The sequence below is a fragment of the Nuphar pumila genome, chromosome 6 (genome assembly GCF_984573655.1).
Source record: "Nuphar pumila chromosome 6, dmNupPumi1.hap1.1, whole genome shotgun sequence".
NCBI lineage: Eukaryota > Viridiplantae > Streptophyta > Magnoliopsida > Nymphaeales > Nymphaeaceae > Nuphar > Nuphar pumila.
Window position 1 is genome coordinate 32,800,168 of NC_143254.1, and position 72,089 is coordinate 32,872,256.

At 39.5% G+C, this 72,089-nt stretch overlaps 2 protein-coding genes across 2 annotated transcripts; one reads left to right on the forward strand and one right to left on the reverse strand.

Moving 5' to 3' along the window:
• Nucleotides 1–35,857: 35,857 nt before the first annotated feature.
• Nucleotides 35,858–38,585, forward strand: LOC149834568 (squamosa promoter-binding protein 2-like). The gene is made up of 2 exons (XM_090010193.1): nucleotides 35,858–36,331; nucleotides 36,775–38,585. Exons 1-2 carry the CDS (start codon nucleotides 36,024–36,026, stop codon nucleotides 37,004–37,006), a joined length of 540 nt encoding a protein of 179 aa, XP_089866319.1. The 5' UTR covers nucleotides 35,858–36,023; the 3' UTR covers nucleotides 37,007–38,585.
• Nucleotides 38,586–45,893: 7,308 nt separating this feature from the next.
• Nucleotides 45,894–48,866, reverse strand: LOC149834569 (uncharacterized). The gene is made up of 5 exons (XM_090009394.1): nucleotides 48,433–48,866; nucleotides 47,973–48,339; nucleotides 47,636–47,816; nucleotides 46,714–46,927; nucleotides 45,894–46,620 (listed from the first exon to the last, which is right to left on the reverse strand). The coding sequence occupies exons 1-5, from the start codon at nucleotides 48,864–48,866 to the stop codon at nucleotides 45,894–45,896; spliced, it is 1,923 nt and encodes a 640-aa protein (XP_089865520.1).
• Between the last annotated feature and the right edge of the window lie 23,223 nt (nucleotides 48,867–72,089).

Here is a 72,089-nt window from a genome sequence, read left to right on the forward strand (position 1 = left end):
ACTCTGAGAAAGAGTCCTAATTCGATCAGAACTCTAAGAATTTTTTATTTTCTGATAAGTAAATGATGAAATTTAAACAAAGCTTTTGAAAACCAATGAAAATAAAGTGTGAAAACCAACTTTGGATAGAGTCCTAATTCGATCAAGACTCTGGGTAGAGTCTTGATTTGATCAGGACTGGTATAAAACCTCAGAATTTTGAAATTCTTTGATAAAAGTGTAACATTTTTGATAGATGGAAAGAATTTTGAAAGATTCTCTCAAAATTGAAATCAGGATCGGAGTCCTGATCCAACTAGGACTCTCTGAACAGAGTCCTATTTTGACTGAAACTCTGAGTTTTGACTCATTTTGAAAGATTTTGTTAAAAACATGTAAAAATAGTGACAAAAGACAGAGTCCTAGTCCGACTGAAACTCTGAAGAAGAGACCTAATCCGACTGAGATTCTTGAAGAAGAGTCCTAATCCCACTAGGACTCTGGGATTTTGGCCAAAACAGAAGATTTTAAAAGGTTTTTTCCAAAACAGGTAGAAACGGTAGTAAAAAGTAGAGTTCTGATCCAACTGGGACTCTAGAAAAGGAGTCCTGATCCAACTAGGACTCTAAGATTTCGGCCAAAATGGAGGAAATGGATAAGAGATATGATCCTAACCGGTTTAAAATCAAAATGGAGTTTTGAAAATGTTTTAAAAAGATAAAAAGATAAAAAGATAGAGTCTTGATCCAACTAGGACTTTAAAATTTTTGAGAAATTTGATAAATAAAGGCATTCAGAAGCGACACAACCTAAATGGGTCTCATCTGAGAATTGAAATCAGTTGAAAATTGAGTTTAAAACGAATCCAGATTGTTTTCTGAGAAAAACATTTCAAAATATAAGGTCCTGGGGGTTGGTAAATGACAGAATGTTGATTAAAACCCCAGGTTTTAAAATTGATTTTGAAAGAAAAGTTTTAAAACTCAAATCTGGATTAAATAGTTTAAAAACAGGAGTGCTGGATCTCGAAAATGAGATGTAATGACATGCAATGTTATGCAATGTAATGAAATGGTATGCCGAATGCATGCAATGACATATGAAATATATAAACACTGGATAAGAGTAAAAATTTGGGGTGTTTACAGATGCCCCTCTTTACTACTAAGCCGGTTGGAAGCCGAGCTTAGTGGCAAAGAAAAACACACCAAATTTGGCTAAAAAAATGCCCCAGTTAGGAGAATCTGACCGGGTATGAAAGAATTAGCTCTGATAGTGATTATGATAGGTATGGAATGGAGAATAAAGAAGAAATATTCATTCTGCAAGATTGAAGTTCAAGTTTTGCCTTTATCCTGGATGGGACGGAAATACCTCGTATGAAACAGAGCTTAGATTTTAACTCTTGACCTGATTGGGGAATGAAATACATCATCAAATGAGGCTCAGGTTTGTACCCTTAACCTGATTGGGCGGAAATGAAATACCTCATCAAATGAGGCTCAGGTTTGTACCCTTAACCTGATCGGGCATGAAAATGAACGGAATCCTCGAAAGAATAGACCGTGATGGAACCTTCGGATTTTGCACAATAAATCCGATAGAGGTTTTGCAAAAGGATGAAATTGGGGTCCCTAAAGCTTGAAAAGGGGTTTGATTTTGGGCGCCTCATTGCTGAGACTAAATAACTTTTGAAATTGATGACCTTTTGCGAGAAAATGATTTGTGACTTAACCTCAAGCCGAAATTGGACTGCCTATGGTGGGACAGTGGGGACACAGAAAAGTGTGTGAATCTGAGAGCCCAGGCGCTCACATTTATACCAAAGAAGGGAAGGAATCTTGAAAACTCTTGTTATCAAGTCCTAAAAGAGATAACAACTGATGTCAGGATGCGCCAAAGATGAACCTCAAGCTCTCGCTTCACACCAGGATAGCTAAAAAATATTATCAAAATGTTGAAAATTATTGTTGATTCAAAATAATTGAAAATGGTGCACATTGTTTTGAAAATATTCCCTCTTTTCTACCTAAAGTATTACCTCCGACCGGGCTTAACTCCGTAGAATCAAGATTCAAATTCAAATTGCTTGCGATTGGCTTCTTTTCAAGGAAGCTATCAATTTCCTTGATATGAGCAGAAAAGTGAGAATTTAATATTTATGAAAGCAATTGATGAAAGAATATTGATAATAGAATTTCACAAAATTAAAGAAGATTCTTGATAGATTTGGCAGTTTGATATCCTGGGAGCTTCTCTTATGATAATCTTTCTACACTCTTTTGGGCTCTCTTGGGCTTCAGGAGAGTTTATTACATCATCCTTCATTTTGGAGATGTCCTGACTTTTTCTCTCTTTCTCTTCTTTTGGAAGGGTACGTCACAAACTCCTTCAACTTGGAGATGTTTCGATCCTTCTCTGCTCTAGGGATTATATTGACGATATTAGCTCATTGGTTGATGGCTTCTTGATGATATCTGAAATTAAATACATTTTAGGGATTGTCGGGAGGTTCATCGCATCTGCCTTCATCTCGACAATGCTTTGGACTTTCCCTAGAAGGATCCGTCACAAACTCCGTCATCTTGGAGATGATCAAAATCTTCTTTGGCCCCGGGGGTCTAACTCGCATAATTCGTCTTCATCTTGACGACAATTGAGAGATCCATTTTGCAGATATTTAATTGCAGCTTAGGTGATTGAGGAGATATAGAAATTGAATGGATTTTTCTGTATCACCCAGGATATTTTGACTGCCTTATTTTTCAAGAATGATCTTTAAAAATGTGACATTGAGTGCGATCAATATCAATCACTTATGGCTTCGCAACAACATTGATTTTTTTTGCTGGCCATATCGAGGATTTATTCTGCATCCTTTTGGTTGACCAATTGAAAGATCTTGAATTTTGAATCCTTTTTCGTGAAAGCTTTGTCCTTTCGGAAGTAATACTGAAGGTATTCTGAGGTAATGTTTTTGTGTGATAAAAATTTTGAAGTCAACAAATATTTAATAACAAATTGACATAATTTTCTTAAAATCCTTTGTGAAAGTGAGCTTCTGAAGCACGACTCAACGCATCCATGACAGAAATTTTCTTTTCCTTTCCCCAAAGGAAAAGATTCAAAATTTGGAAATAGAAATTACTCCTCTCTTCCCTGAAGAGGAGGTGTTTGCAAAATGAACTTTCGAAGAGAAATTAAGCTTTCGTCAAAACTTCCTAACATTAGGCTTCTCTTATGGAAAGGGGGCCGGTAATGGTGAGGTCAATGAATTGGTCACGAAGGAACGAGTCCATCACACTCTCCCTGAAAAGAGGGTCCTTCATAATGAAATGGCCTAGTATGAAATTGTGGTCACAAGGAAAGCGAACTTCCGTCGAAGTTCTCCCTGAACTAAGGGTTCCTTGTATGAAATTGGAATTTTGTTTTGCAAACGGTTCACAAAGACACGAGTCCCTTCAAACTCTTCCTAAAAAGGGGCTAAGTGAACAAAGGATAGCATGCGAAAAGAACGAGCTCCCTCGAACTCTCCATGTGAAAAGGGTCTCTCGCAAGAGAAAATAATTGAAATTTGTATTGAGTGACCAAAAAGGGTCAAAATTGGAAATTGAAAATTTGAAATTTGAAATTGGAAATTTCAATTTAGAAATCGGAAATTGAAAATTGGAAATTGGAAATTGATTGACCTGAAGGTCAAAATTGGAAATTTGGAAATTGATTGACCCGAAGGTCGAAATTAGGAATTGAGTGACCCAAAGATCAAAATTGAAAATTGAGTGACCCGAAGGTCGAAATTGAAAATTTAAAAATTGGGTGGCCCGAGGGCCGAAGTGGTAATTGGATGGCCTGAGGGCCGACATTGGTGATTGGATGGCCCAAAGGCCGAAATTGGTTCAACTGAGAACATATCAGTTTGAGCACTGGGCTTTAAAAGACTACCAGTACGAGCACTGGTTTTTTGAAAGATTACCAATACGAGATTTGGTAAGGCAACCAAGAAGAGGTTGGATTTCATAAAAGGGACCAATTTGAAAATTGGATTTAACCAGATCGGTGTTAGATTGGGTTCGGTCTGAAGGTTCGAATCGGAATTCAAATCTTCAAGGAAAGACTAGATGAATTGGATTTTGAAAGAAAATTCGGGTCGGAACTCGAATTTTCTAGACCAATTTATAGGATATTTGAGTAGAAGTTCAAACCTTTAAAGGAAAGCCAAGCAAATTGGATTTGGAAGAAAATTCGAGTCAGAACTCTAATTTTCTAGACCAATTCTAGACATTTGAATTGGATTTGGAAGAAAATTTGAGTCGAAACTCTAATTTTCTAGACCAATTTAGAAGGAAAAGAAAACTCGGGTCAGAACTCGAATCTTTGAAGGAAAACTAGATCCATTGTGGAAGGAAAAAAAATTTGAGTCGGAACTCGAATCCTGAAGAAAAAGTAGATGAATTTGGAAGGAAAAGAAACTCGAGTCGAAACTCGAATCCTGAAGAAAAAAAATAGATCAGTTTGGAAGGAAAAGAAATTTGAGTCAAAACTCGAATCCTGAAGGAAAGGTAGATTAATTAGAAGGAAAGAAAATTTAAGTCGGAACTCGAATCCCGAAAAAGAACTAGATTAATTAGAAGAAAAGAAAATTCGAGTCGAAACTCAAATCCCGAAGAGAAACTAGACCGGTTAGAAGGAAAGGAAATTCGAGTCGGAACTCGAATCCCGAAGGAAAACTAAACTAATTAGAAAGAAAGAAAATTCAAGTCGGAACTCGAATCCCGAAGAAAAACTAGACTGGTTAGGAGGAAAGGAAATTCGAGTCGGAACCCGAATCCCGAAGGAAAACTAGACCGGTTAGGAGGAAAGAAAATTCGAGTCAGAACCCAAATCCCGAAGGAAAACTAGACCAGCATGGATTAGGTTTGAAAACATTAGCGAGTAAACCAGATTTAGAAAGTTTGACCAATAAAAATTGGATTTTGAAAGTCTGACCAATAACAATTGGATTTTCAAAGATATACCAGTGTGAATACTGGATTTTGGAAATGAACCAGTATAAGTACTGGATCAGTACGAATACTGTTTTTGGAAGAATTACCAGCACGAACACTGGATTTTAAAGATTTACCAGCACGAACACTGGATTTAGAAAATTTACTAGCACAAACACTGGATTTAGAAAATTTACCAGCACGAACACTATTTTTTTTTTTTTTTTGAAAATCTTACCAGCACGAACACTGGATTTTTGAAAATTTACCCAACTGATTTTGATGAGAGATTTTCAATCTTCATCCTCACGATGACTTAGACAACTGTCGGGGTCTTAGGATTTATCCTTTACCCTAAATGGGTAGTTCAGATTTATCTCTTAACCTGAAGGGGAAATGAATTTGATGCAAATGTATGCAAAATGAATACACATGCATGCAAAATAAGAGATTTGTTTGATCCTTCCTGCATACAGGATGTTTTGAAGACAATTTTCAAAATAATGCCCCAGTATAACTGGGGAGTGAGAAGTTGGATGAAAGGATAAGTAATTGATATTTGAAGAATGCTTTCTGACTTTGGATTGATTCTAAGACTCTGAAGAGGGTCATTCCTCATAAAAGAACATTTTGTAGAGGAGTATAAAAGGTGACATCAAGTTTATGAGGAAAATGGATAATTTATTCAATCATTGAAGAGAAATAACAAGTTGGTAAGAAAACTGGGACTATATTGTCCTTTTAAAATGACCAAAAGCAAAATGATTAAAGATGACATAGCCTTGACATTATCAGTTTCTTGGAAAACTTGATCAGGATGGTCAACCGGTATCTTCCTCATTTTCAACAAGGAGATTCTTGTCGATGCGATCTTGAATGATATTCTTCAGAACGAAACAATTCTCAGTGTCATGCCCTCCTGCCCGATGAAATTTACAGAATTTTTCTTTGAATCTGCCCATGACTGTTGCGGGATCAGCTACTTTAGGTAAACGGATCATATCTTTTGCGAGCATGTATTCCAGAACATTCTCCAGTGTCTGATCCAGAGGGGTGAATTTTCGATTCGTACTCCAATCCTTGTGCTTTGGCTTTTCTTGACCTTTTTCTTTATGCTGAGGACTAGATTGAAGAGGCTTATCATTGTTGAAGAACTTTCCTTTTTGGCCCTTAGATCCCTCTGAATAGTTATCATGATTGCACTCATCGGCAGAAAGAGTAAAGTGAGCCTCTGGAGATCTGACCATATCTTTTGTGAGCATGTATTCCAGGAAACTCTCGAGTATTTGATCCAATGGGGCCATCTTGCGGTCCTGGTTCTGACCGTCATGTTGTACTTTTTGCTGATTGCTTGACTTTTGTTGAGACTTGACCGAGATAGTCGACCAATATTCTTTTTCATTCTCAACAAAGAAATTCTTGTCAATATAATCTTGGACAATGTTCTTGAAGACGAAACAGTGTTCGGTATCATGCCCTACTACCCGATGGAATTTGCAGAACTGGTCCATAAATCTTCCCATGATTGTAGGAGGATTTGTGACTTTCGGGAGTTTTACCAATTCTTTGGCCAACGTATATTCAAGGATTTCATCGAGAGACTGCTCGAGAGGAGTAAACTGGCGATTGTAACCCCAGTCGTCCCGCTTTATCTTTTCTTTTTGTTGACTCAATTTTTTACTCTGCTTTGAAGATTTCTCTTTCTGACTTGTATGATTGCCTTTGCTATCTTTGCAATCATCGCGGTTGGCATTGACGAAGAAGGCGGAGTTCATCTTCTTTTTTGAATCTTGATTATTCCTGACGGGGGTGATGCTTTCGTAGAAGTCTTTGCTCCTAAAGACCTTCTTGCCCTTGTCACGGGCTTGCAAATATTTAATCATCTTGGCCATTTCCTTCAACTGTATTTGGATTGGATCATCCATTTTTTGATTTTTCAATTTATAGGTTGTCCCTTGTCTATGAGGGGATCTTTGAAATGCTTGCTGGACTTCATACTCTTCATCAGTGTCACCTACCGATTCTGATTCATCAGATGTATCCTCATGTTGGATATGTTTCTTGGATATCATCAGTTGCTTCTTCAGTGTTTGGCCCTTAGTCTTCTTCTTGCTAGATATCTTGCCAGAATTGGCCTCTGCTTGCTCTACCATCATCTTGCACATCATCTTTTGAAACATGACATGCATCTGGGGATCAACATCATCATTACCATGCTGATTTTTGTTTCTGATAGATCTTGAAGAGGTCATTTCCTGTTCTAAGGCTTGGCGAGTAACTGATACGCTGAACGGGTGTAATTTTTTTTGCCAGACCTTTTCTGAACCATATAAGGGTGCAAATACTCTCTGCAGGGCAAAACTGAGGATTAACTGCTGAAAATAGTTTTGAATAGGAAATATTTGCTAGATATTTTGATTGATAATTGGAAGGATATCTCATTACTAGGGACTGAGTCATCGCTGGAGTCATGACAATTGCGCTGCTATTCTTTGCAAAATAAACAACTGGAAATATGCCTTGTTACCTAGGCGAGGTCGTCAAACCAAAATGAAAATTAAAGGAATTGTATTGAAGGAAAAACATGATTTTATTAGTAATAAACTTGACAAATGGGAGGAGGACAGACAATATTCCACCACTTCTGATAATCAGAGGACACTCGAGGACCAGAAAAAATAGTGAGAGTAACAAAAGAATCTCAGCCATGTCTGACAGAATGGTATGCTCCGGACCAGTGATCTGATGTGAGATCGAACTCCGGCAAGATCCCTGATAGTAGACGAATTTCTATGCACTTCTGTCTCTGAGAGAACTATCTGACACAACGTTTGAGATGATAGTATGCGCAAAAAGAATGGGCCAAGTAGCCTGAATTGCTTGTCGTATGCGTAAGTATATCTGGGAGGTGATTCCTGACGATCAAAGTAGTCCCTCACGACTTCTTTCTCCTGAAGGTTATCGATCAAGAATCAGTATCGCGCAACTGGAAGAAGCTTTTCACCATTGTATCTGAATGAATTGGCTCGGGCTAGCACATGCCGAAGGAACCAAGATTGCAATGCATAGGTGCACCCTTCGACTAGAATTGATTCTTTGAGTGTGAAACGGGTCAACCCTCGGTACAGAAAATCGAGTGCGGCCATAGTTATAGAGAGGCGGTTGGTCTGTTGACTTCCCCACCTTCGCAGAAGTTGAACTATCCTGATATCCATGTAATTTCGTCCATCTGAAAAGAGAGCTAATCCCATAGTGCATAAGACCATCGCATGCTGGATTCTTTATCGAGTTGTTCGAGATAAGCAACTAACTTCCACAAATGCCCCATACTGTCTGTAGATTTCGAGCAGGTTCACATACTCATTTCCATTCTCCTCGATCAATGGTCAAGACTTGCATCCTGTCATGCAAGCTAAAGCGTCTCGGGGATCCAGACCCTTGACATTGATAAAAAATTGCTTCTCTAATGGATCTTCAGGTTGACCAGCTGACTCGGGTAATCCCATAATTTCTAAGAATTCGTCCATCAACAAAGTCATTTCCCCCCATGGGAACCAGAAGGTACTAGTGCTCGGATTCCACCGCTCTGCCAGTGCGTGGATCAAATTGTCGTTAATTGTCTGCTTTCCCACTGCGGATGCCTGTTCCAATTCACAATCGTCCAAATGGTCCGGAAACATACGAGAGAAGTTCTTGAGCCATGAATAATACCACTGGGGAAGGAAGGATCCGGTGTTGAGGACTCGATGTTCAGGAAGACCTTGTCGCACCTTGTAGAAGATGTGACCCTCAGGGAATATCGAATCAAGTTGACTGGATGCCATCAGATTGGAAAACATGGAAAATTTGGAATAAGACTTGAGAAGATTTTGAAAAAGATGCAGGAAGGATAAAAATGAAGCTGGAAATTCGAGATCCAAAAGAAAGAAAGGATGAAAAATCACCTGGAGTTTTGAAGAAAAAATAAAGGAGGATTTGAAAAATCGTCTAGGGTTTGAATAAAGTAGGAATTTTAGACAGTATATGGAAACAGATAAAAAAATTGGAGATTTTTGAAAATCGTCTAGTATTTTAGAAAACTTGTGGAAAGATGTAATAAACAAAACTAATATTCAATCACATCCCGTACAAACAAGTAGGCACATACAACATTCTCTAAAAGTTGACTCTAGATGCACAAGTTTTGAAATAGCTTTAGGACCTTAATCCTAACTCTAAGGTTTAGATCAACTGTGTCCAATCATGCTATGCCGATATACTTAGGTTGAGGCCCGATGTACGTGGCATAAAATCAATTTCTCTGGTTCTAAGTTCAAGTTTTCCAACATCCTTGAGCGCCTGCCGATATACGTTGGACTATGACCCTTGGTACGTGGCAGGGGGGTTTTCACCCAAATAGGTAGCCCAGTTGTGAGGCTTTGTCCCGAACTATAGTTTTGGAAGAAAGCCCAGCAACGTGAAGACCATGTAAAGATAGGTGGGGTAGTTTTTGAAAACATGAGCACATGCAAGAAAATCAGAAGGCTCTAAAACCTAAAGAGATAGAGATTTTAAAAATTTTGAAGAAACAAACATTGTTTTCATACAAATCCTAGATTGAGGAGTGTTGTATTTCAGACCTAGGTCTACGTGAGCATGAATAATTCTCCTCAATTAGTCCTACCAAACCATACCTAGTCTATATGCAATCCATGTTAGCTAGGTTCAAGTCTAGGCTTCTAGGTTCACATGATATCATGAAATAAAAGCTGACATTCCATGAAACACGATTTTGACAATTTGAACTAAGTTAAGCACACAATTAATCACGCAAAGACAAGTCTCATCTCGATTGTCAAACCTGTTATCATCGCAAAATTTTTACTTTTGCAAGTCAAACTGACCTTTGAAAAAGATTTTGAAAATAACCCGCCTTCGTTTTAAAATGCGGGATAATTCTGAAGAATGGGACTCGCCTGTCGGTACGAGGTTCAACCGTTCCTGGCACCTTTACCAGGGGTAATTGAACCAAGGATCAAAAGTGTGCTTAGCTTTGCTCAACTTGTCTAAATCGTGTTCTATTTCTTAAATGCTCAAAAAATCAGGCATGTGCTATGAATTTTCTAAAAATGCATATTTGAAAACATGATGTTTGCTTCTGAGATCTGAATATTTAAAATACTTGAAAATTCTTAGAAAAGATGTCACATGGAAAATCGTGAATCATGGTAAGAATTCAAGTGTTTTGTGCAGATGGATTTCTGAGGAATTTCAAGTAACTTTGGAAAACTTGATTTTTCTAAATTTAAACTTTGAAATTGAAGATATTATGACTTGCAAATCATGATTTGAACTTGATAAATACTTGAAATGTCATTTGAAAGCTCAGAATTTTGAGAAAATCGATTTTTGAATAAGACTTAGAAAATTTTGAGAAAATAAATTTCTCTGAATGGGAATTGGAATTAACAAATGAATAAAATGAATAAATATGAATTTGAAAGACTTGATTTTGAGAAATTGAGAAAATCCTTTTATATTTTTGAGAAATGCAGTGCATTTTGAAGTTAGCCTAAGAGTGTAGGTTGAATGTGGCTAATACGAAGATCACAAATCTGAGTCTCATTCGTATTCTAACTATGGCCATAAATACAAATTTCACCGAGTTTGTCAACTCCATAAGAGCTTGTACATATTCCATTTGTGTAGACCATGGTGAATTTGTAAAAATATGCATGAATGATGCATTCATCAGATATTAAAATTTGCAAAATTAAACTATATGCAATGCAAATCCTAATCTAAGCAGAAATTGAAATTCTTATTCTAAAGTTTACATTTAATTTACATCACTAATTGAATTTAAATATAGAAAAATAAAGTTTTCATTATCCCTGCAAAACTAAAAAACTTGTTAGTGAAGATATGTTGGCTTTTCTAGATTTATCCAATAATATCTGAAAATGATTGGATTTTGCTAGATATAAGCATTTTTCCATGATTCCCTGAGATAAACATAATGAAATAGGAAATAAAATAGAAAAAATAATAGAAATGGGTTTTGAAAATTCAAAATTGGGGTCAAAATGACCAAAATACCCCCGATAGCAAGACTATGGCCTTGAAATCAAGATTTTCAGAAAGATATTTTGTAAAATACAACTTTTGAAATTCAAATGAGGATAAATTGAACCAAAGATGATATGATATGATTAAAAATATGAAAATTAGGGTTTAGAATTTCGAAATTGATGTCAAATGACCAAATTGCCTCTGATAGCAAGACTATGGCCACCACAACAAAACAGTGGATTAGCGACGACCACATTCCGTCGCTAATCCGTCGCTAACAGGCTTAGCGATGGATTAGCGATGACGAGGCGACGATATACTTACGTCGCGATTTTTTCGACGCTAACTGGCGACATAATAAATTCGTCGCTAGGACCATCGCTAATTGCGACGGAATAACGAGCGATGTATTCTGTCGCCAATCCGCCGGTACTAAACGGCGACCTCGGCTTGGCGACGGATTTACGTTCGTCGCTAGATTTATTTGCATAGCGACAGATGTTTCCGTCGCTAATCCGTCGCAAACATGAAAAAAAATAAAAAAAAAATTATTTGAAAATTAAATACCGAGAACGGTACAATTTATATTTCATGTACAATTTATATTTCTTGTAAATAAAAAACAATCTACACAAAAAATTACATATAAAAGGAATCTACAACAATTAATCGTTCCACCTTAAAATTAACAAGTTTAATTATTTACAATTCGACAATTACAATTAGGAAACAACAAAAATAGAACTTCTTCAACACAGTTCTCTAATCATCGCCAAGATTTTGTGCATCTTCTTGTTCATTGCCTTTATTTGTCCCTTCAACTCCGCTACGCTGATTATCGCTAGCAGCCTACACAAGAAAAGAACAGTCAGTATTGATAAACAAAATATAATGAAATAAATTACACACTATATGTGATTCTATCATGTGCTCATATGTGTTCTAAGGCAATAAAAAAACTTTATATGTGATTCTATCATTCTCATATGTGCTCTAAGGCAGGCAAAAAACTCTATATGTGATTCTATCATGAATTATATGTGTTTTAAGGCATTAAATTTTTTTTATATGTGATTATATCATGCTCAGATGAGTTCTAAGGCAGCTAGAAAAACTCTATATGTGATTCTACCATGCTCATATGTGCTTTAAGGCAGGCAAAAAACTATATATGTGATTCGATCATGCTCGTATGTGTGCTAAGGCAGTCAAAAAACTAAATATGTGATTATAGCATGCTCATATGTGTTCTAAGGCAGACATAAAAACTCTATATGTGATTCTATCATGCTAATATATGCTCTAAGGCAGGCAAAGCAAAAAACTTTATATGTGATTCTATCATGCTCATATGTGCTCTAAGGCAGGCAAAAAACTCTGTATGTGATTCTATCATGAATGATATATGTTCTAAGGCAGTAAAAAAACTCTATATGTGATTTTGGCATGCTCATATGTGTTTTAAGGTAGTCAAAAAACTGAATATGTGATTATAACATGCTCATATGTGTTCTCAGGGAGTCAAAAAACTGAATATGTGATTATAGCATGCTCATATGTGTTCTAAGACAGTCAAAAAAACTTTATATGTGATTATATCATGCTCATATGTGCTCTAAGGCAGACAAAAAACTTTATATGTGATTATAGCATGCTCATATGTGCTCTAAGGCAGGCAAAAAACTCTATATGTGATTCTATTATGCTCATATGTGCTCTAAGGCAGGTAAAAAGTTATATATGTGATTCGATTATGCTCATATGTGTTCTAAGGCAGACAAAAAACTGAATATGTGAGTATACCTGAGAAGGACCTGCAATCGAAGATCCCCTGTTCAGCACAAGATTGTTGATCTCATCTCGGAGAAAGGTGGCGACGATGTCATGGAAGTAGTCATTCATTGTGTCCTTAATGATCTGACGTACATCATCACCGGAAAGAATAGACTGCTACTTGGAGCTTATGTCAGCGAAAGAAGTCTGTGAGTCGTAACTGAAAGAAGCAATAATTGGTGAAGTGTTCAGATTACTCCCAAACCCGAACACGCGACCTTTTTTGGGTTCATCTACTCCAGTCACCCATACTGCAGGATCAAATGATGGATGTTGAGTAGCGTCATCGCCATATCGCTCTACCATCTGTTGCTCATATGCCTCCTACAAAATAATGTTAAAAGTATGCATTAATAATTAATGATAACATTATGATAACTTGCATATTGTAATAATTATTAATAGAATAAATACATACCATTGTCGTTCTCGCCTTCTCTGATACGAAGACTATCGTGGTTTTCCGTTTATGTGTTTCAACAAACACATCTTTATATGGTACAATGCCTCCTTTTTCTGCTTCCTGCGAAGTTAAAGAACAAAAGATTTAGTTCACAAGTTTGCAACAATACTTATAAAATTAATATTATATATTGATGAGTTACCATTTTCTTCAGGTGGCTCCCAAATGTCTTAGATCCACCTGTGTAGATGGGCTTCGGGCATTTTCGCTCGATTTTGTGCAGCCTTCGCAAAACAATTTCGAAATGCATCTCCCGCCCACTTATCGCACATTTCATCTCAATAATCTCTCGTGATAGTAATAGGGCCATGGCCCTTCCACTGTAGTAGATCATCTATTACGCCAGATGTTTTTTTTGTTGCAGTCTTAATATTGTGCAGCATGTCTGCAAATCGATTGGCAGCCACCTTCTGCCACACCTTCCTTGCATCATTTTCTTCCACCGTAGTTGCGAAGCGATTCGAAGCCTACAAATATTTTCAGAAAGTTAGTAGACATTACTTAAAAAAATTAAATATGAAACACATTAACTATGAGGAACAACTGTATACCATGAATGAGGACCACAATCTGTCTAACACCTCCTTTGGGTACTCTTTTCATTGAGCAATCGGTCCTGGTAGATGTTGAAGAAGTGAATTCCTAATCTCCCATACTATTTCTTGTGGCTCAAACCTCGTGATGCATATGAATTGGTACACAATAAATATCAATATAAAATATTTATAAGATATGTAATAATTGAAAATGAAATACTTATGGTCGATTATCGATATACATTATTCGAATGAGTCTTCTTGTGCCAGACTGAGAAGACTCTGCTTCCTGTGTTGGCTCATGACTTGTGTGATCAACTGGTGTAGGTGGGTCGTGTACAGGCGAAACATCATCTGTAAAAAAATACGTTAGAAATTCTCAGAATGCGCATTTGAACTAATCAAGCATCTAATTAGTTATATGATATACCTATCACAGGAGCTCGTGAAGATGAAGGCTGGGCCTGACTACTACTGGATGAGCGACCACTGTAACCTCCATGAACCATATTCTAACAAATAACATATGTCATACAATACATTCAAATAATTCACATCAAGTATTACAATACATTCAAGTCATTCGCATCAAGTATTACAATAATTCAAATCATTCGCATCAAGTATTGCAATACATTCAAATGATTCGCAACAAGTATTACAATGCATTTAAATCATTCATATCAGGTATTGCAATGCATTCAAGTCATTCACATCAAGCATTGCAATGCATTCAAATCATTTGCATCAAGTATTACAATGCATTCAAATAATTCAAATCATTCACATCAAGTATTGCAATAATTCAAATCATTCATTGCATAAATTACAATACATTCAAATCATTCAAATCATTCACGTCAAGTATTGCAATGCATTCGAATCATTCGTATCAAGTATTACAATACATTTAAATAATTCAAATCATTCACATCAAGTATTACAATGCATTCAAATAATTCGTATCAAGTATTACAATACATTCAAATAAAATTTTTAATCATTCACATCAAGTATTGCAATACAACTCATTCATTCGCATCAAGTATTACAATACATTCAAATAATTCAAATCATTCACATCAAGTATTACAATGCATTTGAATCATTCGTATCAAGTATTACAATACATTCAAATAATTCAAATCATTTACATCAAGTATTGCAATACAACTCATTCATTCGCATCAAGTATTATAATACATTCAAATAATTTAAATCATTCACATCAAGTATTACAATGCATTCGAATAATTCGTATCAAGTATTACAATACATTTAAATAAAATTTTTAATCATTCACATCAAGTATTGCAATACAACTCATTCATTTGCATCAAGTATTACAATACATTCAAATAATTCAAATCATTCACATCAAGTATTCCAATGCATTTAAATAGAGGTTTGTATTACAAGATTTTGCTCACTAGCTTGAGAATTCTTCCTCGTCACTTGTTTGACTTTCTTCTTCTTCTTCTTCATTGTTTACCCATCCACTTGGTACATCATTTGGATCACATTCCTCTATGAATGTTTCATCGGCCAATAGAGATATGACATGCATATCATGCGCAACATCGTGACCATAAGCGAAGTCATAGACATCATCTGATTGATAGTAATCGCTGTCTTCAGCTAACTCATCTTCTTGTAACTGATCATACTCAGGGTATAGTTTGTACTTCACCTTGCAAACTGCCCACCATTCATTTTTATCTGACTTTTTTATACTCGGATATGAAGTATAATAAACTTGTTGAGCTTGTGAGGCTAATATGAATGGTTCATATGTTCCAAACCTGGATTTATGATTCACCTCCACAATGCCTGAAGCTTTGTCGAGTCTTGTTGTAGTTGGATCAAACCAATGACACTTGAATAAAGTTACCCTGTTATTTATGCCTCAGTAAGTCAACTCTATTATTTCCTCTATAACACCATAGTAATCATGTTCATTTTCACTGTAGCTGCTACCCTTGACACACACGCCACTATTCATCGTTGATTTGTTTATACCGTAATCTTTTGTATGGAATCGATAATCATTTACGATGTACCCGTTGTAGCATTACACAACTTTGGTCGGACCATTTTCTAAATCACATATTCCTTGATCTTTAACATCACCATGGCGGACCTACGCACAGATCACATAAACAATGATTGTGATCATGATCAATTAAGTAACTTAGTGTTGTTTATAAGTACAAAATTTATGTTAGCTTCTTTACCAACTGTTTCAACCACTCCACAAACTTAGTTTCACGTTCTTTTTGTACTTCTGCATCAGTGAGATGTAAAACTTTTCTTTGCAACTCCAGATCAAATCATCTGCAAACCACAAATACTTATATTACCGAGCCATGTATCCACATATAGAACATAAAAGGATTCATAATTGTGTTGCATCTATATATACTTACTCAATGTATGGGTCAATCGCTAAGCAATTAAAAAGAATATAGATGTGTGCTGCGTCTTGCTCTCGATCTGTCAAGACCCTTGATCAGCAACTACCAAATGCATGCCCAAGTGGTTGAAATATCGACAGCTTATCAGCTACAGTTACTTGTTCTCCATCATCGTTACGGGGCAGGCATGTGTAACGTGTTGGAATACGAGGTTCGAAGTACATAGATGAGAAATTTGAAATCTCTTCTAAAGTATACGCCTCACAAATAGAGCCTTTTACTCTTGCTTTATTACGAACCTTTTTTTTTAGGTCGAACATACATCTGGCAAAAATATACATTTCAAATTTTAAATATTTGTCATTAAAGAGATAAATATAAAAAAACATATATCTTTCAAATGGGTACATCCATCGATATTGCACAGGGCCACCAACCCTTAGTTCATATGGCAAATGCATGATCAAATATTCCATAACATCGAAAAATGCTGGCGGAAATATCTTTTCTAGCAAACAAACAGTGGTGATGACAGAGTCCTTGAAATCAGGGTTTTTTGAAATAAATTTTGGTAAAAACTTTGGATTTAGGATTGAAATAAATAAAAAATCAACCGTGAAGCATCATAATATGATTCTAAACATGAACAAACCCTAAAAACATGAACTTATACACGAAAATAAAAAAATATCATGAAAATCATTATTTTAGCAGTGTTTCGGGATCTTGCGGGCACCCTGTTTTGCAATTTGATAGATTCATGCATCAAATGGATTCCAAAATTGATAAAAATTGGCACCTGCACTTATTATCACCCTAAAATTAAATTGAAATCATAAAAATATATTTTTGACATTATTCCAATTCGAAAATTGCATTAAAACCCTAAAATATGCTATTTTTGTCCATGGTCACATATCAGTTTCAATGTCAGACCCGAATCAGAGGTCAATCTACCATAGAAATTTCTGAAATTTTACAGAGACAAACTAGACAAAAAAACAGAGAATTTCCTATTTACAGATTGGAAAAATCATCTTCGATGAGGGAGAAACCCTTCCGGCAATCTGGACTAAAATTTAATGAATATAAAATTGCTTAGAACAGGTACTTCCGATTATAAATATAGAAATAAATAGTAGCCTTCATCAAAAAAATTTTCAATTTCAGAAGTGAATATTAGACATAAAAATAATGGACTTTCTTTTTTACAGATTATGAATCGGATCTATGGTTTGAGATCTATGATCAATACAAGTCGGATTAGAGTTTTAATAAGTCATAATGATTTTTAAAAGATGAATCCGACTTTCTGACAAAGTAAAAATATCAAACAGAGACAAAAAATTATGAAAATTTCATAGTAAATAGTTCACATCAACATGAATCCACTGCACTTTACGGATCTTGAATCGGATATCGGATAAGAGAAATAACACATCTGCATGTTAGCCTTGAAATTAAACAATAATTTTAATCAACAGAAATCCCGATTTGACTTTGTATTTTATTAACAAGGTTTCCGAATCCTAAAACATCTGAATTTTTTACAATAGTAACTGACATATCCATGTATCCCATATAAAACCAATCAAAAATTTTAATGAATATTTCAATACGAACTAAAATGCTTTCTACTGATCTGAAATTAAAACATGCAGAAATCTAAGAAACACTAAAAAAAATATGATTTAAGCAAAAAAAAACATAAAAATTATCTAAACAGCGAAACAACATTGATTTTTATGATGAAATACATGTAATAAACATTAATATGCTAAAAAAATAAATAAAACATAGGGAATCCATGGTTGGAATTGCTTTTACCCTTGAAACCATGGATTTAATCCATTTAATCGGATGAATCTCATGTTTTCTTGGTTAAGAATATAAAAAATAATGCAATAAACAATTCTAATGGATTAGAATCATGGAAAACAGCATGGAATAGGGTTAGATCATCTTCTTGAATTGAACTTGAGGTTCTTGAGGTTGAATCCATGGTTAAATCCATGAAAGGGGAGTTTCCATGGTGAAATCTATTAAAAAATAATAAAAACATAATAAAATAATATTGAATAACTCACCTTGAAGATGCAGCTTCAATGGAGGAAGGTGGAGGTGATGGAGAGGAGAGAGAAGCTACGAAAATTTGAGAGAGAAAAGAGCTCCTTTTGCCCCTCTAAAGACCCCTTTTTATAGTTTTTCAAAACTCATGTAATTAGGACTAATTAATACCTAACTTTGACTTTTTCAAACTCTATCTAAAACCACCAAGGGAGGACAATTTTTTGTGGTTTCCTAACCCTAAATGAACTCTAACTAAACCCTAATTAACACCTAATTAAACCCTAAAAAGTTCAAATGTGATACCACCTAGTATGGACCCACATTTGGTTTTTAAAACCTGAATTTAAAACCTTTAAAAACCAATGGTTTAAAACTTAAATAAAATGGATTTTTAAAATTGATTTTGACTCCTCTAAACCCCTAACCTAACTAGGACAATGACTATCCCTAGTCTAACCTTGACTTCTTCAAATATGGCGCCACCCTGAGTGGGCCCCTCTTGAATTTTCAAAAACGATTTTAAAACTTGAAAATGAGAGGGTTTTCAAAAGAGATTTAAAAGTAGACTTTGAGATTGAAAGTTTTGAAATGGTACAGAGTCTTGCCTGAGTCAGAACTCCTCTGGATACGGTGCCAACGGGGTGGGCCCACATCAGGTTTTGAAAATTTGAAATAAATACTGAAAATGGCTTTGAAAAGGGGTTAAAATCAATAATTAAAATTCAGAATTTTTGACAATAGAGTCTCAAGCGAACTGGAACTCCAGATTAGAGTCCTAAAATTTTAGGACTCTGAGATTTTGGATTTTAAAAGCTAAATGAAAGAGTTTTTGAAAGATTTTATCAAAAAAATGGTGAAACAAGTCAGAAAATACAATCAGGGTTAGACTCATAACTCAATCAGAACTCTGAAATAGAGTCCTGAATTAACTGGACTCTACAAAATGACCTAATTGTTGAAAAACAAATGGAAATAAATGAAAATGGAAATAAAAACAGACTCCTGACTGAATTAGGACTCGGGGACAGAGTCCTGATCGGACTGAAACTCTAGATTTTTTTTTGTATTTTCTGAAAAACAGATGAAAGAACTTGTGAAAACAGTGAAAACAATAACAAATATTGAAATAAAACAGAGTTCTGATTCAACTGAGACTCTAGGGACAAAGTCCTAATTGAACTAGGACTCTCAGATTTTTGGATTTTCTGAGAAAACAAATGAGAGAATTTTGAAAAAACAGTGAAAACAAGGTAGAATTGAAGTTTGGTTCAGAGTCTTGATTTAATTAGGACTCTGAGAAAGAGTCCTAATTCGATCAGAACTCTAAGAATTTTTTATTTTCTGATAAGTAAATGATGAAATTTAAACAAAGCTTTTGAAAACCAATGAAAATAAAGTGTGAAAACCAACTTTGGATAGAGTCCTAATTCGATCAAGACTCTGGGTAGAGTCTTGATTTGATCAGGACTCTGGGATAAAACCTCAGAATTTTGAAATTCTTTGATAAAAGTGTAACATTTTTGATAGATGGAAAGAATTTTGAAAGATTCTCTCAAAATTGAAATCAGGATCGGAGTCCTGATCCAACTAGGACTCTCTGAACAGAGTCCTGTTTTGACTGAAACTCTGAGTTTTGACTCATTTTGAAAGATTTTGTTAAAAACATGTAAAAATAGTGACAAAAGACAGAGTCCTAGTCCGACTGAAACTCTGAAGAAAAGACCTAATCCGACTGGGATTCTTAAAGAAGAGTCCTAATCCCACTAGGACTCTGGGATTTTGGCCAAAACAGAAGATTTTAAAAGGTTTTTTCCAAAACAGGTAGAAACGGTAGTAAAAAGTAGAGTTCTGATCCGACTGGGACTCTAGAAAAGGAGTCCTGATCTAACTAGGACTCTAAGATTTCGGCCAAAATGGAGGAAATGGATAAGAGATATGATCCTAACCGGTTTAAAATCAAAATGGAGTTTTGAAAATGTTTTAAAAAGATAAAAAGATAGAGTTCTGATCCAACTAGGACTCTAAAATTTTTGAGAAATTTGATAAATGAAGGCATCCAGAAGCGACACCACCTAAATGGGTCTCATTTGAGAATTGAAATCAGTTGAAAATTGAGTTTAAAACGAATCCAGATGGTTTTCTGAGAAAAACATTTCAAAATATAAGGTCCTGACGGTTGGCAAATGACAAAATGTTGATTAAAACCCAGGTTTTAATATTAATTTTGAAAGAAAAGTTTTAAAACTCGAATCTGGATTAAATAGTTTAAAAACAGGAGTGTTGGATCTCGAAAATGATATGTAATGACATGCAATGCTATGCAATGTAATGAAATGGTATGTCGAATGCATACAATGATATGCAATGACACATGAAATATATAAACACTGGATAAGAGTGAAAATTTGGGGTGTTTACAGTTGTGTAACTTTTTGGGGGACAAGAAAACTTCATCTGCATTCAACATGAGCTCTAGTGCCTGTCAGGTATAAAGTTTCATATCATTTGTTTCATGTTGTTAGATTTCAAGCTAGTATATGCATGATTGAATACATATATGCATGATTGAATCACTATGAATTTTTATTGATAGCATTAGAACACATGTATGCATGATTGAATCACTCTAAAAATTTTTTGACAACCTTAGAACACATATAAGCATGATTTCATCACTATGAAAGTTTTTTTACTACCTTATAACACATATATGCATGATTGAATTACTATGAAAGTTTTTTGACAAACTTAGGACACATATAAGTATGATTTCATCACTATGAAAGTTTTTTGACTGCCTTATAACACATATATGCATGATTGAATTACTATGAAAGTTTTTTGACAACCTTAGAACACATATAAGTATGATTTCATCACTATGAAAGTTTTTTGACTGCCTTATAACACATATATGCATGATTGAATTACTATGAAAGTTTTTTGACAACCTTAGAACACATATAAGCATGATTTCATCACTATGAAAGTTTTTTGACTGCCTTATAACACATATATGCATGATTGAATTACTATGAAAGTTTTTTGACAACCTTAGAACATATATAAGCATGATTTCATCACTATGAAAATTTTTTGACTGCCTTATAACACATATATGCATGATTGAATCACTATAAAAGTTTTTTGACAACCTTAGAACACATATAAGCATGATTTCATCACTATGAAAGTTTTTTGACAACCTTAGAACACATATAAGCATGATTTCATCACTATGAAAGTTTTTTGACAACCTTAGAACACATATAAGCATGATTTCATCACTATGAAAGTTTTTTGACTGCCTTATAACACATATATGCATGATTGTGATACATAACACATTTATTTGATAGCCTTATAAACCATATATGCATGCTTGAATCACTATGACATTTTTTTGACAACCTTAGAACACATATCTGCATGATTGAATCACTATAAAAAAAATTTGTCAGCCTTAGAACGCATATCTGAATTCTGTTAATGTCCTTCACCTTATTGCTAGTCTATGTGTTATTCAGCCATGTTATTTTGATTGCCTTAGATTAGCTGCATCACATATAATTTATTTCATTATATTTTGTTTATCAATACCAACATTTCAGTTCTCTTGTAGGATGTTGAAGATGATCAGCGTAGAGGAGCTGATAGAGGCATGGATGAAGGGGAAGATCGAGACAATGAAGAGGATGATGATTCAAATCTTGGCGATGATTAGATTCATGTGTTGAATTTGTTTCATGTACTTGTTGTTTCAAATGAAACTCTTTGTATATGTTCACTTGTAACTAATTAGAATTTGGCGAGGATTAAAGTGGGTTGTTAAATTTATTTCACTTATAACTTGTGCTAAATTTGTTTCACCAGCTTTGTATATGTATTTTTCATGTGTACTTTATTTTTTATACACAGGTTATATAAATTGTATAACGAGAATTTTTTTCTCGATATTTATATTTCAAACAAATTTTTTTGTTTTTTTTTTTAAATTTATGATAGATTAGCGACGAATAATATCCGTTGCTAATATCCATCATGAATTTAGCGATGATAGGGACAAATATTTATCTGTCTCAAAAACTGAATCAGTCGATGTTTTGCGATGAAATATAATCCGTCGCGAATCCGTCGATAAATTGGCGACAAAATTTAGCGACAGATATGTATCCATCGTTAAATTTTAGCGACGGATTATCGACCAATATATATCTGTCGCAAAACCAAATCTATCATTATTTAGCGATGGATTAGCGACAGATTATGACATTCGCTAATCCATCACGAATTAGCGACATATCAGTTTTATCGCTAATTAACGACTAGAAAATTGCAACGGATGCTATCCATCATTAAGCCGTCGCCAATCCTTTGCTAAACGAATTTGCGACAGATTTGCAATGAATTATTGTCGGATAGCGTCCGTCGCTAATCTGCAGAAATCATGTAGTGTCAAAACACTTTACATTTTTCTAACTCGATTTTCTCATGTCACACAAGCAAGAGAAAATTTTCATAAAAAATAGTTCTTATATGAAACTTCTCATAGTCAAAATTTTCTTTTCCTATAACACTTTTTGGTGCTTCATGCTCTAAATATTTTTGTTAAAAGCAAGCGCTTTCTCTTTTTTTTTCTAATGTTTTAGAAATGAGTTTTTTTTAAAGTTTTACTAGAAAACTGTTTGTCCTTTCGGACGGGTTGGAAACAACAAATTAAATATGTAGCCTTTGTATGCACAAACTGTTTTAACTACAAATACGAAACATATTGGTAACTTGCAGTATAAATTTGCAATTTACAACATTAAAAAAAATAAAAGGCACGGAAAAACAATTGCACTGTTTTCTTTCCACTTGAACGACGAGAGAAGTAATAATATATATACTACACTACTTTCATAAAATCAAACATATTACACAGATTTAATTGAGCAATCTTTATAATAGCTATTATCTTCACGTATGCCATCATGCAATAATGAACGGATGAATGAACTGCTTAGTTTTTACAATATTGCATATGGTTTCTGCTTAGATTCTAATATTTAATTTCTATTAAATAAACTAAAACAATCACATCCACTGTAGTGTAGGATAATGTGGCCATAAACAGCCATTGGAAGGGCCACTCCTACAGTTGTGACTCGCCCAAGTTAAATGGCATGTTTTTTTAGAAAGGCAAGTTGGGGTTAGGCATACCCCTACCAAATTTGTCTTAAGTCCCATATGGCAGAGGGATTCGAACCAGGGATTTAGCTTGGCGTAAGACCCCACTTACCACATAAGATATCACCTCGGTTAAATGATGTGTTATGTATCAGTTAAACAAAAAAAATTAAATTAAATAAGATATAAGACAAAATAATATACAGTTACGTAACATAATTCAAGAGAGGCATGAGATTGAAGGGGCATTTCTCCTTTGGGTACAACCCATCCAAAACTCTTTGATGGATTTATATATGGCCTTAGAGGCCACTTCTATACATAAGAAAATCTAAGATTACAAAACATATCAAAGGACCAAAGATTGTGATTTAGAGCCAGTGCCCTTGGTGATCTACAATGCAACAACACACGCCCTTCGATCTTGTTTCACTATTTCCGCTGCGTACATTAAGGTTTTACAATGGTATCAAAGCCACTTGGTTTCTTCTTGTTGGTGGTTGTGAATGTGATCGGCATGTTGCAAAAACGTTGGGCCTACATCAAACGAGATAGACGGTGTTGTGTGTGCTCATAAACATTCAAGCAAACATATACAACCTCTGAGTTAGCAGGTAAGTCACTCTTTTGAGACCCTCTTTGAGGTCCTTTCAGTCGATCTACCAAACTATTGATAGGAACAGAGAATAGAGAGGAAATAATCGTGATATAAAAGAGAGAAAGAAAGGGGAAGAGTAGAGGATTTTCAGTCCTCTGTTCTTGTTTACTTTACTACTAAAAAATCATGAGTCTCTAATCATTGATGATGACCTCTCAAGATGGTGGATAAACTCAAGGGCAACATGACACATCTCAAAGACAAAAGAGGGACTTGTGGAACTAGAGGGGCTGAAGCCTGATGATCATAATATATATAGGTAATAATACCTATAGCGATGTGATTAGAATTGAAACTTATAGGCTTCAATTAGGAAAGATCAGTTTGTTATTGACAAATGTATCGTATATACTTTTCATAAGAAGGAATCCATTATCTATAGCAGACTTTGTCAAAAAGAGCTTTGAAGTCTATTTCTGTGGCGATAAGGTCACAATTGAAAAACATGAAAAGTTAAAGCTCAAGAGTCACTATGATGTAGATCATGGTATCTTTCGCCTTAATATAACTCCTTCAAAGAATAATGCAATTACTATTTCTTGTTATATTGATTGTGCAATGGTTGTCAATGCATATTTATGGCATTTAAGGTTAGGGCATGTTAACATAAATAAAATGAAAAGAAAAGTTAGCATGAAGTTACTACCTTCACTCAAAAATATAGATTTTGAGAAATGTGAACCATGCATATCTGAAAAAATGACTAGAAAACATTTTTTTAAGGGTAGCAGAGCATCTGAACTGCTTGTTATGGTATATATTGATATATGTGGGCCCTTAACAGTAGAAACACAAGAAAGAAAATTATATTTTATCACATTCATAGATGACTATTTAAGGTATGGATATATCTACCTAATTTCTAAAAAATCTAGAAATCTAAAAAGGTTGAAGACATATAAACATGAAGTTGAAGGTTTATTAGGAAGAAAGATTTAAATAATTAGATATGATAGAGGTGAAAAATATAACTCTGATGAATTTAAATCATACTCAGAGATAATAATATAACCCCTCATACAACTATGCCTTATACACCATAATAAAATAGTATATTAGAGAGAAGGAATAGAGCTCCAATAGATATACCAAGATCCATGTTGACACATGCAAACTTTTCTAAGAAATTTTTGAGAGAAGTCATAAGCACAACCATATACATTCTCAATAATGTTCTTTCTAAGGTTGTAGAGCTTACACCTCATGATTTGTGGACTGGCAAGAAGCTAGATTTAAGTCATCTACGAAAGTGAGGGTCACATGCAATGTGTTGATTCCTAGTTAGATGAGGGACAAGTTAGATAGCAAGACTATCAGGTACATTTTTATGGGGTATCCAAAAGGATCAAAGGGTTATATACTATATAATCTTGAAAATTGATTTATAGAAACTAAAGAAGTAGAATTCCCGGAGAGTAAAGGTGACTTTGATCCTGAGGATGATGGTGTCCCTCTTGATATCATAGATGATTCTGGGGTACCTAATCAAAAGTTTGATCATATTGAACCAATTATGGATGACTAATAGTCTTCACAATTACATATTTTGAAATAGTCGAGCACCTCCCTAACTACTACCTTTTCTTGAGTGAAGAATTATGTTACTTCATGAATTTGGATGAAACTCTTGATAATCTAAGTTTTAATGATGCAATTACTTCTAATGAATCTAAACATTGGATAAAAGTAATAAAAGTTAAGTTGGATTCCATATAAAGGAATAGAGTTTGAGAACTAACTACTTTACCTGAAGGTTGCAATGCAATTGGTAGTAAGTGGGTTCTTAAAAAAAAACTCAAAGTTGATGGAACTATTGATAAGTTCAAGGCAAGATTAGTTGCAAAATGTTATTCTTAATGTAAGGGTGTAGATTATGAAGAAAGTTATTCTCCTGTAGCAAAATTGGCCTCTATTTGCATTATTTTGGCATTAGTGGCTTATTTGAATCTTGACCTATATCAAATGGATGTGAAAATAGTTTTCTTGAATGATGAATTAAAATAAACTATATTTATGCTACAACCAGAAGGCTTTGAAATTAAAGGTCAAAAGGATAAAATATATAAGTTGAATAAATCCTTGTATGTGCTACTTGACTTTTCATAAAGTCGTAACCAAGTTGGGTTATGAGACAAATAATTTGAACCATTATGTATATGCCAAGAGAAGTGAAAGTAAGTTTACTATTTTATCCCTCTACATTGATGACATACTTATAAATGATATAGACATGATAAATAAGACTAAGTCTTGATTAAGTTATCAATTTAAAATGAAGGATATGGGTAAAACCTCATATATCCTTAGAATCAAAATTCAAAGAGATAGAAAATTGAGGTTGTTATCGCTAGGTCAAGAGAAATATCTTGATCATATTCTAAAGAGATTTAGAATGGAAAGTATGAAGGCAATGGGTACTCTGTGATTAAAGACTTAAAACTAAGCAAAAATGATTGTTCAAAATATAAACAAGAAAGGTTAAATATTCATTATACTCAGGCAATTGGAAGCTTGATGTATGTAATGCTTTGCACTAAATTTGATCTAAGTTTTGGTGTAAGTCTAATAAGTAGATACCAGAGTAATCTTGATTTTTTTCATTGGAAAACAATAAAAAGAATCTTTAAGTATCTAAAGAGAACTAAGAAACACAAACTATGCTATCAAGCACATAGGTTAAGGCTTGTGGGTTATTATGATGCAAATTTTGCTAGTGATAGAAATGAAGCAAAATCCACCACTTGTTATGTATTTACCACATAGATACCAGAGTAATCTTGATTTTTTTCATTGGAAAACAATAAAAAGAATCTTTAAGTATCTAAAGAGAACTAAGAAACACAAACTATGCTATCAAGCACATAGGTTAAGGCTTGTGGGTTATTATGATGCAAATTTTGCTAGTGATAGAAATGAAGCAAAATCCACCACTTGTTATGTATTTACTTTAGGAGGTGAGGCAATTACATGGTCATGCAAAAAGCAAGGGTGTGTGACACAACATACTTAGAAAGCTGAATATATAGTCTATAACATGGCAGCCACTTTTGGTGTCTAGATAAATCACTTCCTAAATGGTTCGAAATTAGATATTTCAAGAGATTCAATTCAAATTTATTGTGATAACAAAGCTGCTATTCATTTAATTTATACAGGAGATGATAGCTCTAAAAGTAAACATATTGAGGTTAAATAACAATATGTTCATGATATGCTTATGAAAAATGAAATAATAATTGGTTATGTTCCTTCAGATGACATAATAACAAATCCTCTAACCAAGGTAGTCACTGAGGAAGTTTTCACTAAACATGTGAGTCAAATGTGACTCAGATATGCCTAATTGATGAATATATAAGTCTACAATAAGATTGTGTGGATAATATATCTCAAGAATGTGTTTTGATGCTAAGACCTAATAAGTGAATAAGCTTAAAACACTAGGGCCCCTTATGGCCAAGTGGGAGATGTAAGATAATGTGGCCATAAACAACCCTTGAAAGGGTCACTCCAATGGTTGTGACTCTCCCAAGTTAAATGGCATGTGTTATGTAACAGTTAAACAAGGAAAACTAAATTAAATAAGATATAAGACATAGAATAATATACAATTACATAACATAATTCAAGAGAGGCATCTCTTGAGATTGAAGGGGCATTTATCCTTTGGACACAACACATGGAGCACCCATTGATCAATTTATATATAGCCTTAGAGGCCAATTCTATACACAAATAAATATGAGATTACAAAACATATCAAAGGACCAAAGGTTGTGATTTATAGTCAGTGCCCTTGTCGATCTACAGCGTAACAACACATAGCCTTTCAGTCTCATTTCACTACTTCCGCTACATACATCAAGGTCTTACATCCACAAGCAAGTTTAAAATTGATAGGTGAGTGAGGCCACTCATATATTGTGCCCCTTTTTGTCAAATCTTCAAGTCAATTATGAATTTAAGCTTCAAGTGGGTTTAAAATCTTTTTAAATTTTTTAGGCTTCAAATGTCTTTTTTTTTATCGTAAACACACAATTCAGGTGTGGATGTCTAGTAAATCGATTATGCTCAATATATTTATGGGTCAGAATCGCAAAAAAACTGAAAAATCCATTTAACATGTTTTATTTAGCATATTTCATTTAGCAAAGATGTATTACCCTATGTATATAACAATTTATGGCTGACGGTATATGAGAGATAGAAAAAGTAGATGAGGGTGATAAATAGGGGTGTCAATGGGTTGGGTTTGGTTCAAATCCAAGTGGAACTAGACTTTAACCCGATTTTTGGAGATGGTGTCGAGTCCGGAGTCGAGTCTAATCTGGTCCACTATAAGAAAAACCATACCCGAACTAGATAAGAACTACATGAACTAGACCAGACCATACTTGGTAAAACCATATTTTTTAATTTTACATTAAAAAATTGTAGGTCTTAATTGAAACTCGGGTTGGGTTCGCCTGGTATAAAATTTCACAAACTATACCGAGGTCCATGTATTAATTGAATTTTCGGGTTTGGACCTAGGTCTTAATCAGATCTTCTTATTTATCACCATAACCAGACCCTATAGGGTTTAGTTTGGACACTACAAGACAAATGTTAATTAGCGACAAAAATTTGCGACAAATTTTTTTCGTCGTAAATTTATGACGGATTAGCGAGAGAAAACTATCCATCGCTAACATTCGAAATATTTGTGAAATTAACGATGAAAAAAAGTTAGTCATTAATCCGTCGCTAATTAGTGACATATTCACGGCAAAAAAATTATGTCTCAAACTCCTTTGTGACGGATGAGCAAGAAAATTTTTTCTGTCACTACTCCGTCACTAATTAGAGACGAATTTTGCGATGAAATATTTCTGTCGCTAATCGGTCGCTACTTTTCGATTTAAACCGGCGTGCAAAATTCTCTCTCTCGTTACCCCCAAATTGACTTCCCCAAGCATCCTAGGGTTTGTCGTTCCTGAGGGTTTCTGCAGAGGGTGAGTAGGTGGGTGCCTCGGATTCGGCATCCGGAGGTGTATGGTCGGTGAGGATGGGGAATTAGATCTCGTGTTGCTCGGTGTGCCAGATGAGCTACGACGAGGGCCTAGGGTTCCGATGCTGCTCCAGTGCGGCCATGGCTTCTGCAGGGACTGCCTTTCACAGATGTTTGCGGCGTCGGCTGACAACTCCCTCTCGTGTCTACGGTGCCACCACTCGTTGTGCGTCGGCAACAACGACGATGCCTTGTGCAAGAACTTTGTCGTCCTGTTGCTTGTCTGCTAGTCGGGGTTCGATTACAGCGACGACTACGACGAAGACGAAGAGGAGGAGGAGAAGGAGTGGATTTTGGGCCATGGATTCCAAGGGTTCTTGAACGGGTGCTGCCACAACGACCGCGCCACCTCGAGCTTGGGCTCGATAGATTTGGGGTTGCACAACCTGAAGATGGTGAGACAACTAGCGAAAGTACGATGTACGGTGTACGGATTTTTTACAAGTCGATCAAAAAGTGGTGAGCCTGTAGAAAGTTTTAAACTCTTAGATTCGAACTCACTGCCTTGGAATTGAAATTATGGATGCCTGTCCATGGTGGTGTAGGGTGACTCCAACTGTGTTGGGAACAAAGCCAGAACATTCAAAAGGCCATGAATGTTCTTGTTCTGAGATGCTAATACTATTTTTCTGATCTACAGTCACCTAATGTTGTCACCACAGGTGGATTAGCTGACACTGTTAAAGATGGTTTCACAGGATTCCAAATTGGTCCCTTCAGTATGGAGGTATGCATCAACTTTGTTTTCCAAATCTTCTTGGTTCTTCTTTACCCTGGCATTATGGAGTTGCAATCTTTACTTTTTCTCCTTCTATTCTTAGTGTGATGTTGTCGATCCATCAGACGTGCAAGCCCTTGTAGCTACAGTGAAGAGGTCACTGGCTATCTACGGGACACCTGCTTATGCAGAGATGGTTAGGAACTACATGGCACAAGATCTTTCATGGAAGGGCCCTTCACAGAATTGAAAATAGGTGTTGTTGAGCCTTGAAGTTGTAGGTAACCAACCTGGATTTGAAGGGGAGGAGATAGAACCTCATGCTAAACATAATGCTCCCACTCCTTGAACAAGGGGTACTCTTTGCTTCTCTTCATTTCGCTACCTACTAACTGATACTCTTTCCTATAAAATTAATAGTTTTCTCATGGAGAATAGACTGTGTGTATCATCTCTATTCATGTATATCTGGATCAATAGATGTACCATGTCGTCCGCTTCTCATTGTTCTTGTATGCTATATGATTCTAATTAATGTAGTAGACCAGGTTTTCACTTATTAATGATTCTAATTAATGTAGTAGTCCATGATTTCAAGATTTTATGTAATCAACTATCAACTGACTTTTCTTTAATGCAAAGAGTGCCATCCAACAACTGATCTTTCCATCTCTTTCTCGTTACGGTTTTCTATAATTTCTTTTTTGTATTATACGTTTTGATTACTAAATTCAAGTTTATTTTATATTTATATTTATGTTATTTTGAGTAATGAAATGCATTATCTTTGCTGCAATCTTTGCTTGTTTTATTATAACATCTAAAATATGATGATCTTCCACTTCCTCTTCTACAGATTTTTTTTTATGGCTTTGGAACATGTTTTGTGATTTTGACAATTTTCTCTGTTTTTTGCTGTCAGATTTTGGTCCATATTGAATTGCTTCTCCATAGTTGCATTCCTTTGTAATTAGTTAAGTTGCTTATTAATTAAGGCTCACGCGCATACATTGGCATTCTTTTTTCTCACCTTGTTTTTCTTTTCTTACTGGATTTATACAAATTGAGAAATTTAAAATCAGTTTTAGATTATCTTTTTCTTCTCTTAATTTCTCAATCTTTTAGAAATGTCGCTTTTTCTACAATTATTATGAAATTGCAAATCCTTGAATCAAATTATTTTCATTTTTGTTGTTCAGTAGTGTGATCAAAATTTTGTTTCAGTTATTTGTTCCTTGCATTGTAGATTTTGTTTTCAATACTTTTGTCTTTTTCATTTTTTGAATTTTCAATCTGGTATATGTCGCATGCAAGTTTTCTAATATAACCACAATTCTATAGATAATTTTATAAAATGCTATTGTTGCTACTGTTTTCTCAGTTTACAATGAACCTGACATTTAGTTGACTTTACAATGAATATATGTATATATATATGTATGTATATATATATATATATAAATATATATATATATATATATAGTTAATTGAAGTCGGTGATATTGATCGACTTGCTTTAATATATATATCCATATTCTTGATGATCAATACTTGCTAGTAATTAATATTTAAGTCGGTGATATTGATTAATCTTGGGTTCATAGTGCATGTGTAGTGTGTCCATGTTCTTGATGATAATGGCTTGGCTTGCTACTAGTAAAATTTTATATGTTAAATATTGCCAAGTTGATAATGTGTTGGTTGAATGCAGACTTCTGAAAGTTTTGATGAAGTGGAGGAGTGAATCCCTGTTGTCGCTATCGTTGGTCGACCTAATGTTGGCAAGAGCAGTATTTTGAATGCATTAGTTGGAGAAGACAGAACAATTGTTAGTCCAATCAGTGGGACTACGCTTGATGCGATCGATACTGAATTTACTATATTGGATGGGCAGGTTTGTGGCATCTTAAAGGAATCAAAATCCGTTGTCATGCTTGTTTCAATTTTAAGTGTAATTTTCATTTCTATGTTATTACTGGCTATCAGATAAGTCAGTCAAATTATTTACACATTTCAGCTTTTCTTTACAAATTATTTTTATCAAAAAGTTAAGGATATGCATGTTATCCATGAAAATAGGTATGCTCATTGCTTCTGACAATATGGTTAAATGCCTCTTATAAAAGGTTGGAGTAGCCTGTCTTGTTTTTTTAGAAAATTGTATCTTCACATCATAAGTTGCTCAAGTGGTCTTGATGTTCTTGAAAGAGTTATTGTTGAATGATTACTTTTTGTTGCAGTCAAGGATGTTGTATTCTTCCTCTGATCATGATGGTGGTTTTATCTTAAGTAATGGGAGGCTCTTGCTCTTTTGCTCATTGGAATTTCTGTCATCCAGCTTCAGTCACTTTTAGAGGGTACCACAACAATGGGTTTATCAGTTGCTACTGTTGCATATTTGTATACTTCCATTTTTTTTGTTTTCTGTCTAATGTTTATATGGTCATTGATATTCATTGGTTTAATCTTATTCTTTGTTAGATGTCAAAGTGCAAAAGAGAACTTCAACATCTAGCTTTTGTATGCTTTCATATTTTACATATATATCCTGTATAATTGCATCTACTTTGAATAAGATAGTTTTTTCAGTTTTCTGTATTAATCAGACTTAGAATACTGAATGCTAATCCACATGCTCACTCGAAGGCACACATGATGTGCTATGTATAAGTAGCCCATTAGGGGACACGTGCTAAGTTGTGGAGTCTGATTCAGAGTTTTTTTCTTACAGGAGGGGGTTCGGGGGTTCACCCCAACGTAGGTCCCGCTGCGCGGTCAGCGAGCGGGGGTCCAGGGGGGGCGTCTCTGGTGGGAGGGGGGGGGGTAGCGCCCCCCAGACTAATTTTTTTCTTGGGCTTATGTTTGAGACCCGATTTCTTATGGATCATACCCGATTTTTTACTAGCAGCTTAGTTAAAACTGCGTAAAAAAAAACCCTAATTTTTGGTCAAATGAGGACTTTGACCCTCATTTGATTAAAAAATTCAAGGCGTGTATGCTTCGGCTTGAAGTGCGCCTCGCCTTGAGGCATGCGCTTCAAGGCGTATGAGGCGCACGCCTCAAGGTTCTTTTTTTTAATTTTGTGATGAATTAGTGACGTATAATATCCATCGCTAATATTTAGCGATGAATTTTTGATGGTTTGCGACGAATTATATTTCATCGCTAATTCTGTCGCTATGTTATCGATGGAATTAGCGACGAAATATAATCCATCGCAAACCCAAACCAGTGCTTATTTAGCGATGGATCATGTTTGTTGCAAATTAGCGACAGGAGTAGCGATAGATAAGTTCTGTCGCTAATTAGCGACCAGGATTATGCGACGGATGCTATTCGTCGCTAATCTATCGCTAAACTTTTTAGCGACGGATAGCGTCTGTCGTTAATCCACGTTTTTCTTGTAGTGGGATCAAGTTCGGGTAAATCAGACATGTTGACACCCCTAGCGATTAATGCCAAAGAAAGAAACCTAACGTATACCACTACATGTTCAAGAAATCAACAGACTAACATGTGCATGTCGGGCGCAATTTGTGCTTGATTTCAACAAATTCAAAAATGGCATTCCCATCACCCTTATATATCACCCTTATATGATATGTCATTTTGAAAAAGATATAACTGTGCAACAAATTTGTGCAGTCATACCCCTCATTCGTCTTTAAGTAGTAAGAAGTTTTGCTTAATTATGAGCAGTGCCAACAAAACAACTGGCCTTAAGTTGAAGATGTCATGTTATACTGGACCAATGTTGTCACTATCAGTATCCGCCCTGAATCCTTGGGCTACTGATTCAGTTGTATCGGCTGATACCGATACTCAACTGAATCATTCTGTATCGACTCAAAAATAATAATAAATTATAAGGTATCAATCAAAACATGACACATGTTAAAACCATTAAAATAAATTTAAAATAATATTAAAAAAGTATTTTTTGGTATTTTTTACAATTATTAAAAATAGCAGATTCAGGCCTGCAACGTGTCGAAACTCTTCCTCCGGTACAATGCCTGTTGGCCAATACCCACCAATACTAATAACATTGTTTTGGACTAGTGATTAATTGTTCATATCAGGAAAAAGAAGGGGTTAAGAATTTTCAAAAAAAAAAATTTTGCCTTTTTTTCCTGTCAACTAATAATGATACATACAGATTATCCAAAAAAAAACTTTACAATTTTTTATATTTTCCTCCATTGAAATGTCTTTTTTACCGTTCGCATCCACGGAACTGATGAAGTTCGCACGATATATCCTTCTGCTTCTTCTCTGGTGCTGCATACGCCCACTTAAAATGAGGTCCGAATACATTAATGCACTAATACGAGCTCTCCAACTATGATCGTTGTGGATTAAATTATAATCAAATTGCTTTTGGTCTGTTACCAATGTCTGTAATTGGATATTACATGGTTTGAACAATTATGAATTCAAACTCAAATAAAAATATCTATAGATAAACCCTTTTATTCGATTACCAATTAAAACATCATTTCTTGGTTCATCAATTATTAAAATGTGCTGATTCTGATTGATGAATTCTTGACTAGCAACAGGAAAGTGTTGAGAATAAGCAAGCTATGCAAAAAAGACGACCACTAACTGTTGTCATTTTCTTTGAAATTATGCTCTTTCGTCAGGCCTTTTGTGTTTGTTCCTTTTTGTACAGTTCTATGTATAATTGATGAAAATTATTCCTTATCAGTTTCCCATATTATATCCTGTGAACTTCATCAATTTCGAGCATGTATTTGGCGCATGTGAAGGATAAAAATAACATTTTAATGCTGGCTATTTGTGATTTTGGACTTGAAAAAAATATTACAAATTGTAAGGTTTTTTTTGAAAAACACATCATTTTTACAACACATAAGTCATTCGCATCACCCTTATATGATATGCCATTTTTAAAAAGATATAACTGTGCAACAAATTTGTGCAGTCATACCCCTCATCGGTCTTTAAGTAGTAAAAAGTTTTGCTAACTAATAATTATGAGCCGTCCCAACAAAACAACTGGCTTTTAAGTCGAAGATGCCGGGTTATACTGGACCAATGTTGTCAATATCGGTATCGGCCCTGAATCCTTGGGCCACCGATTCAGCTGTATCGGCCGAATACCGATACTCAGCTGAATCATTCTGTATTGGCTCAAAAATAATAATAAAATATAAGGTATCAATCATAATATGATAGGCTAAAACCATTAAAATAATTTTAAAAAAATATTAAAAAAATATTTTTTGATATTTTTTACAATTAATAAAAGTAGCAGATTCAGGCCTGCAACGTGTCAAAACTCTTCCGGTACTATGGGTATTGGCCGATACACACCAATACTGATAACATTGTACTGGACCAGTGATTAACTGTCCATATCAGGAAAAAGAAGGGGTTAAGAATTCTCAATTTTTCTTTTTTGCTTTTTTTTCCTGTCAACTAATAATGATACATACAGATTATTAAAAAAAAAAGGAAAATTTATGCATAGGATATTACTTTTAACAACCTGCCTTTTCAAAGTTTTAAGATAAGCGCCTAACTTATGATGAAGTTGTTCTTACCTTCACCTCTAGGAATTCTCAATTTCAATGGTAAAAGAAAGCTTCATTGTAGCGTAAACTCTGTTTAGAAAAGGAAAAAAAATAACAAATTTTTGTTTTAAATATTGCAACCCTTTATTCACTCTAACCATCTAAAAATGGTTCGGTCTGATGCAGAGTGATTGTAATTTTTTCTTAAGATAAGCCCTTATACAAAAATTTCCCAAAATAAGGAAAAAAATAATAATGATACAATCATGAAAAAAAAGAAGTATTTTACTTGTATGATTAGGCAGAACACTTGGGTATAGGTACACAGAAATGAGAGAGAGAGAGAGAGAGAGAGAGAGAGAGAGAGAGAGAGAGAGAGAGAGGAAATGGTGGTGGTTCCTGGTTAGTGTGGTCCTGGCATTCCTTTTCACCTTTTTCCAATTCGCTCCCACTGACTAAACCCTACTCCCTCACTTCATTCCTTCCTTCCTGCTGCATTCTTCTCTTCTTCTCCCTTTCTGTTTCCGCAGCCACCACAACGGAGTCTGGTTCTGAAGATGCAGCGGCTAGGCCCAGCAGTAGCAGTGGCAGCAGAAGAGGCAAAAGGAAAGGAGAAGAAGCAGGAGGTGGTGGTCGAGGAGGAGGAATATGAGGAGGAGAAAAGGAAGAAAACCACCACCGCCGGGCTCAGCCGGAAGGGCTCCAATTCCGTCCAGGGGCCGTGCTGCCAGGCGGAGAACTGCTCGGCGGATCTCACCAACGTTAAGCGCTACCACCGTAGGCACAAGGTCTGTGAGCCGCACTCGAAGGCCACCGTCGTCGTGGTCGCCGGCCTCCGCCAGCGTTTCTGCCAGCAGTGTAGCAGGTACCGCCTTTGGAAATTCTGGTTCTTCAATTCCCCATCTTCCTTTTCTTCGGAATTCTGCTTGATTCTGAGCTGTTCTTTGCCTATTGTTCTTCTTGAAGGAGTGCCCATTTGCTCTCTTTTGGTTAATTCGTTGGTCTGAAGGGATTCCGCACTGCCATCTTCCTCTTTTTTGGTAATTATGTTTGGTTATGGACTCTGCAATGAATTCCTTTTCTTGGGAATTCTGGTTGATTATGAGCTTTGGTTTGTCTGCTGTTGTAATTGCTGAAGCAATCTTATTTGCTCTCTTTTGGTTAATTCTGTTGGTTAGAAAGGATTTCCGCACTACCACCTTCCTGTTTCTTAGAATTTCTTCATGATTTTGGACTCTGGAATGGCTGTTGTTCTTGTGGAAGTTGTGTCCACTTGTTTTAGTTAAGCTAATTCTGTTTTTTGTAAAGGTTTCATGAGCTAGCGGAGTTCGATGAGGCTAAGAGGAGTTGCCGGAGGAGGCTGGCTGGGCACAATGAGCGGAGGAGGAAGAATTTGATGGACTCGCAAGTGGATGGGACAAGCAGGAAAGAAATCGGGAACCAACTGAAGGATAGCCTCTGCAAGCCTTCCGAGCAAGCAGGAAGGATGCAGATAACGTTGCAGGCGGCTCCCACTTACAGGCATTTTCAGATCAGATAAGATCTGGGATTGTTTCAGGGACCCTCGCTATTTAAACATGCTGCTCTCTCTCTTCTGTCATCTCTCTCTGGATTCTGTTTTTATGGGCTATTTACCGTGTATTGGGAAGATATGTGACCCGCTAAACGGTGTATGTAGTTGATCATTGCCCTAACATAATGAATCCTTGGTTTCTCTCTTGGATTTATATTTGCCAGATGGATATCTGGTTCTTATTTATAATTATTGAAGTGTCTCAGTGGTTCTATTACCTTGTGTTGAACTTGATGCTATCTGTTTTTCTTTTTTTTTAGTTTCTGTTTTGATATTATTCCTTCCTATCTTTCTATTTCTTTTTCTTTTTGTTTATTTTCTTCGTTTGAATATAGCAGTTTTTGAATTTTGATTGCCAGCTCAAATTTGTTAGTTTCGTTGGGGATACTGAATGTGCATTGACACAGGATTTCTTATTCTTTCAATTTAGTTTTTTAAGTGGAAGGTTTTCTCGAGTGTTTCTATATTGTTTTTCTCTTTCATAAACATGATTAATGAAAATAAGCCTGCTATTCTCTAATAGTGCATTGAGTACATGGACGTAGACAAGGAAGACCTTTTAACTCATGGAAAATGTTAATTGAAGAATTTGCATTTGCATTTGCATGGTTGTAGTCCACCTTCTACCTTCTGTCTTGTGTTTGAGTAACCTAGGTTGAGGTTTCAAGTTTTTGTCATCCAGATATGTAGAAACTATGCTGAAGAGATCTTCATCCATCACTGAACAATTGTAATCTCTTCCCTACCACGACAGAGTGAGGTTAGTTGTAATACAAAATTGGTTTCCCTTTTCCCATATCTAATCAGTCTGACCGTATGCCCTTCATTGCATGCCTTTACTATTTTGCATTGGATCTGATTTTCTTTGTTCTTTTTATTCTTATAGCCAAGGATCTGGTCAAAAGAAATTACTATGCTTGCTTAGAGCGCTGACCATGTTTGTTGGAATGCACTTGTGCTGGTCTTCTTGGGATTGAACATGGTGGTTGGACAGTAGTCATTCAGACTTAGTGATGGCCATTATTGTCAGTCCTAGCCAAGGATGTGGGGTTCAAACTCAGAGGAGACTCTCTATGAAAAGAAAAGTATCATCTTTTCCTTTCTAGATTTCTTTTCCAATATTTTAGTTGTCAATTTGGCTACAGTTTCTGCACACACACTCAGTATTATGCTCTCATGTAGTAAGACTTTTTATTTCATTATGTTTCTTGACAATTGTTCATGATAGTCTCAATTTTATTGCTTTTCAGTCTTATACACTGAAAAATGGTACTGTTCTTTTTTTTGTGTTTTTCCCTATGATGCAATTGTTTTCTGCTTCATATTTCAGAAGATTAAGTGCTTTCCCTGAATTGCTTCATATTTTATCACACTTCTGATCCTAATAGAGTGACAGATGGTGTTTTGTACTTGAAGTCCAGCTATAGTGGTTTCAATGTCTAAATGGACTATGAGAGGCAGGTGTTGTGGTGCCCTTCTCATTTCTGTGCACTCCTTTATGCTGTACTAAATGCACCTGGACCACCTGAAACTTTTGCCTTCATGAGCTTTAGCAGTTCATGTGGTCCTTCTTTCTAATTACGTCCTCCTATTTTCCATATAACCATTGCTTTTTTCAAATGGGTTTCCAAGCAAAAAAAAATCTTTATTTTTCTACTGTATTATTTTGGCAGTAGGCATAATTTGGAGGATGTATTTTCTCGTGGTACTTAAGTTAGACTTTGGTCTTGACATGTGCCAACAGTTAAATGGATTTCATGTGACCTTTGCATAAGTTCACTTTCTACTAGCCATCTGCATCATTCATTATCTTTTCTGATCCAATAACATGTACTAGATAGCCAACTATGATGTGTATCAAGTAGATGTTGCAAATGTTGCCTAAGAGGGCAGCCTATTGGGAATCAAATATGAAATGATTGACAACTGTAAGCCATTGATCCTGCTTGATGCAGGTCATTGCACAAAGATTCTGTTCATTGCTGAAACATGATGCTCAAGGTTGAAGTATTCAATCTATCTGTTCATTATACATTTGAATGCACTTTAGGTGGGATTGGCTCAGTTTGGTTGATTGAGCTAGCCCTACGGTTGGTTTATACAGAATGCTTGAATCACGTGAATTCTTTCCTTCTGCTGCTTCTGTTAAGAGCCAACTGAATCAACCTTATTTGTCATGATGACCTTTTTTTGTGCTTAAACTCGTCCCTTTTTTCCATTGTTTCTCCTCGTTGCATGTCTGGTTTCATTTTTTATTGTCCTATGCTACATATTCAGTATGTATAGAAAAGTTCTTCTTGGAGCCATTAAATAATTTGTGATGAAGCTTGAAAAAATGTCTAGAAAATTATAAATGGAAGTAGAAAACATAGAACAACTGAAGAAGGTAAAGGGGAGCCAGAGAACCTTAAGAGACAAGTAGAACATGAAAATTGATCTAAAACATATAAGCAAATGAAAAATATGATGGGTGATGCTATAGGAGTGGGGCAGCAGGGCCAAGGATGAGGAAATTGGTGAGAAACAGTATGAATTTAAAATTGAAATAAGAATAAGAATAAAAATAAAAATAAAAATAAATGAAAAACTGATGCTTGAATGTTGCTATATGTAACGACCCCAACTCATCCACTCGAAAATGCGGATTTTTTTTTTTTTTTTTATATTCCCAGAGACCTGGGGCCTTTACAGTTCCACTCACCGCTGGATAACCACACACCACGATAGAGCTTACACTTATCTTCCAAACCAACATCAAAATCATTATTCATTTATTGAAAAACTGCTAAACATGTCTAGAGACACTTGCATAATGAATTACTGAAAGTGCAACATCAATTAATAGAACCAAAAAGGAAAACAAAAGTAAAGCCATGATGTCCCTCTAAGATGTATCCAGCAAGTGCGTAACACCCGTGACTTGCCCAGACACCAGTCGCTTCAATGAGTTCCTGCTCCTGTGAAAAACCATAAAAAGGAGGGGTCAGAAATCCAAAGGATTCTGCGTACAGATCCCTCTAATGAAAATAAATGAGCATAAAGAACACAAGTACAATTTTATGCAATTCTCCTTAAGGAAAAGCAATTATTACATCTACTCAATCCAACTTAAGCATCCATGCAACATCATTTAAGTATGCATAAACTTTAATCAATAACAGGTATTCACTTTGAGTAAGCAGGGTATTCTACATACATTAAAGAGTAGCCATCACCCATCAACGACATATATCAGGGAAAAGAAACAGACCATGCCTGATCTAATGCATAGCAAAATTATGCATGATATATGTGTAATGTATGAACACCTTATTTTCTTTTATTTAAGTTCATGTTTCCATATGCATGCCCTATTAAATGCATACAATTTTAAGTTCCTCTTTTTAATTTCATCGCCCGCGGATACACCAAACGGGTAAAATCCCCGAGGTCAAGTTAGGTTCATAGGGTAGCTTAGTACACAATTTATATTTTATTACTGGGTTCCCACTTAGCTCTCGACCGAATCGCCTTCGGAACATTAGACCTTCCACATCTAATGTCGAGGACACAAGGGACACCCCACGCCCACAAGTGCCACTTCCTTGGTACCATAACCTCACAACTCTGACTAACACACCACTCCCGGGTAAAGTGGTGGATTCTCCCTAAAACCGTGGCCAGGAGAAGAACCTCAATATCGGGTTCAGGGGCAACAACGCACACGGAGTTTTTGTATCCTCACAGTCTCCCCAAGACCGGATAGCTAAGATTCTCATACTCCAGATGAGATATCTCACAATGTATATTACACTGTTCTTGTTTCAGTATATTTTTATTAAAGTCGATTCTTTAAGTTTACAACCCCATATGCAAAAGTAAAGTGAAAACCCGCATTCTCCCTTGCGGGAACCCTTACGGGACTCCAGCCCGTGAGGACAACGGGAACAGTGTAGTAGTGTGCCCAACCAACTTGTGTGGTTTGAGTGATGCTATTAAACATATCATTTTTACATTCTCACTACGTGTACTACCTCCATCACATATGGGTATCCACCAATACATATCTCCTGTGAGTATGTGCACGCGAATAAACCCCGCAATTTCGCATACTTATGTTAAATGAGACATCAATAGTCTAGTAGAAACATGACTATACATTTTACACGCATACTCATAACACTACTCATTCCCATCAAAATGTACATCTATTAAAAACTCATACTCCTCCTGTCAAACCGAACAATATATCACTGAAGAAGAAAAGCAGGAATCATATATTATTTTATTTTATTTTATTTTTATTTTTTTTTTAATAAACAAATCCAGCCCAGCCGACCTTGTCGGCTGGGTCTGACAGCATATGCACAGGCCCGGTCTGGGCCTGGGTATGCTGTCAAGACCTAAACAGCATAAAGAAAATCCCCTTTATGAAATTCTGTATATATATTATTTCTTTTTAATCCTGCGAAACCCAGCCGACCCTATCGGCCGGGCCCAACAGAATACACACAGACCCAGTTTGGGCATGTGTGTGCTGCGAGTAAACAACATCTTACATGTTTAACAACTATTTATGTATATATTTTCCTGTAACATCTGTACCACAAGCCAGCCAAAAGCAAGTCATTCATCACATGGAATAGACTATAGATTTCTCTCTAATTTAACTGTACCATGAAGACATTATTTCGATAATATTCAATCATATGTAAGAAAAATAAAGAAAGCAAGAGTGTGAATGGATAACATGATTTCAAGCCCATCTCAAGCGAAACTCCATCCTGAAAGAACATGAACTGTACATTCAGCCTAGTGTGATCTCAGCCCACGACAACAAGGTAAAAATAAGCAGGCCAATATACACCGTTGAAGTCTTAAACAAAGCACAAGCTGCATTGTGAAAAGGCAATCCAACATAGGTTCATAAACACCCATTACTTGGTGGAACAACTCAGCGTGAACCCGACACGGATGTGTCCCTAATCATATGTAGAGTTCTCCCCCTACTTCCATTTAGACTATTCCAGAATATGCAAGAAGCTACACAGGGTTTTATCCATGGGTCCTAACATAAAAGGAATCCCACTACCGATACCCAGCCCATAGCCCCTTAAGAAAGATTCTTAACGTAAGCCCACAATTCCAGATTTTTCCTTTACAGACAAACAAAAATTATCATTATTGAAAAACATGCACAGGCTGATCAAATTTGTAAAACATACAAAAAAGGAAATGACTAACGTCACATTCGAGTCAAAGATGTCAATGCACTTATCAATGCCAAGCAAGAACATCAGAATACTGAACCTAAAACCCCTTGTTTTTTTTTTTTTTGCTTTACCTGAGATCCCAGGCCAACACCCAGCCGATTGACTGAGTCGGTTGGGCCTGCCCTGGCCTTGCCACAACCAGCACCTGTACCCAACCAACCGGGTCGGTTGAGTCCCTGCCAAAACTAACACCACGCCCAAGTGAGAAAAACTGCATTCAATGATACTCTGCTTCCTACACCCTTATGGCTACCAGGCTCTTCATCAGCTTGATTTGACTACATGCCACAACTATCCCAATTTAAAAGAAAGCCATAGGGTCTGATTTTATCCCAACCCTGCACTAGATATGTGAATCTTGCTTCCACATAATGGACCTCTCACATGCCCTTTTCCAAGTAAAACAGAAGGGTTCAATGCTCCTACTTACAGGGATTAACATAACATGTAGTATTTTAACTAGCTTGGTGGAACGAAAATATCCATGTTACATGGTCCAAATCTAGCAGATAAAAAATATAGATCAATCTAATCTTCCAGACTCAGCGAGCAAAATTTAGAGTGAGCAAATTTCATACCAAATCCGGTTTTCAGTTTGTACGCATAAAAATCATAAATCATTATTATCCATCTCTTCCCTGACAGCCGTTGACAACAAATTATAAAACTACAGCCTTCTCAAAACAATAGAATATGCAAGATCGAAACACAGATCAAGTAATCTATATTATGCATACCAGTCAGCCAACTTAGATCATTACCGTATATATATATACAACTACGTAGGATGATAAAATAACACGCCCCTTCTTAGAACTGGCAGTACAGAACTACGAATCACAAACTCATACCAATTGAACTGGTCTATAAAAAAAACTGAATGTAGTCGAACCAACAAGGATTTTGGCTCATCCATAACATACTGTCCAGCACTCTCCAATGGGGTGAGCAGAGGATAAAGGAATTGGGGTTCAAAAATCCAATATATGCAAAAGAAAAGCCCTCTTTACGATAACCAGTAACCCCACCGAACCAAGGTTCTGCACAGACTTAGTCCACTCAACAGTACAATCGACCCTACTCCCCTGGGTTTAATAAGCCACCGAACCCTTTTTTTCTGTTTCCATCCAAAGAAAAAGAGCACAAAAATCGAACCGGGGTTCGATTGCTCATTTATTTCCATGAGAGGGGACCCGTACCTCTTATGGTGGTTTCCGGTGGCCTGAGACGAACGTCGCAGAGGGGTGCAGACTGGTGACACTCCTTCCAACTGCCGTGAAAGGAGATGCTCGAGGGGCCCTTGACGCCTGCGGATGGCCGGTACTGGGCTCCTTCCTCCGGCGTGCGCACACACAGCGAAAGAGAGAGAGAGAGAGAGAGAGAGAGAGAGAGAGAGAGAGAGATGAACCAAAGGGGGAAAAGACTCGTTTGGGACCTCCTTTTGAAGAGGAAGGCCCGGCAAAATCGGAGCCCCCTTCCCTCCAGCGGCTGCGTTTCCAGCCTCCGCCCTTTCCTTCCTGCGATTTCGGTTAGGGTTCTCTCTCAGAACCCTAACCCCCTTCCTTTTTTTTTTTTGTTCAGATATATCGAGCAACCCTTATCGGGTTGCCCCTTACTCTTATAAGCCCTGTTACACAGGGCTCGGCTCGGGTCCGGACCCGAGACCCGCAAGCCAAATCCCAATGATATGGATCCACAGTTGGATCCAAATGGATCCAACTGGGGATCCCCAGATTAACCTTATAAAAAAAATTTATTTTATTATTTTTATTTCCTTTTTGGTTGACACTATTTATAACTGCTTGCCCCTTTATGGGTCCTAGATCCGAAATGTGGATCTAGGCCCAAATTGCCTATTTTATTTTTTTGAAATATTTTGTAAGATAAACAAAAAATTTAGTAGCAACATTTTTCGGTTTTTACATCCTTTCCCCCTAAAAAGAATTTCGTCCTCGAAATTAGAACGTACCAAATAAATGAGGGTACTGCTGACGCATAGCCGCCTCAGGTTCCCAAGTGCACTCATCCAGCCCGTGATGCTGCCAACGCACTTTTACGAACGAAATCGTCCTATTTCGCAGCGTCTTTTCTTGATGGTCTACAATCTCTACTGGCTTTTCCTCCGCAGTCAAGTCAGGTTGCACCTCGATCACCTCATAGTGAATCACATGTGAGGGGTCAGGTATATATCTTCTCAACATCGAGACATGAAATACGTCATGGATCTGCGAAAACTGGGGAGGGAGTGCTATTCGGTATGCGGTCTCCCCAACGCGCCCGAGAATCTCGAAAGGTCCAACATATCGAGGACTCAGCTTCCCCTTCTTTCCAAACCTGAAGACACTCTTCGTAGGCGAAATTCGAACAAACACATGATCGCCTACCTCGAACTTGAGCTCCCTGCGTCGCTGATCAGCATAGCTTTTCTGCCTGCTCTGTGCTGCAATCAATCGCTGCCGGATTAAACGCACCTGGTCCGCATAGTGCTGGATGATTTCGGGAGACTCCGTTGCTCTCACTCCAACCTCATCCCAGCACATTGGTGATCTACATGGTCGGCCGTACAAAGCTTCATACGGGGCCATGCCAATACTGGCATGAAAACTGTTATTGTACGAAAACTCTGCCAACTTCACATGTTTGTCCCAATCGCCTGCCCAATCTAAAGCACATGCTCTCAGCATATCCTCAAGCGTCTGGATCGTACGTTCTGACTGTCCATCCGTCTGCGGGTGGAACGCAGTGCTAAACTTCAATGTTGTGCCTAAAGCTTTCTGAAGCTGGCGCCAAAATCGAGATGTGAAACGTGGATCTCGATCTGACACTATCGAACGTGGCACCCCATGAAGTCTAACTATCTCATCGACGTAAAGGTTGGCCAAACTTTCCAAACTCTGACTGATTCTAATTGGAAGAAAATGGGCACTCTTTGTCAACTGATCTACTATTACCCATATGGCATCTCGTTGTCGTCGGGTCGTAGGTAACCCTACTATGAAATCCATCGAGATGTCGTCCCACTTCCACTCTGGAATCTCAAGTGGCTGCAGAAGTCCACCAGGTCTTTGGTGCTCAATCTTCACCTGCTGACAGGTAAGACACCGGGACACGAACTCCGCGATGTCCCGTTTCATCCCATTCCACCAATAAGTCCTCTGAAGATCTTTGAACATTTTAGTAGAACCAGGGTGAACGGAAAATCTCGATCTATGAGCTTCACTCATCAGCTCTTCCCGTAACGCTTTTGGAACCCACCATCTGTCTCCGAACATGATGGTTCCGTCCTCCTCTCGACGAAACTGCGCTTCTGGCTTTTGGGCACTCTCACAAAGCTTCTCAAAATCCGGGTCGGCTGACTGGAGCTCCTCGATCCGATCTATGATCTCCGGTCTGGCCTGCATCCCCGCACAAATGATGCGTCCAGAATCTCCTGCAAATGGCTGCCATCTGACCAGCTCCTCGACCAAATTCCAACTGCGTCCGATCAGGCTAGCAGCTGTGACCGTCGTCTTTCTGCTAAGTGCGTCTGCCACCACATTCGCCTTGCCCGGATGGTAAGCGATGGAGAAGTCATAATCCTTCAAGAACTCCAACCACCTCCGCTACCTCAAATTCAAATCCCTTTGAGTGAAAATATATTTGAGGCTCTTGTGATCGGACATAACCTCAAATTGTTCCCCATAAAGGTAGTGGCGCCAAATCTTTAATGCGAAGACTACTGCCGCCAACTCCAAATCATGCATGGGATAATTCTTCTCGTGTACTTTCAATTGTCTAGAAGCATACGCTATAACCTTGCCATGTTGCATGAGGACACAACCCAGTCCGGTCCCGGAAGCATCACTGTACACGACGAAACCACCTGCCCCAGAGGGCAATGTCAAAACGGGAGCAGTGGTCAACCTATTCTTCAACTCTTGAAAACTGTCCTCACATCGAGGTGACCACACGAACTTTACTCCTTTCTGTAACAGTCGAGTCATAGGGGCAGTCATAGGGGCAGCTATACGCGAGAAGTCTTGAATAAATCGACGGTAGTAGCCCGCCAATCCCAAGAAGCTTCTGATATCAGTCACCGTCTTTGGTTGCTCCCATGACAACACAGCCTCCACCTTGGCTGGGTCAACCTCAACTCCTCTCTCGGAAATTACGTGACCGAGAAACATTACTCTATCAATCCAAAACTCGCACTTTGAGAACTTAGCATAGAGTTGATGTTCCCTCAGTGTTTGTAATACGATTCGTAGATGTTCTCGGTGTTCTTCTACACTCTCTGAGTAAATCAGAATGTCATCTATGAACACGATGACAAACGAGTCCAACCACAAACTAAAAACCCGATTCATCAGGTCCATAAACGCTGCAGGGGCATTTGTAAGTCCAAAGGACATCACTAGAAACTCATAATGCCCATATCTGGACCTAAATGCCGTTTTTGGAATGTCCTCCGTCTTGATTCTCAACTGATGATACCCAGAACGAAGGTCAATCTTCGAGAACACCTTTGCCTTCCTCAGCTGATCAAACAGATCGTCAATCCTCGGCAGTGGGTACTTGTTCTTCACCGTCACTTGGTTTAGCATACGGTAATCGATACAAAGTCGCATTGAGCCATCCTTTTTCTTGACAAAGAGGACTGATGCACCCCAAGGGGACACACTTGGTCTAATAAATCCTTTGTCAAGAAGCTCCTGCAACTGCTTCTTCAATTCTACTAACTCTGCAGGTGCCATGCGATACGGAGCTCGAGAAACAGGTGTTGTTCCAGGCACTAGCTCGATTGAGAACTCGATTTCCCGATATGGCGGTAAGCCCGGCAAATCCTCTGGAAAGACGTCCGGGAACTCACGAACAACATCTAACTGCTCTAAGGGTGTCGCCTAACTATCTTGAGCAGACACACTGGCCAGAAACATCATGCAACCTTGTTTGTGGTACTTGAGGACCTTCAAAGCTGAGACGACTCTCACCCCGTCGGTCGGTCTCGTCGAACGACGCAATAACGTAGACAAATTGGGACGCTCCAAGATAACCTTCTTACCCCGACACTGGAGGGTCGCATTATGCTTGGACAACCAGTCCATGCCCAAAATGACATCATAAAATGTCATATCTAAAATGACCAAATCGGTAGACAAATCATGGCCTTCTATAACCACACAAACTGCTGGGAAATATTTCCCGCAGGAGAAGGATGCACCCATGGGTGACATCACATCCAGAGCCCTTTCGAGGCTAGAAGGTACCAAATCAAGCAACTTTGCAAACGAAGAAGAAATAAAGCTGTGTGTTGCACCAGAATCAAACATCACACGTGCAAAGTGTTCAGCAACTAAGAATATACCTTCGATCAGATCAGACTGATGGCCCTGAGTAGCTGTTGTAGCCGCGTAGACTCGCCCATTGGTCCTGCGCTGATCTTGTTGTTGTTGTTGCCTCTGTTGTCGCTGTTGTGGTGGTTGCTGTCCTCCCGGAACCGCAGGCTTGTTCAGACAGAAAGGAGCGATGTGCCCAGGTTGCTGACACTGAAAACAGACCCCCTTGAACATAGGGCAAAAGCCAGGTTGATGGTTCTTGCCGCACTTGCGACACACTGGCAGGGCCCTTCCCTGTTGCCTCTGCTACTGGAATCGATTGTGTTGTCGCCCATCATGGGTCTGTTGTTTCTTGCCACCTTGGACCCTTCCGCCTGCTGGTGGATTCTTCCTTGCCGTGCCCGAAAAACCATCTCCATTGCCACCCCCTTTCTTAATTGTAGCCCTGGACTTCTCCCAATCTTTAGTCAGAACGGTAGCCGACTCAATCGCATCGGCCAAAGTAGTAGGTCGACTCGTCAAGACGCGGGTCCGCAACCCATCCTTCAATCCGTGCACATACTTCCCCGCCCTTGCTTTCTCACTCTTGAAGAGGTTCGGACAGTACCTCTCGAGGTTCCGGAACCTTGTAGTGTAGTCCGCTAGACTCATGGTCCCCTGAGTCAAATCGAGGAACTCTCGTTGCATCTGTTCCTCGGCATAGGAGGGAAAGTATGCATCCATAAACTCCTCTCTGAACGTCTCCCAGGGAATCTCGTCCCAGTCAGCGAACTTCACCCTTCGCAGGGTGTCCCACCACTTCTTGGCATCGCCCTTCAAACGGTACGTGCGAAAAGATGTCTTTCTGTCCTCAGGGACAGATAGGACGTCGAACGCCCGCTCCACCTCCTCAACCCAGTTCTCCGCTGCCTCTGGGTCTGTCTTTCCTGAAAAAGTTGGCGGATCCAACTTCAGGAACCTTTCGAAGAAAGCGCCGCCCACGTTTGGAACAACATTGACAGGTGGGTCGCGAGTTGCTGCTTGTGCGGCTGCCTGCGCAGCTGCCTGGGCAGCCTGTGCCGCTTGAGCAACCTGTGCCGCTTGCGCAGCCTGTGCCGCTTGCGCAGCCTGAGCCGCTTGCACGGCCTGTGCTGTCTGTGTCGCCTGAGCCGTCATGGTCTCGGTCAGGGTGTGGATGGCTTCCATCATAAAATCTCTCTGCTCCTGCCAGTTTGCGGGAGCAACAGTAGAAGACGAGGCACCTCTGCGAGTATACGACATCTACAACACACGTGCATTTCACAAATTAGACCCTCTCTGATTCTACCCCTCTTGGGTTGATACCGAACAACTATATTTTTTAAAGATCACATACGATTTCTAGTGTATTCTATAATAAAGTTTACTCCTACATACAATCAAGCATACTAAATATCAATGCTTAGATAAAAGTACTTAAATAACCTTACCAGTGAAGACGACTGCTCTGGAGTACGAGGCACGACTTGCTGATACTTCAGGACATGGCTCACTTTCAAAAATTAAAATTTATTGCAAAAATGATGATAAAAGTGTAAGATATTGTGGTGGCTCTGATACCAAACCTGTAACGACCCCAACTCATCCACTCCAAAATGCGGATTTTTTTTTTTTTTTTTATATTCCCAGAGACCTGGGGCCTTTACAGTTCCACTCACCGCTGGATAACCACACACCACGATAGAGCTTACACTTATCTTCCAAACCAACATCAAAATCATTATTCATTTATTGAAAAACTGCTAAACATGTCTAGAGACACTTGCATAATGAATTACTGAAAGTGCAACATCAATTAATAGAACCAAAAAGGAAAACAAAAGTAAAGCCATGATGTCCCTCTAAGATGTATCCAGCAAGTGCGTAACACCCGTGACTTGCCCAGACACCAGTCGCTTCAATGAGTTCCTGCTCCTGTGAAAAACCATAAAAAGGAGGGGTCAGAAATCCAAAGGATTCTGCGTACAGATCCCTCTAATGAAAATAAATGAGCATAAAGAACACAAGTACAATTTTATGCAATTCTCCTTAAGGAAAAGCAATTATTACATCTACTCAATCCAACTTAAGCATCCATGCAACATCATTTAAGTATGCATAAACTTTAATCAATAACAGGTATTCACTTTGAGTAAGCAGGGTATTCTACATACATTAAAGAGTAGCCATCACCCATCAACGACATATATCAGGGAAAAGAAACAGACCATGCCTGATCTAATGCATAGCAAAATTATGCATGATATATGTGTAATGTATGAACACCTTATTTTCTTTTATTTAAGTTCATGTTTCCATATGCATGCCCTATTAAATGCATACAATTTTAAGTTCCTCTTTTTAATTTCATCGCCCGCGGATACACCAAACGGGTAAAATCCCCGAGGTCAAGTTAGGTTCATAGGGTAGCTTAGCACACAATTTATATTTTATTACTGGGTTCCCACTTAGCTCTCGACCGAATCGCCTTCGGAACATTAGACCTTCCACATCTAATGTCGAGGACACAAGGGACACCCCACGCCCACAAGTGCCACTTCCTTGGTACCATAACCTCACAACTCTGACTAACACACCACTCCCGGGTAAAGTGGTGGATTCTCCCTAAAACCGTGGCCAGGAGAAGAACCTCAATATCGGGTTCAGGGGCAACAACGCACACGGAGTTTTTGTATCCTCACAGTCTCCCCAAGACCGGATAGCTAAGATTCTCATACTCCAGATGAGATATCTCACAATGTATATTACACTGTTCTTGTTTCAGTATATTTTTATTAAAGTCGATTCTTTAAGTTTACAACCCCATATGCAAAAGTAAAGTGAAAACCCGCATTCTCCCTTGCGGGAACCCTTACGGGACTCCAGCCCGTGAGGACAACGGGAACAGTGTAGTAGTGTGCCCTACCAACTTGTGTGGTTTGAGTGATGCTATTAAACATATCATTTTTACATTCTCACTACGTGTACTACCTCCATCACATATGGGTATCCACCAATACATATCTCCTGTGAGTATGTGCACGCGAATAAACCCCGCAATTTCGCATACTTATGTTAAATGAGACATCAATAGTCTAGTAGAAACATGACTATACATTTTACACGCATACTCATAACACTACTCATTCCCATCAAAATGTACATCTATTAAAAACTCATACTCCTCCTGTCAAACCGAACAATATATCACTGAAGAAGAAAAGCAGGAATCATATATTATTTTATTTTATTTTATTTTTATTTTTTTTTTAATAAACAAATCCAGCCCAGCCGACCTTGTCGGCTGGGTCTGACAGCATATGCACAGGCCCGGTCTGGGCCTGGGTATGCTGTCAAGACCTAAACAGCATAAAGAAAATCCCCTTTATGAAATTCTGTATATATATTATTTCTTTTTAATCCTGCGAAACCCAGCCGACCCTATCGGCCGGGCCCAACAGAATACACACAGACCCAGTTTGGGCATGTGTGTGCTGCGAGTAAACAACATCTTACATGTTTAACAACTATTTATGTATATATTTTCCTGTAACATCTGTACCACAAGCCAGCCAAAAGCAAGTCATTCATCACATGGAATAGACTATAGATTTCTCTCTAATTTAACTGTACCATGAAGACATTATTTCGATAATATTCAATCATATGTAAGAAAAATAAAGAAAGCAAGAGTGTGAATGGATAACATGATTTCAAGCCCATCTCAAGCGAAACTCCATCCTGAAAGAACATGAACTGTACATTCAGCCTAGTGTGATCTCAGCCCACGACAACAAGGTAAAAATAAGCAGGCCAATATACACCGTTGAAGTCTTAAACAAAGCACAAGCTGCATTGTGAAAAGGCAATCCAACATAGGTTCATAAACACCCATTACTTGGTGGAACAACTCAGCGTGAACCCGACACGGATGTGTCCCTAATCATATGTAGAGTTCTCCCCCTACTTCCATTTAGACTATTCCAGAATATGCAAGAAGCTACACAGGGTTTTATCCATGGGTCCTAACATAAAAGGAATCCCACTACCGATACCCAGCCCATAGCCCCTTAAGAAAGATTCTTAACGTAAGCCCACAATTCCAGATTTTTCCTTTACAGACAAACAAAAATTATCACTATTGAAAAACATGCACAGGCTGATCAAATTTGTGAAACATACAAAAAAGGAAATGACTAACGTCACATTCGAGTCAAAGATGTCAATGCACTTATCAATGCCAAGCAAGAACATCAGAATACTGAACCTAAAACCCCTTGTTTTTTTTTTTTTTGCTTTACCTGAGATCCCAGGCCAACACCCAGCCGATTGACTGAGTCGGTTGGGCCTGCCCTGGCCTTGCCACAACCAGCACCTGTACCCAACCAACCGGGTCGGTTGAGTCCCTGCCAAAACTAACACCACGCCCAAGTGAGAAAAACTGCATTCAATGATACTCTGCTTCCTACACCCTTATGGCTACCAGGCTCTTCATCAGCTTGATTTGACTACATGCCACAACTATCCCAATTTAAAAGAAAGCCATAGGGTCTGATTTTATCCCAACCCTGCACTAGACATGTGAATCTTGCTTCCACATAATGGACCTCTCACATGCCCTTTTCCAAGTAAAACAGAAGGGTTCAATGCTCCTACTTACAGGGATTAACATAACATGTAGTATTTTAACTAGCTTGGTGGAACGAAAATATCCATGTTACATGGTCCAAATCTAGCAGATAAAAAATATAGATCAATCTAATCTTCCAGACTCAGCGAGCAAAATTTAGAGTGAGCAAATTTCATACCAAATCCGGTTTTCAGTTTGTACGCATAAAAATCATAAATCATTATTATCCATCTCTTCCCTGACAGCCGTTGACAACAAATTATAAAACTACAGCCTTCTCAAAACAATAGAATATGCAAGATCGAAACACAGATCAAGTAATCTATATTATGCATACCAGTCAGCCAACTTAGATCATTACCGTATATATATATACAACTACGTAGGATGATAAAATAACACGCCCCTTCTTAGAACTGGCAGTACAGAACTACGAATCACAAACTCATACCAATTGAACTGGTCTATAAAAAAAACTGAATGTAGTCGAACCAACAAGGATTTTGGCTCATCCATAACATACTGTCCAGCACTCTCCAATGGGGTGAGCAGAGGATAAAGGAATTGGGGTTCAAAAATCCAATATATGCAAAAGAAAAGCCCTCTTTACGATAACCAGTAACCCCACCGAACCAAGGTTCTGCACAGACTTAGTCCACTCAACAGTACAATCAACCCTACTCCCCTGGGTTTAATAAGCCACCGAACCCTTTTTTTCTGTTTCCATCCAAAGAAAAAGAGCACAAAAATCGAACCGGGGTTCGATTGCTCATTTATTTCCATGAGAGGGGACCCGTACCTCTTATGGTGGTTTCCGGTGGCCTGAGACGAACGTCGCAGAGGGGTGCAGACTGGTGACACTCCTTCCAACTGCCGTGAAAGGAGATGCTCGAGGGGCCCTTGACGCCTGCGGATGGCCGGTACTGGGCTCCTTCCTCCGGCGTGCGCACACACAGCGAAAGAGAGAGAGAGAGAGAGAGAGAGAGAGAGAGAGAGAGAGAGAGAGAGAGAGATGAACCAAAGGGGGAAAAGACTCGTTTGGGACCTCCTTTTGAAGAGGAAGGCCCGGCAAAATCGGAGCCCCCTTCCCTCCAGCGGCTGCGTTTCCAGCCTCCGCCCTTTCCTTCCTGCGATTTCGGTTAGGGTTCTCTCTCAGAACCCTAACCCCCTTCCTTTTTTTTTTTTGTTCAGATATATCGAGCAACCCTTATCGGGTTGCCCCTTACTCTTATAAGCCCTGTTACACAGGGCTCGGCTCGGGTCCGGACCCGAGACCCGCAAGCCAAATCCCAATGATATGGATCCACAGTTGGATCCAAATGGATCCAACTGGGGATCCCCAGATTAACCTTATAAAAAAAATTATTTTATTATTTTTATTTCCTTTTTGGTTGACACTATTTATAACTGCTTGCCCCTTTATGGGTCCTAGATCCGAAATGTGGATCTAGGCCCAAATTGCCTATTTTATTTTTTTGAAATATTTTGTAAGATAAACAAAAAATTTAGTAGCAACATTTTTCGGTTTTTACATCCTTTCCCCCTAAAAAGAATTTCGTCCTCGAAATTAGAACGTACCAAATAAATGAGGGTACTGCTGACGCATAGCCGCCTCAGGTTCCCAAGTGCACTCATCCAGCCCGTGATGCTGCCAACGCACTTTTACGAACGAAATCGTCCTATTTCGCAGCGTCTTTTCTTGATGGTCTACAATCTCTACTGGCTTTTCCTCCGCAGTCAAGTCAGGTTGCACCTCGATCACCTCATAGTGAATCACATGTGAGGGGTCAGGTATATATCTTCTCAACATCGAGACATGAAATACGTCATGGATCTGCGAAAACTGGGGAGGGAGTGCTATTCGGTATGCGGTCTCCCCAACGCGCCCGAGAATCTCGAAAGGTCCAACATATCGAGGACTCAGCTTCCCCTTCTTTCCAAACCTGAAGACACTCTTCGTAGGCGAAATTCGAACAAACACATGATCGCCTACCTCGAACTTGAGCTCCCTGCGTCGCTGATCAGCATAGCTTTTCTGCCTGCTCTGTGCTGCAATCAATCGCTGCCGGATTAAACGCACCTGGTCCGCATAGTGCTGGATGATTTCGGGAGACTCCGTTGCTCTCACTCCAACCTCATCCCAGCACATTGGTGATCTACATGGTCGGCCGTACAAAGCTTCATACGGGGCCATGCCAATACTGGCATGAAAACTGTTATTGTACGAAAACTCTGCCAACTTCACATGTTTGTCCCAATCGCCTGCCCAATCTAAAGCACATGCTCTCAGCATATCCTCAAGCGTCTGGATCGTACGTTCTGACTGTCCATCCGTCTGCGGGTGGAACGCAGTGCTAAACTTCAATGTTGTGCCTAAAGCTTTCTGAAGCTGGCGCCAAAATCGAGATGTGAAACGCGGATCTCGATCTGACACTATCGAACGTGGCACCCCATGAAGTCTAACTATCTCATCGACGTAAAGGTTGGCCAAACTTTCCAAACTCTGACTGATTCTAATTGGAAGAAAATGGGCACTCTTTGTCAACCGATCTACTATTACCCATATGGCATCTCGTTGTCGTCGGGTCGTAGGTAACCCTACTATGAAATCCATCGAGATGTCGTCCCACTTCCACTCTGGAATCTCAAGTGGCTGCAGAAGTCCACCAGGTCTTTGGTGCTCAATCTTCACCTGCTGACAGGTAAGACACCGGGACACGAACTCCGCGATGTCCCGTTTCATCCCATTCCACCAATAAGTCCTCTGAAGATCTTTGAACATTTTAGTAGAACCAGAGTGAACGGAAAATCTCGATCTATGAGCTTCACTCATCAGCTCTTCCCGTAACGCTTTTGGAACCCACCATCTGTCTCCGAACATGATGGTTCCGTCCTCCTCTCGACGAAACTGCGCTTCTGGATTTTGGGCACTCTCACAAAGCTTCTCAAAATCCGGGTCAGCTGACTGGAGCTCCTCGATCCGATCTATGATCTCCGGTCTGGCCTGCATCCCCGCACAAATGATGCGTCCAGAATCTCCTGCAAATGGCTGCCATCTGACCAGCTCCTCGACCAAATTCCAACTGCGTCCGATCAGGCTAGCAGCTGTGGCCGTCGTCTTTCTGCTAAGTGCGTCTGCCACCACATTCGCCTTGCCCGGATGGTAAGCGATGGAGAAGTCATAATCCTTCAAGAACTCCAACCACCTCCGCTACCTCAAATTCAAATCCCTTTGAGTGAAAATATATTTGAGGCTCTTGTGATCGGACATGACCTCAAATTGTTCCCCATAAAGGTAGTGGCGCCAAATCTTTAATGCGAAGACTACTGCCGCCAACTCCAAATCATGCGTGGGATAATTCTTCTCGTGTACTTTCAATTGTCTAGAAGCATACGCTATAACCTTGCCATGTTGCATTAGGACACAACCCAGTCCGGTCCCGGAAGCATCACTGTACACGACGAAACCACCTGCCCCAGAGGGCAATGTCAAAACGGGAGCAGTGGTCAACCTATTCTTCAACTCTTGAAAACTGTCCTCACATCGAGGTGACCACACGAACTTTACTCCTTTCTGTAACAGTCGAGTCATAGGGGCAGTCATAGGGGCAGCTATACGCGAGAAGTCTTGAATAAATCGACGGTAGTAGCCCGCCAATCCCAAGAAGCTTCTGATATCAGTCACCGTCTTTGGTTGCTCCCATGACAACACAGCCTCCACCTTGGCTGGGTCAACCTCAACTCCTCTCTCGGAAATTACGTGACCGAGAAACATTACTCTATCAATCCAAAACTCGCACTTTGAGAACTTAGCATAGAGTTGATGTTCCCTCAGTGTTTGTAATACGATTCGTAGATGTTCTCGGTGTTCTTCTACACTCTCTGAGTAAATCAGAATGTCATCTATGAACACGATGACAAACGAGTCCAACCACAAACTAAAAACCCGATTCATCAGGTCCATAAACGCTGCAGGGGCATTTGTAAGTCCAAAGGACATCACTAGAAACTCATAATGCCCATATCTGGACCTAAATGCCGTTTTTGGAATGTCCTCCGTCTTGATTCTCAACTGATGATACCCAGAACGAAGGTCAATCTTCGAGAACACCTTTGCCTTCCTCAGCTGATCAAACAGATCGTCAATCCTCGGCAGTGGGTACTTGTTCTTCACCGTCACTTGGTTTAGCATACGGTAATCGATACAAAGTCGCATTGAGCCATCCTTTTTCTTGACAAAGAGGACTGATGCACCCCAAGGGGACACACTTGGTCTAATAAATCCTTTGTCAAGAAGCTCCTGCAACTGCTTCTTCAATTCTACTAACTCTGCAGGTGCCATGCGATACGGAGCTCGAGAAACAGGTGTTGTTCCAGGCACTAGCTCGATTGAGAACTCGATTTCCCGATATGGCGGTAAGCCCGGCAAATCCTCTGGAAAGACGTCCGGGAACTCACGAACAACATCTAACTGCTCTAAGGGTGTCGCCTAACTATCTTGAGCAGACACACTGGCCAGAAACATCATGCAACCTTGTTTGTGGTACTTGAGGACCTTCAAAGCTGAGACGACTCTCACCCCGTCGGTCGGTCTCGTCGAACGACGCAATAACGTAGACAAATTGGGACGCTCCAAGATAACCTTCTTACCCCGACACTGGAGGGTCGCATTATGCTTGGACAACCAGTCCATGCCCAAAATGACATCATAAAATGTCATATCTAAAATGACCAAATCGGTAGACAAATCATGGCCTTCTATAACCACACAAACTGCTGGGAAATATTTCCCGCAGGAGAAGGATGCACCCATGGGTGACATCACATCCAGAGCCCTTTCGAGGCTAGAAGGTACCAAATCAAGCAACTTTGCAAACGAAGAAGAAATAAAGCTGTGTGTTGCACCAGAATCAAACATCACACGTGCAAAGTGTTCAGCAACTAAGAATATACCTTCGATCAGATCAGACTGATGGCCCTGAGTAGCTGTTGTAGCCGCGTAGACTCGCCCATTGGTCCTGCGCTGATCTTGTTGTTGTTGTTGCCTCTGTTGTCGCTGTTGTGGTGGTTGCTGTCCTCCCGGAACCGCAGGCTTGTTCAGACAGAAAGGAGCGATGTGCCCAGGTTGCTGACACTGAAAACAGACCCCCTTGAACATAGGGCAAAAGCCAGGTTGATGGTTCTTGCCGCACTTGCGACACACTGGCAGTGCCCTTCCCTGTTGCCTCTGCTGCTGGAATCGATTGTGTTGTCGCCCATCATGGGTCTGTTGTTTCTTGCCACCTTGGACCCTTCCGCCTGCTGGTGGATTCTTCCTTGCCGTGCCCGAAAAACCATCTCCATTGCCACCCCCTTTCTTAATTGTAGCCCTGGACTTCTCCCAATCTTTAGTCAGAACGGTAGCCGACTCAATCGCATCGGCCAAAGTAGTAGGTCGACTCGTCAAGACGCGGGTCCGCAACCCATCCTTCAATCCGTGCACATACTTCCCCGCCCTTGCTTTCTCACTCTTGAAGAGGTTCGGACAGTACCTCTCGAGGTTCCGGAACCTTGTAGTGTAGTCCGCTAGACTCATGGTCCCCTGAGTCAAATCGAGGAACTCTCGTTGCATCTGTTCCTCGGCATAGGAGGGAAAGTATGCATCCAGAAACTCCTCTCTGAACGTCTCCCAGGGAATCTCGTCCCAGTCAGCGAACTTCACCCTTCGCAGGGTGTCCCACCACTTCTTGGCATCGCCCTTCAAACGGTACGTGCCAAAAGATGTCTTTCTGTCCTCAGGGACAGATAGGACGTCGAACGCCCGCTCCACCTCCTCAACCCAGTTCTCCGCTGCCTCTGGGTCTGTCTTTCCTGAAAAAGTTGGCGGATCCAACTTCAGGAACCTTTCGAAGAAAGCGCCGCCCACGTTTGGAACAACATTGACAGGTGGGTCGCGAGTTGCTGCTTGTGCGGCTGCCTGCGCAGCTGCCTGGGCAGCCTGTGCCGCTTGAGCAACCTGTGCCGCTTGCGCAGCCTGTGCCGCTTGCGCAGCCTGAGCCGCTTGCACGGCCTGTGCTGTCTGTGTCGCCTGAGCCGTCATGGTCTCGGTCAGGGTGTGGATGGCTTCCATCATAAAATCTCTCTGCTCCTGCCAGTTTGCGGGAGCAACAGTAGAAGACGAGGCACCTCTGCGAGTATACGACATCTACAACACACGTGCATTTCACAAATTAGACCCTCTCTGATTCTACCCCTCTTGGGTTGATACCGAACAACTATATTTTTTAAAGATCACATACGATTTCTAGTGTATTCTATAATAAAGTTTACTCCTACATACAATCAAGCATACTAAATATCAATGCTTAGATAAAAGTACTTAAATAACCTTACCAGTGAAGACGACTGCTCTGGAGTACGAGGCACGACTTGCTGATACTTCAGGACATGGCTCACTTTCAAAAATTAAAATTTATTGCAAAAATGATGATAAAAGTGTAAGATATTGTGGTGGCTCTGATACCAAACCTGTAACGACCCCAACTCATCCACTCGAAAATGCGGATTTTTTTTTTTTTTTTTTATATTCCCAGAGACCTGGGGCCTTTACAGTTCCACTCACCGCTGGATAACCACACACCACGATAGAGCTTACACTTATCTTCCAAACCAACATCAAAATCATTATTCATTTATTGAAAAACTGCTAAACATGTCTAGAGACACTTGCATAATGAATTACTGAAAGTGCAACATCAATTAATAGAACCAAAAAGGAAAACAAAAGTAAAGCCATGATGTCCCTCTAAGATGTATCCAGCAAGTGCGTAACACCCGTGACTTGCCCAGACACCAGTCGCTTCAATGAGTTCCTGCTCCTGTGAAAAACCATAAAAAGGAGGGGTCAGAAATCCAAAGGATTCTGCGTACAGATCCCTCTAATGAAAATAAATGAGCATAAAGAACACAAGTACAATTTTATGCAATTCTCCTTAAGGAAAAGCAATTATTACATCTACTCAATCCAACTTAAGCATCCATGCAACATCATTTAAGTATGCATAAACTTTAATCAATAACAGGTATTCAATTTGAGTAAGCAGGGTATTCTACATACATTAAGGAGTAGCCATCACCCATCAACGACATATATCAGGGAAAAGAAACAGACCATGCCTGATCTAATGCATAGCAAAATTATGCATGATATATGTGTAATGTATGAACACCTTATTTTCTTTTATTTAAGTTCATGTTTCCATATGCATGCCCTATTAAATGCATACAATTTTAAGTTCCTCTTTTTAATTTCATCGCCCGCGGATACACCAAACGGGTAAAATCCCCGAGGTCAAGTTAGGTTCATAGGGTAGCTTAGCACACAATTTATATTTTATTACTGGGTTCCCACTTAGCTCTCGACCGAATCGCCTTCGGAACATTAGACCTTCCACATCTAATGTCGAGGACACAAGGGACACCCCACGCCCACAAGTGCCACTTCCTTGGTACCATAACCTCACAGCTCTGACTAACACACCACTCCCGGGTAAAGTGGTGGATTCTCCCTAAAACCGTGGCCAGGAGAAGAACCTCAATATCGGGTTCAGGGGCAACAACGCACACGGAGTTTTTGTATCCTCACAGTCTCCCCAAGACCGGATAGCTAAGATTCTCATACTCCAGATGAGATATCTCACAATGTATATTACACTGTTCTTGTTTCAGTATATTTTTATTAAAGTCGATTCTTTAAGTTTACAACCCCATATGCAAAAGTAAAGTGAAAACCCGCATCCTCCCTTGCGGGAACCCTTACGGGACTCCAGCCCGTGAGGACAACGGGAACAGTGTAGTAGTGTGCCCTACCAACTTGTGTGGTTTGAGTGATGCTATTAAACATATCATTTTTACATTCTCACTACGTGTACTACCTCCATCACATATGGGTATTCACCAATACATATCTCCTGTGAGTATGTGCACGCGAATAAACCCCGCAATTTCGCATACTTATGTTAAATGAGACATCAATAGTCTAGTAGAAACATGACTATACATTTTACACGCATACTCATAACACTACTCATTCCCATCAAAATGTACATCTATTAAAAACTCATACTCCTCCTGTCAAACCGAACAATATATCACTGAAGAAGAAAAGCAGGAATCATATATTATTTTATTTTATTTTATTTTTATTTTTTTTTTAATAAACAAATCCAGCCCAGCCGACCTTGTCGGCTGGGTCTGACAGCATATGCACAGGCCCGGTCTGGGCCTGGGTATGCTGTCAAGACCTAAACAGCATAAAGAAAATCCCCTTTATGAAATTCTGTATATATATTATTTCTTTTTAATCCTGCGAAACCCAGCCGACCCTATCGGCCGGGCCCAACAGAATACACACAGACCCAGTTTGGGCATGTGTGTGCTGCGAGTAAACAACATCTTACATGTTTAACAACTATTTATGTATATATTTTCCTGTAACATCTGTACCACAAGCCAGCCAAAAGCAAGTCATTCATCACATGGAATAGACTATAGATTTCTCTCTAATTTAACTGTACCATGAAGACATTATTTCGATAATATTCAATCATATGTAAGAAAAATAAAGAAAGCAAGAGTGTGAATGGATAACATGATTTCAAGCCCATCTCAAGCGAAACTCCATCCTGAAAGAACATGAACTGTACATTCAGCCTAGTGTGATCTCAGCCCACGACAACAAGGTAAAAATAAGCAGGCCAATATACACCGTTGAAGTCTTAAACAAAGCACAAGCTGCATTGTGAAAAGGCAATCCAACATAGGTTCATAAACACCCATTACTTGGTGGAACAACTCAGCGTGAACCCGACACGGATGTGTCCCTAATCATATGTAGAGTTCTCCCCCTACTTCCATTTAGACTATTCCAGAATATGCAAGAAGCTACACAGGGTTTTATCCATGGGTCCTAACATAAAAGGAATCTCACTACCGATACCCAGCCCATAGCCCCTTAAGAAAGATTCTTAACGTAAGCCCACAATTCCAGATTTTTCCTTTACAGACAAACAAAAATTATCACTATTGAAAAACATGCACAGGCTGATCAAATTTGTGAAACATACAAAAAAGGAAATGACTAACGTCACATTCGAGTCAAAGATGTCAATGCACTTATCAATGCCAAGCAAGAACATCAGAATACTGAACCTAAAACCCCTTGTTTTTTTTTTTTTTGCTTTACCTGAGATCCCAGGCCAACACCCAGCCGATTGACTGAGTCGGTTGGGCCTGCCCTGGCCTTGCCACAACCAGCACCTGTACCCAACCAACCGGGTCGGTTGAGTCCCTGCCAAAACTAACACCACGCCCAAGTGAGAAAAACTGCATTCAATGATACTCTGCTTCCTACACCCTTATGGCTACCAGGCTCTTCATCAGCTTGATTTGACTACATGCCACAACTATCCCAATTTAAAAGAAAGCCATAGGGTCTGATTTTATCCCAACCCTGCACTAGACATGTGAATCTTGCTTCCACATAATGGACCTCTCACATGCCCTTTTCCAAGTAAAACAGAAGGGTTCAATGCTCCTACTTACAGGGATTAACATAACATGTAGTATTTTAACTAGCTTGGTGGAACGAAAATATCCATGTTACATGGTCCAAATCTAGCAGATAAAAAATATAGATCAATCTAATCTTCCAGACTCAGCGAGCAAAATTTAGAGTGAGCAAATTTCATACCAAATCCGGTTTTCAGTTTGTACGCATAAAAATCATAAATCATTATTATCCATCTCTTCCCTGACAGCCGTTGACAACAAATTATAAAACTACAGCCTTCTCAAAACAATAGAATATGCAAGATCGAAACACAGATCAAGTAATCTATATTATGCATACCAGTCAGCCAACTTAGATCATTACCGTATATATATATACAACTACGCAGGATGATAAAATAACACGCCCCTTCTTAGAACTGGCAGTACAGAACTACGAATCACAAACTCATACCAATTGAACTGGTCTATAAAAAAAACTGAATGTAGTCGAACCAACAAGGATTTTGGCTCATCCATAACATACTGTCCAGCACTCTCCAATGGGGTGAGCAGAGGATAAAGGAATTGGGGTTCAAAAATCCAATATATGCAAAAGAAAAGCCCTCTTTACGATAACCAGTAACCCCACCGAACCAAGGTTCTGCACAGACTTAGTCCACTCAACAGTACAATCGACCCTACTCCCCTGGGTTTAATAAGCCACCGAACCCTTTTTTTCTGTTTCCATCCAAAGAAAAAGAGCACAAAAATCGAACCGGGGTTCGATTGCTCATTTATTTCCATGAGAGGGGACCCGTACCTCTTATGGTGGTTTCCGGTGGCCTGAGACGAACGTCGCAGAGGGGTGCAGACTGGTGACACTCCTTCCAACTGCCGTGAAAGGAGATGCTCGAGGGGCCCTTGACGCCTGCGGATGGCCGGTACTGGGCTCCTTCCTCCGGCGTGCGCACACACAGCGAAAGAGAGAGAGAGAGAGAGAGAGAGAGAGAGAGAGAGAGAGAGAGAGAGAGAGAGAGAGAGATGAACCAAAGGGGGAAAAGACTCGTTTGGGACCTCCTTTTGAAGAGGAAGGCCCGGCAAAATCGGAGCCCCCTTCCCTCCAGCGGCTGCGTTTCCAGCCTCCGCCCTTTCCTTCCTGCGATTTCGGTTAGGGTTCTCTCTCAGAACCCTAACCCCCTTCCTTTTTTTTTTTGTTCAGATATATCGAGCAACCCTTATCGGGTTGCCCCTTACTCTTATAAGCCCTGTTACACAGGGCTCGGCTCGGGTCCGGACCCGAGACCCGCAAGCCAAATCCCAATGATATGGATCCACAGTTGGATCCAAATGGATCCAACTGGGGATCCCCAGATTAACCTTATAAAAAAAATTATTTTATTATTTTTATTTCCTTTTTGGTTGACACTATTTATAACTGCTTGCCCCTTTATGGGTCCTAGATCCAAAATGTGGATCTAGGCCCAAATTGCCTATTTTATTTTTTTGAAATATTTTGTAAGATAAACAAAAAATTTAGTAGCAACATTTTTCGGTTTTTACATCCTTTCCCCCTAAAAAGAATTTCGTCCTCGAAATTAGAACGTACCAAATAAATGAGGGTACTGCTGACGCATAGCCGCCTCAGGTTCCCAAGTGCACTCATCCAGCCCGTGATGCTGCCAACGCACTTTTACGAACGAAATCGTCCTATTTCGCAGCGTCTTTTCTTGATGGTCTACAATCTCTACTGGCTTTTCCTCCGCAGTCAAGTCAGGTTGCACCTCGATCACCTCATAGTGAATCACATGTGAGGGGTCAGGTATATATCTTCTCAACATCGAGACATGAAATACGTCATGGATCTGCGAAAACTGGGGAGGGAGTGCTATTCGGTATGCGGTCTCCCCAACGCGCCCGAGAATCTCGAAAGGTCCAACATATCGAGGACTCAGCTTCCCCTTCTTTCCAAACCTGAAGACACTCTTCGTAGGCGAAATTCGAACAAACACATGATCGCCTACCTCGAACTTGAGCTCCCTGCGTCGCTGATCAGCATAGCTTTTCTGCCTGCTCTGTGCTGCAATCAATCGCTGCCGGATTAAACGCACCTGGTCCGCATAGTGCTGGATGATTTCGGGAGACTCCGTTGCTCTCACTCCAACCTCATCCCAGCACATTGGTGATCTACATGGTCGGCCGTACAAAGCTTCATACGGGGCCATGCCAATACTGGCATGAAAACTGTTATTGTACGAAAACTCTGCCAACTTCAAATGTTTGTCCCAATCGCCTGCCCAATCTAAAGCACATGCTCTCAGCATATCCTCAAGCGTCTGGATCGTACGTTCTGACTGTCCATCCGTCTGCGGGTGGAACGCAGTGCTAAACTTCAATGTTGTGCCTAAAGCTTTCTGAAGCTGGCGCCAAAATCGAGATGTGAAACGCGGATCTCGATCTGACACTATCGAACGTGGCACCCCATGAAGTCTAACTATCTCATCGACGTAAAGGTTGGCCAAACTTTCCAAACTCTGACTGATTCTAATTGGAAGAAAATGGGCACTCTTTGTCAACCGATCTACTATTACCCATATGGCATCTCGTTGTCGTCGGGTCGTAGGTAACCCTACTATGAAATCCATCGAGATGTCGTCCCACTTCCACTCTGGAATCTCAAGTGGCTGCAGAAGTCCACCAGGTCTTTGGTGCTCAATCTTCACCTGCTGACAGGTAAGACACCGGGACACGAACTCCGCGATGTCCCGTTTCATCCCATTCCACCAATAAGTCCTCTGAAGATCTTTGAACATTTTAGTAGAACCAGAGTGAACGGAAAATCTCGATCTATTAGCTTCACTCATCAGCTCTTCCCGTAACGCTTTTGGAACCCACCATCTGTCTCCGAAATGATGGTTCCGTCCTCCTCTCGACGAAACTGCGCTTCTGGCTTTTGGGCACTCTCACAAAGCTTCTCAAAATCCGGGTCAGCTGACTGGAGCTCCTCGATCCGATCTATGATCTCCGGTCTGGCCTGCATCCCCGCACAAATGATGCGTCCAGAATCTCCTGCAAATGGCTGCCATCTGACCAGCTCCTCGACCAAATTCCAACTGCGTCCGATCAGGCTAGCAGCTGTGACCGTCGTCTTTCTGCTAAGTGCGTCTGCCACCACATTCGCCTTGCCCGGATGGTAAGCGATGGAGAAGTCATAATCCTTCAAGAACTCCAACCACCTCCGCTACCTCAAATTCAAATCCCTTTGAGTGAAAATATATTTGAGGCTCTTGTGATCGGACATGACCTCAAATTGTTCCCCATAAAGGTAGTGGCGCCAAATCTTTAATGCGAAGACTACTGCCGCCAACTCCAAATCATGCGTGGGATAATTCTTCTCGTGTACTTTCAATTGTCTAGAAGCATACGCTATAACCTTGCCATGTTGCATTAGGACACAACCCAGTCCGGTCCCGGAAGCATCACTGTACACGACGAAACCACCTGCCCCAGAGGGCAATGTCAAAACGGGAGCAGTGGTCAACCTATTCTTCAACTCTTGAAAACTGTCCTCACATCGAGGTGACCACACGAACTTTACTCCTTTCTGTAACAGTCGAGTCATAGGGGCAGTCATAGGGGCAGCTATACGCGAGAAGTCTTGAATAAATCGACGGTAGTAGCCCGCCAATCCCAAGAAGCTTCTGATATCAGTCACCGTCTTTGGTTGCTCCCATGACAACACAGCCTCCACCTTGGCTGGGTCAACCTCAACTCCTCTCTCGGAAATTACGTGACCGAGAAACATTACTCTATCAATCCAAAACTCGCACTTTGAGAACTTAGCATAGAGTTGATGTTCCCTCAGTGTTTGTAATACGATTCGTAGATGTTCTCGGTGTTCTTCTACACTCTCTGAGTAAATCAGAATGTCATCTATGAACACGATGACAAACGAGTCCAACCACAAACTAAAAACCCGATTCATCAGGTCCATAAACGCTGCAGGGGCATTTGTAAGTCCAAAGGACATCACTAGAAACTCATAATGCCCATATCTGGACCTAAATGCCGTTTTTGGAATGTCCTCCGTCTTGATTCTCAACTGATGATACCCAGAACGAAGGTCAATCTTCGAGAACACCTTTGCCTTCCTCAGCTGATCAAACAGATCGTCAATCCTCGGCAGTGGGTACTTGTTCTTCACCGTCACTTGGTTTAGCATACGGTAATCGATACAAAGTCGCATTGAGCCATCCTTTTTCTTGACAAAGAGGACTGATGCACCCCAAGGGGACACACTTGGTCTAATAAATCCTTTGTCAAGAAGCTCCTGCAACTGCTTCTTCAATTCTACTAACTCTGCAGGTGCCATGCGATACGGAGCTCGAGAAACAGGTGTTGTTCCAGGCACTAGCTCGATTGAGAACTCGATTTCCCGATATGGCGGTAAGCCCGGCAAATCCTCTGGAAAGACGTCCGGGAACTCACGAACAACATCTAACTGCTCTAAGGGTGTCGCCTAACTATCTTGAGCAGACACACTGGCCAGAAACATCATGCAACCTTGTTTGTGGTACTTGAGGACCTTCAAAGCTGAGACGACTCTCACCCCGTCGGTCGGTCTCGTCGAACGACGCAATAACGTAGACAAATTGGGACGCTCCAAGATAACCTTCTTACCCCGACACTGGAGGGTCGCATTATGCTTGGACAACCAGTCCATGCCCAAAATGACATCATAAAATGTCATATCTAAAATGACCAAATCGGTAGACAAATCATGGCCTTCTATAACCACACAAACTGCTGGGAAATATTTCCCGCAGGAGAAGGATGCACCCATGGGTGACATCACATCCAGAGCCCTTTCGAGGCTAGAAGGTACCAAATCAAGCAACTTTGCAAACGAAGAAGAAATAAAGCTGTGTGTTGCACCAGAATCAAACATCACACGTGCAAAGTGTTCAGCAACTAAGAATATACCTTCGATCAGATCAGACTGATGGCCCTGAGTAGCTGTTGTAGCCGCGTAGACTCGCCCATTGGTCCTGCGCTGATCTTGTTGTTGTTGTTGCCTCTGTTGTCGCTGTTGTGGTGGTTGCTGTCCTCCCGGAACCGCAGGCTTGTTCAGACAGAAAGGAGCGATGTGCCCAGGTTGCTGACACTGAAAACAGACCCCCTTGAACATAGGGCAAAAGCCAGGTTGATGGTTCTTGCCGCACTTGCGACACACTGGCAGTGCCCTTCCCTGTTGCCTCTGCTGCTGGAATCGATTGTGTTGTCGCCCATCATGGGTCTGTTGTTTCTTGCCACCTTGGACCCTTCCGCCTGCTGGTGGATTCTTCCTTGCCGTGCCCGAAAAACCATCTCCATTGCCACCCCCTTTCTTAATTGTAGCCCTGGACTTCTCCCAATCTTTAGTCAGAACGGTAGCCGACTCAATCGCATCGGCCAAAGTAGTAGGTCGACTCGTCAAGACGCGGGTCCGCAACCCATCCTTCAATCCGTGCACATACTTCCCCGCCCTTGCTTTCTCACTCTTGAAGAGGTTCGGACAGTACCTCTCGAGGTTCCGGAACCTTGTAGTGTAGTCCGCTAGACTCATGGTCCCCTGAGTCAAATCGAGGAACTCTCGTTGCATCTGTTCCTCGGCATAGGAGGGAAAGTATGCATCCAGAAACTCCTCTCTGAACGTCTCCCAGGGAATCTCGTCCCAGTCAGCGAACTTCACCCTTCGCAGGGTGTCCCACCACTTCTTGGCATCGCCCTTCAAACGGTACGTGCCAAAAGATGTCTTTCTGTCCTCAGGGACAGATAGGACGTCGAACGCCCGCTCCACCTCCTCAACCCAGTTCTCCGCTGCCTCTGGGTCTGTCTTTCCTGAAAAAGTTGGCGGATCCAACTTCAGGAACCTTTCGAAGAAAGCGCCGCCCACGTTTGGAACAACATTGACAGGTGGGTCGCGAGTTGCTGCTTGTGCGGCTGCCTGCGCAGCTGCCTGGGCAGCCTGTGCCGCTTGAGCAACCTGTGCCGCTTGCGCAGCCTGTGCCGCTTGCGCAGCCTGAGCCGCTTGCACGGCCTGTGCTGTCTGTGTCGCCTGAGCCGTCATGGTCTCGGTCAGGGTGTGGATGGCTTCCATCATAAAATCTCTCTGCTCCTGCCAGTTTGCGGGAGCAACAGTAGAAGACGAGGCACCTCTGCGAGTATACGACATCTACAACACACGTGCATTTCACAAATTAGACCCTCTCTGATTCTACCCCTCTTGGGTTGATACCGAACAACTATATTTTTTAAAGATCACATACGATTTCTAGTGTATTCTATAATAAAGTTTACTCCTACATACAATCAAGCATACTAAATATCAATGCTTAGATAAAAGTACTTAAATAACCTTACCAGTGAAGACGACTGCTCTGGAGTACGAGGCACGACTTGCTGATACTTCAGGACATGGCTCACTTTCAAAAATTAAAATTTATTGCAAAAATGATGATAAAAGTGTAAGATATTGTGGTGGCTCTGATACCAAACCTGTAACGACCCCAACTCATCCACTCGAAAATGCGGATTTTTTTTTTTTTTTTTTATATTCCCAGAGACCTGGGGCCTTTACAGTTCCACTCACCGCTGGATAACCACACACCACGATAGAGCTTACACTTATCTTCCAAACCAACATCAAAATCATTATTCATTTATTGAAAAACTGCTAAACATGTCTAGAGACACTTGCATAATGAATTACTGAAAGTGCAACATCAATTAATAGAACCAAAAAGGAAAACAAAAGTAAAGCCATGATGTCCCTCTAAGATGTATCCAGCAAGTGCGTAACACCCGTGACTTGCCCAGACACCAGTCGCTTCAATGAGTTCCTGCTCCTGTGAAAAACCATAAAAAGGAGGGGTCAGAAATCCAAAGGATTCTGCGTACAGATCCCTCTAATGAAAATAAATGAGCATAAAGAACACAAGTACAATTTTATGCAATTCTCCTTAAGGAAAAGCAATTATTACATCTACTCAATCCAACTTAAGCATCCATGCAACATCATTTAAGTATGCATAAACTTTAATCAATAACAGGTATTCAATTTGAGTAAGCAGGGTATTCTACATACATTAAGGAGTAGCCATCACCCATCAACGACATATATCAGGGAAAAGAAACAGACCATGCCTGATCTAATGCATAGCAAAATTATGCATGATATATGTGTAATGTATGAACACCTTATTTTCTTTTATTTAAGTTCATGTTTCCATATGCATGCCCTATTAAATGCATACAATTTTAAGTTCCTCTTTTTAATTTCATCGCCCGCGGATACACCAAACGGGTAAAATCCCCGAGGTCAAGTTAGGTTCATAGGGTAGCTTAGCACACAATTTATATTTTATTACTGGGTTCCCACTTAGCTCTCGACCGAATCGCCTTCGGAACATTAGACCTTCCACATCTAATGTCGAGGACACAAGGGACACCCCACGCCCACAAGTGCCACTTCCTTGGTACCATAACCTCACAGCTCTGACTAACACACCACTCCCGGGTAAAGTGGTGGATTCTCCCTAAAACCGTGGCCAGGAGAAGAACCTCAATATCGGGTTCAGGGGCAACAACGCACACGGAGTTTTTGTATCCTCACAGTCTCCCCAAGACCGGATAGCTAAGATTCTCATACTCCAGATGAGATATCTCACAATGTATATTACACTGTTCTTGTTTCAGTATATTTTTATTAAAGTCGATTCTTTAAGTTTACAACCCCATATGCAAAAGTAAAGTGAAAACCCGCATCCTCCCTTGCGGGAACCCTTACGGGACTCCAGCCCGTGAGGACAACGGGAACAGTGTAGTAGTGTGCCCTACCAACTTGTGTGGTTTGAGTGATGCTATTAAACATATCATTTTTACATTCTCACTACGTGTACTACCTCCATCACATATGGGTATCCACCAATACATATCTCCTGTGAGTATGTGCACGCGAATAAACCCCGCAATTTCGCATACTTATGTTAAATGAGACATCAATAGTCTAGTAGAAACATGACTATACATTTTACACGCATACTCATAACACTACTCATTCCCATCAAAATGTACATCTATTAAAAACTCATACTCCTCCTGTCAAACCGAACAATATATCACTGAAGAAGAAAAGCAGGAATCATATATTATTTTATTTTATTTTATTTTTATTTTTTTTTTAATAAACAAATCCAGCCCAGCCGACCTTGTCGGCTGGGTCTGACAGCATATGCACAGGCCCGGTCTGGGCCTGGGTATGCTGTCAAGACCTAAACAGCATAAAGAAAATCCCCTTTATGAAATTCTGTATATATATTATTTCTTTTTAATCCTGCGAAACCCAGCCGACCCTATCGGCCGGGCCCAACAGAATACACACAGACCCAGTTTGGGCATGTGTGTGCTGCGAGTAAACAACATCTTACATGTTTAACAACTATTTATGTATATATTTTCCTGTAACATCTGTACCACAAGCCAGCCAAAAGCAAGTCATTCATCACATGGAATAGACTATAGATTTCTCTCTAATTTAACTGTACCATGAAGACATTATTTCGATAATATTCAATCATATGTAAGAAAAATAAAGAAAGCAAGAGTGTGAATGGATAACATGATTTCAAGCCCATCTCAAGCGAAACTCCATCCTGAAAGAACATGAACTGTACATTCAGCCTAGTGTGATCTCAGCCCACGACAACAAGGTAAAAATAAGCAGGCCAATATACACCGTTGAAGTCTTAAACAAAGCACAAGCTGCATTGTGAAAAGGCAATCCAACATAGGTTCATAAACACCCATTACTTGGTGGAACAACTCAGCGTGAACCCGACACGGATGTGTCCCTAATCATATGTAGAGTTCTCCCCCTACTTCCATTTAGACTATTCCAGAATATGCAAGAAGCTACACAGGGTTTTATCCATGGGTCCTAACATAAAAGGAATCCCACTACCGATACCCAGCCCATAGCCCCTTAAGAAAGATTCTTAACGTAAGCCCACAATTCCAGATTTTTCCTTTACAGACAAACAAAAATTATCACTATTGAAAAACATGCACAGGCTGATCAAATTTGTGAAACATACAAAAAAGGAAATGACTAACGTCACATTCGAGTCAAAGATGTCAATGCACTTATCAATGCCAAGCAAGAACATCAGAATACTGAACCTAAAACCCCTTGTTTTTTTTTTTTTTGCTTTACCTGAGATCCCAGGCCAACACCCAGCCGATTGACTGAGTCGGTTGGGCCTGCCCTGGCCTTGCCACAACCAGCACCTGTACCCAACCAACCGGGTCGGTTGAGTCCCTGCCAAAACTAACACCACGCCCAAGTGAGAAAAACTGCATTCAATGATACTCTGCTTCCTACACCCTTATGGCTACCAGGCTCTTCATCAGCTTGATTTGACTACATGCCACAACTATCCCAATTTAAAAGAAAGCCATAGGGTCTGATTTTATCCCAACCCTGCACTAGACATGTGAATCTTGCTTCCACATAATGGACCTCTCACATGCCCTTTTCCAAGTAAAACAGAAGGGTTCAATGCTCCTACTTACAGGGATTAACATAACATGTAGTATTTTAACTAGCTTGGTGGAACGAAAATATCCATGTTACATGGTCCAAATCTAGCAGATAAAAAATATAGATCAATCTAATCTTCCAGACTCAGCGAGCAAAATTTAGAGTGAGCAAATTTCATACCAAATCCGGTTTTCAGTTTGTACGCATAAAAATCATAAATCATTATTATCCATCTCTTCCCTGACAGCCGTTGACAACAAATTATAAAACTACAGCCTTCTCAAAACAATAGAATATGCAAGATCGAAACACAGATCAAGTAATCTATATTATGCATACCAGTCAGCCAACTTAGATCATTACCGTATATATATATACAACTACGCAGGATGATAAAATAACACGCCCCTTCTTAGAACTGGCAGTACAGAACTACGAATCACAAACTCATACCAATTGAACTGGTCTATAAAAAAAACTGAATGTAGTCGAACCAACAAGGATTTTGGCTCATCCATAACATACTGTCCAGCACTCTCCAATGGGGTGAGCAGAGGATAAAGGAATTGGGGTTCAAAAATCCAATATATGCAAAAGAAAAGCCCTCTTTACGATAACCAGTAACCCCACCGAACCAAGGTTCTGCACAGACTTAGTCCACTCAACAGTACAATCGACCCTACTCCCCTGGGTTTAATAAGCCACCGAACCCTTTTTTTCTGTTTCCATCCAAAGAAAAAGAGCACAA

Bases quoted from the DNA above. Each gene is read 5' to 3' on its own strand.
- LOC149834569 (XM_090009394.1), bottom strand. From the start codon at position 48,866: ATGTCGTATACTCGCAGAGGTGCCTCGTCTTCTACTGTTGCTCCCGCA. The intron at 47,817-47,972 runs GTCCAAGGTGGC...GTCTGTTTTCAG, and splicing joins ATCCACCAGCAGGCGGAAGG to TGTCAGCAACCTGGGCACAT. The intron at 46,621-46,713 runs GTCCAGATATGG...TCGGGTTTTTAG, and splicing joins ATTCCAAAAACGGCATTTAG to TTTGTGGTTGGACTCGTTTG.
- LOC149834568 (XM_090010193.1), top strand. From the start codon at position 36,024: ATGCAGCGGCTAGGCCCAGCAGTAGCAGTGGCAGCAGAAGAGGCAAAA. The intron at 36,332-36,774 runs GTACCGCCTTTG...TTTTTTGTAAAG, and splicing joins TTCTGCCAGCAGTGTAGCAG to GTTTCATGAGCTAGCGGAGT.